The sequence below is a fragment of the Drosophila ananassae genome, chromosome XL, assembly GCF_017639315.1.
Source record: "Drosophila ananassae strain 14024-0371.13 chromosome XL, ASM1763931v2, whole genome shotgun sequence".
Lineage (NCBI taxonomy): Eukaryota > Metazoa > Arthropoda > Insecta > Diptera > Drosophilidae > Drosophila > Drosophila ananassae.
Genome location: NC_057931.1, coordinates 16,220,222 through 16,292,310, shown reverse-complemented (window position 1 = coordinate 16,292,310; position 72,089 = coordinate 16,220,222). Strand labels below are relative to the sequence as shown.

General features: G+C 38.3%; 1 protein-coding gene across 6 annotated transcripts; it reads right to left on the bottom strand.

The window, feature by feature from the left end:
- Positions 1–27,798: 27,798 nt before the first annotated feature.
- LOC6503210 (membrane-associated progesterone receptor component 1) lies at positions 27,799–50,248 on the bottom strand. 6 transcript variants are annotated; one of them, XM_032455952.2, is made up of 4 exons: positions 50,225–50,248; positions 49,339–49,672; positions 28,501–28,653; positions 27,799–28,448 (listed from the first exon to the last, which is right to left on the bottom strand). In XM_032455952.2, the coding sequence occupies exons 2-4, from the start codon at positions 49,670–49,672 to the stop codon at positions 28,189–28,191; spliced, it is 747 nt and encodes a 248-aa protein (XP_032311843.1). In that variant the 5' UTR covers positions 50,225–50,248; the 3' UTR covers positions 27,799–28,188. The 6 variants fall into 6 exon arrangements, with proteins under 6 accessions (XP_032311843.1, XP_001963648.2, XP_044573115.1 ...); XM_001963612.4 differs by lacking the exon at positions 50,225–50,248 and adding an exon at positions 50,078–50,218 and having other exon boundaries at positions 49,339–49,742; XM_044717180.1 differs by lacking the exon at positions 50,225–50,248 and adding an exon at positions 50,093–50,210 and having other exon boundaries at positions 49,339–49,560.
- Positions 50,249–72,089: the final 21,841 nt, after the last annotated feature.

Here is a 72,089-nt window from a genome sequence, read left to right as displayed (position 1 = left end):
TTGAGCATTGCAAGATGTTGTGAAAGCGCCTTCGATGTCTAGAAAACCAATGAGCGCATATTTCTTGTCACTAAGCGCCTTCTCAGCGATAATGGTGTCCTCATGGTTGTGAACAGTCATGTTATTATTCATGCTAATGTTCAGATGAAGATGGAGGCTTATGAGCCTCTTTATTTCCTTGGGAAAGGTGCGAGAAACTTATTGGTCTGTAATTCTTGTAATTCTTCCGAGATCATATAGATTCTATGTTTGTATGTATTCTAATATAAAAAAACTTCCTGAATTTCGCCCAATTTATTCCCAATTAATTGGACATCCAAATTAATAGGGATTCAATTCTTCACCTTCCCATTACCCTGAAGGAATAGAAGGACTAGAAACTTTCGTCCTCTACTCATTACCAATTGTAGTTCAACATATGCCAACGATCCCTTTAGGGTCTTCCACATCTTGTCGCTTTGCTCTACTACTAACCAAACAACATATAGACTTCTCATTTCATACAACGAAGCATATGGAAGCAAAAATTTCTTGCGACAGGCAGGCCCCTGAGAGAATCTTAATCTCATTCCTACGCTCAAAATCTCTTTGAACGTTTTTGGTCGTTTAGTCGCAGAGAGGCGCATCATCAAGATGGTTGTTCCGTGGTTTAACTGATCTTTATATGTATGCGTGCTAACACATACACGGTTTTATATGTGTGCGTTTGACTTCATTTTGAAGCCAGCTAAAATTTTTGATTTTTGTAACTTTTCAGGCACGCTACGACTAATGATGAAAGAAAATATGTTTTATTTTTTTAATATTTCAGCTTACATTTAATATTTGTTTTGGAATACTATTAAACTACCGGTCAAAAGCTTGGGTTCATTTGATACATTTATTAATTTGAAGCAATTTCGTCGGTTTCTTCCTTTATTCTATTGAGCAAGTGTGATATATGAGTGACGACTTAAAATATGATCCTTATTAGTGCGTTTTAAGGGTTTGCGGTGGTGTGGCGGTGTAAAAATTATGTTTAAACGTGTCACGACAGAAACAATTGTTTAGACCTGCTCAGTGCATACCACGCGTAACATATGTGTTTTGCGAATTTTTATTATATAAATTATATGGTCTACTTTGTGGTCTTTTGTGTTTATTAAGTACAAAAAGGTAAATAAGACACATTTTGTCATGAATATCGAAAAGCCCATAGGGAATTTTCACGTAAATTTAATTCAGAAATCAAAGCATTCATTGAAAATTGTAGAAAGTGTATATATTATCTTTCTATTATAGAAAAATGTGTCGAAAAGCAGAGCTAAGTTTATAAACACGTGCAGCTTGGGTTCACTTGATACATTTATTAATTTTAAGCAATTTCGTCGGTTTCGATGGGAGTTATTCAACGCGAAAAATTGCTTCAAAAATAAATGTTTCTCAAAATACAGTAATGCGAATGTTGCAAAGAAACCGCGAAACAGAATGCAATCAGAGTCGTAATCGTTCTGGAAGGCCTAAAGCAACTTCAAAACAAGAGGACAAGTTCATCTACAGGTACAGCGACGTCTGCGTGATTACGGCTTAAAGGACAACAAAAAAAAATTAAAAGATTGAATTGGGCAAAAAAACAAAAAGATTGGATAGTTGAACAATAGTCCAAAGGGTTGTTTACGGATGAATCAAAATTTTAAATGTTTAACGAACGGCTTCGAAAATTTGTGATCACTTTTGTTGGCATAAATTAATAACTCACGAATGGAACAAGATTTTTCGATTTAGTTTTTTTTATTGGATTAATATAAACCACAGGCAGTGAAAATTGAAAAAAAATTGGTGTGGTACCGCCTTTTTTAAATATTTTTTTATTTTATTGATTTTTCTAAAATATAATCGTATGAAAATAAAACTAAACTTAATTTTAAATTTTTTTAAAAACAAAGAAATTAAGGGTTCTACATAAAGGAAACCGCTTCAGAGACCTGAAATAGATTTAAGTTTGTATTATTATTATTATATTTGATTAATTAACAGACCTAAATGTTGTCAAAACCCTTCATTTTAGTCTAAGTTTTGAAAAAATCGAAAATGGCTTTCTCTTTTGATTCTTGGGTCTTTACAGACTGTTGAAAAGTTGCAAAAGTTCCTAATTTTTATATTTGAGATTAGGAACTTATAACGCAAATTTCAAAGAAAGTATATATATAATTATATACATAATCGAAAAAGAATTAATTACTCTGCGACGTCCAATAGGTTTCAACATTTGACTAGGCTGGACTCACTTTCTACAGCCTTTTAAAAACGAGATTTCTATACAAATTTTCACTGTTGGGAAGATTAAATTTAACATACAAAGACAGACAACTACAAAGAAACCACAAAAACTTGTAACATTTCATTACACGCAACACGTAGTGCAAACCCCACTGATTGTTATTTATGACTTATTTATGATTCATGACTCTTTATTTTTCACTTTTTCAATTCACAATTTTTGAGTATGACTTAGATTTGAGTATGACTTAGATAATTGTGGGTGCTAGATTCGTTTTCTAACAGGGTAACGATCCTAAACACACGTCCAAACTCTGCTAGAATTATTTTGCAACCAAACGAAAGCAGAAACAACTAAAATATATGGAATGGCCTCCTCAGTCACCTGACTGTAACCCCATTGTATTGTTATGGGACGAATTAAACAGTGTGTATAAGAAAGGAATATGCTCTTATCAAGGTTGAATTGAATTTTTTTGCGAAAAGCGTTATAACTTCAACTATTTTCATAATTTTTTAATGAAATTTGTCTCGTTTTATTCAGTATTAATGAGACAACATTGATAGGTGGCATGAATGACAAAATTTTTGTAAGTTGTACCGAAAAACTGGCGTCAAAATGCGATAAAAAAACGAATAAAAAGCAAAAATGTCACTTTCTTGTGTAAAAATTTTGTCCTTTTGTTTCAAAAATTTGAAGATGTATCTTTTTTCAAAACCAACCTTAAACTATTGTAAAACACCGGCAATTTTGAACTCGAAAAACGCGTTAAGAAATGTTTAATCGCAAAAAAAGTTCCGAAAACCGATTTTTTAACAATAAATTAAGATTAAAATGTTAAAAATATTTCAAACACGGTTTTGTGTTATAGTCGACCAGATAAATAATTCCAACAACGTCCCTTTAGAAGTTCATTCACTTTTGTTTTTTTTTTGTAGCACTGTGTAATATATGGTTCATAGAATAACACATTAATAATTATAATTAGCTCAATTGAAGTATTTGTCTCCTTTAACAAAACGTTTAGTCTACCACGTGCTGTCTTCTCCATGTGTTTGTAATCACGTAAATCTATGATGCTTCTATGTTGGTATATTTTGAATTTATAATTCGTGGCTGTGTATTTCCTTTATAGCTTTTGAATGCAGCAGTATCTACGCATAGAGATATTAAATCCAAACTTTTAAATGGCGAATATTTTAACCTTAAAAATGGAAGAAGTAAAGTTTGGGAAATATTCGCAAATATTAATGAAAAGGATTGTATTCCTGCAAGCACCTCGGCATCTAAAAGAGCATATTCAGATGCTAGAAATTTAATTTCAGAAAAACGATGTATTATTGCTAACAATTCAGATACAATAAACAAAATTATGTTTCTGCATTACATATATATAATTATTGGTCAATCCAAGTCTTTCTATTTTTCTATGTCTTGTATTGAAAAGAAAAACAACAAGGAAGGAAAGCTAACTTCGGGCGGAGCCGAAGTTGATATACCCTTGCAGTTGAGTAGTAGTCCGCTAGGTGGCGCCACGCGTCTTATATTATTAGATATATAGCGGATCGTATATAGTCGGCCGATCCTTATGAAATTTGGCCTATTGAATTATTTTGCGCAAAGAGTAATCTTTACCAAGTTCCATCTTTCTAACTTAAAAAACACCAAAGTTATGCCAATTCCGATCGTTCTATGACAGCTATAGGATATAGTCGGCCGATCCTTATGAAATTTTGTACATAAGATATCTTGGTCAAATATACCATGTGTGGAAAGTCCCTCTAACTTAAAAAACACCAATGTTATGGCATTTCCGTTCAATCAGTTATATGGCAGCTATAGGATATAGTATACCGATCCCGTCCGTTCCGACTTATATACTGCCTGCAAGGAAAAAAAGAATGTGTGCAAAGTTTCAACGCGATAGCTCCAAAGCTGAGAGACTAGTTTTGCGTAGAAACCGACAGACAGACAGACAGACGGACAGACGGACATGCTCATATCGACTCAGGAGGTGATCCTGATCAAGAATATATATACTTTATAGGGTCGGAGATGTCTCCTTCACTGCGTTGCACACTTTTGACCAAAATTATAATACCCTCTGCAAGGGTATAAAAACGAAAAAAAAACACGCTTAAATTTGACGTCGCCAATGCGGCGCTCAACTAACCGAGTACTCGGTCGCGTAACTCATTCGTGCATTGCTTCGCCGTTCGGATGCGGTAAATTTTCTACTCGTGCCTTCACATTTGCCCAATCCGTTTTACCCAATGTCTCACTCAGTCAGTCAGAGCTTTGAGTGAGAGTACCAAATGCTGCTTTGACAGTATTCATGCAGATCTCTAGTAAGCAAGCACCATCTGTTTGAAAAATAACTACTGTGAAATTTGGGTTTTTTGAAATATTAAAAAATAGTTGACCAATAACACAGGCCGACAGTTTCCAACTTTGTTTTTCCTCCACGCATAATTTTACCTGCTCCATAACCTTAAGGCTCCCCTGAACCAAACTTTCGTCCTCTACTCATTACCAATTGTAGTTCAACATATGCCAACGATCCCTTTAGGGTCTTCCACATCTTGTCGCTTTGCTCTACTACTAACCAAACAACATATAGACTTCTCATTTCATACAACGAAGCATATGGAAGCAAAAATTTCTTGTGACAGGCAGGCCCCTGAGAGAATCTTAATCTCATTCCTACGCTCAAAATCTCTTTGAACGTTTTTGGTCGTTTAGTCGCAGAGAGGCGCATCATCAAGATGGTTGTTCCGTGGTTTAACTGATCTTTATATGTATGCGTGCTAACACATACACGGTTTTATGTGTGTGCGTTTGACTTCATTTTGAAGCCAGCTAAAATTTTTGATGTTTGTAACTTTTCAGGCACGCTACGACTAATGATGAAAGAAAATATGTTTTATTTTTTTAATATTTCAGCTTACATTTAATATTTGTTTTGGAATACTATTACACTACCGGTCAAAAGCTTGGGTTCATTTGATACATTTATTAATTTGAAGCAATTTCGTCGGTTTCTTCCTTTATTCTATTGAGCAAGTGTGATATATGAGTGACGACTTAAAATATGATCCTTATTAGTGCGTTTTAAGGGTTTGCGGTGGTGTGGCGGAGTAAAAATTATGTTTAAACGTGTCACGACAGAAACAATTGTTTAGACCCGCTCAGTGCATACCACGCGTAACATATGTGTTTTGCGAATTTTTATTATATAAATTATATGGTCTACTTTGTGGTCTTTTGTGTTTATTAAGTACAAAAAGGTAAATAAGACACATTTTGTCATGAATATCGAAAAGCCCATAGGGAATTTTCACGTAAATTTAATTCAGAAATCAAAGCATTCATTGAAAATTGTAGAAAGTGTATATATTATCTTTCTATTATAGAAAAATGTGTCGAAAAGCAGAGCTAAGTTTATAAACACGTGCAGCTTGGGTTCACTTGATACATTTATTAATTTTAAGCAATTTCGTCGGTTTCGATGGGAGTTATTCAACGCGAAAAATTGCTTCAAAAATAAATGTTTCTCAAAATACAGTAATGCGAATGTTGCAAAGAAACCGCGAAACAGAATGCAATCAGAGTCGTAATCGTTCTGGAAGGCCTAAAGCAACTTCAAAACAAGAGGACAAGTTCATCTACAGGTACAGCGACGTCTGCGTGATTACGGCTTAAAGGACAACAAAAAAAAATTAAAAGATTGAATTGGGCAAAAAAACAAAAAGATTGGATAGTTGAACAATAGTCCAAAGGGTTGTTTACGGATGAATCAAAATTTTAAATGTTTAACGAACGGCTTCGAAAATTTGTGATCACTTTTGTTGGCATAAATTAATAACTCACGAATGGAACAAGATTTTTCGATTTAGTTTTTTTTATTGGATTAATATAAACCACAGGCAGTGAAAATTGAAAAAAAATTGGTGTGGTACCGCCTTTTTTAAATATTTTTTTATTTTATTGATTTTTCTAAAATATAATCGTATGAAAATAAAAATAAACTTAATTTTAAATTTTTTTAAAAACAAAGAAATTAAGGGTTCTACATAAAGGAAACCGCTTCAGAGACCTGAAATAGATTTAAGTTTGTATTATGATTATTATATTTGATTAATTAACAGACCTAAATGTTGTCAAAACCCTTCATTTTAGTTTCAGTTTTGAAAAAATCGAAAATGGCTTTTTCTTTCGATTCTTGGGTCTTTACAGACTGTTGAAAAGTTGTAAAAGTTCCTAATTTTTATATTTGAGATTAGGAACTTATAACGCAAATTTCAAAGAAAGTATATATATAATATATATAATCGAAAAAGAATTAATTACTCTGCGACGTCCAATAGGTTTCAACATTTGACTAGGCTGGACTCACTTTCTACAGCCTTTTAAAAACGAGATTTCTATACAAATTTTCACTGTTGGGAAGATTAAATTTAACATACAAAGACAGACAACTACAAAGAAACCACAAAAACTTGTAACATTTCATTACACGCAACACGTAGTGCAAACCCCACTGATTGTTATTTATGACTTATTTATGATTCATGACTCTTTATTTTTCACTTTTTCAATTCACAATTTTTGAGTATGACTTAGATTTGAGTATGACTTAGATAATTGTGGGTGCTAGATTCGTTTTCTAACAGGTAACGATCCTAAACACACGTCCAAACTCTGCTAGAATTATTTTGCAACCAAAGGAAAGCAGAAACAACTAAAATATATGGAATGGCCTCCTCAGTCACCTGACTGTAACCCCATTGTATTGTTATGGGACGAATTAAACAGTGTGTATAAGAAAGGAATATGCTCTTATCAAGGTTGAATTGAATTTTTTTGCGAAAAGCGTTATAACTTCAACTATTTTCATAATTTTTTAATGAAATTTGTCTCGTTTTATTCAGTATTAATGAGACAACATTGATAGGTGGCATGAATGACAAAATTTTTGTAAGTTGTACCGAAAAACTGGCGTCAAAATGCGATAAAAAAACGAATAAAAAGCAAAAATGTCACTTTCTTGTGTAAAAATTTTGTCCTTTTGTTTCAAAAATTTGAAGATGTATCTTTTTTCAAAACCAACCTTAAACTATTGTAAAACACCGGCAATTTTGAACTCGAAAAACGCGTTAAGAAATGTTTAATCGAAAAAAATGTTCCGAAAACCGATTTTTTAACAATAAATTAAGATTAAAATGTTAAAAATATTTCAAACACGGTTTTGTGTTATAGTCGACCAGATAAATAATTCCAACAACGTCCCTTTAGAAGTTCATTCACTTTTGTTTTTTTTTTGTAGCACTGTGTAATATATGGTTCATAGAATAACACATTAATAATTATAATTAGCTCAATTGAAGTATTTGTCTCCTTTAACAAAACGTTTAGTCTACCACGTGCTGTCTTCTCCATGTGTTTGTAATCACGTAAATCTATGATGCTTCTATGTTGGTATATTTTGAATTTATAATTCGTGGCTGTGTATTTCCTTTATAGCTTTTGAATGCAGCAGTATCTACGCATAGAGATATTAAATCCAAACTTTTAAATGGCGAATATTTTAACCTTAAAAATGGAAGAAGTAAAGTTTGGGAAATATTCGCAAATATTAATGAAAAGGATTGTATTCCTGCAAGCACCTCGGCATCTAAAAGAGCATATTCAGATGCTAGAAATTTAATTTCAGAAAAACGATGTATTATTGCTAACAATTCAGATACAATAAACAAAATTATGTTTCTGCATTACATATATATAATTATTGGTCAATCCAAGTCTTTCTATTTTTCTATGTCTTGTATTGAAAAGAAAAACAACAAGGAAGGAAAGCTAACTTCGGGCGGAGCCGAAGTTGATATACCCTTGCAGTTGAGTAGTAGTCCGCTAGGTGGCGCCACGCGTCTTATATTATTAGATATATAGCGGATCGTATATAGTCGGCCGATCCTTATGAAATTTGGCCTATTGAATTATTTTGCGCAAAGAGTAATCTTTACCAAGTTCCATCTTTCTAACTTAAAAAACACCAAAGTTATGCCAATTCCGATCGTTCTATGACAGCTATAGGATATAGTCGGCCGATCCTTATGAAATTTTGTACATAAGATATCTTGGTCAAATATACCATGTGTGGAAAGTCCCTTTAACTTAAAAAACACCAATGTTATGGCATTTCCGTTCAATCAGTTATATGGCAGCTATAGGATATAGTATACCGATCCCGTCCGTTCCGACTTATATACTGCCTGCAAGGAAAAAAAGAATGTGTGCAAAGTTTCAACGCGATAGCTCCAAAGCTGAGAGACTAGTTTTGCGTAGAAACCGACAGACAGACAGACAGACGGACAGACGGACATGCTCATATCGACTCAGGAGGTGATCCTGATCAAGAATATATATACTTTATAGGGTCGGAGATGTCTCCTTCACTGCGTTGCACACTTTTGACCAAAATTATAATACCCTCTGCAAGGGTATAAAAACGAAAAAAAAAACACGCTTAAATTTGACGTCGCCAATGCGGCGCTCAACTAACCGAGTACTCGGTCGCGTAACTCATTCGTGCATTGCTTCGCCGTTCGGATGCGGTAAATTTTCTACTCGTGCCTTCACATTTGCCCAATCCGTCTTACTCAATGTCTCACTCAGTCAGTCAGAGCTTTGAGTGAGAGTACCAAATGCTGCTTTGACAGTATTCATGCAGATCTCTAGTAAGCAAGCACCATATGTTTGAAAAATAACTACAGTGAAATTTGGGTTTTTTGAAATATTAAAAAATAGTTGACCAATAACACCACAGGCCGACAATTTCCAACTTTGTTTTTCCTCCACGCATAATTTTACCTGCTCCATAACCTTAAGGCTCCCCTGAACCAAACTTTCGTCCTCTACTCATTACCAATTGTAGTTCAACATATGCCAACGATCCCTTTAGGGTCTTCCACATCTTGTCGCTTTGCTCTACTACTAACCAAACAACATATAGACTTCTCATTTCATACAACGAAGCATATGGAAGCAAAAATTTCTTGCGACAGGCAGGCCCCTGAGAGAATCTTAATCTCATTCCTACGCTCAAAATCTCTTTGAACGTTTTTGGTCGTTTAGTCGCAGAGAGGCGCATCATCAAGATGGTTGTTCCGTGGTTTAACTGATCTTTATATGTATGCGTGCTAACACATACACGGTTTTATGTGTGTGCGTTTGACTTCATTTTGAAGCCAGCTAAAATTTTTGATGTTTGTAACTTTTCAGGCACGCTACGACTAATGATGAAAGAAAATATGTTTTATTTTTTTAATATTTCAGCTTACATTTAATATTTGTTTTGGAATACTATTACACTACCGGTCAAAAGCTTGGGTTCATTTGATACATTTATTAATTTGAAGCAATTTCGTCGGTTTCTTCCTTTATTCTATTGAGCAAGTGTGATATATGAGTGACGACTTAAAATATGATCCTTATTAGTGCGTTTTAAGGGTTTGCGGTGGTGTGGCGGAGTAAAAATTATGTTTAAACGTGTCACGACAGAAACAATTGTTTAGACCCGCTCAGTGCATACCACGCGTAACATATGTGTTTTGCGAATTTTTATTATATAAATTATATGGTCTACTTTGTGGTCTTTTGTGTTTATTAAGTACAAAAAGGTAAATAAGACACATTTTGTCATGAATATCGAAAAGCCCATAGGGAATTTTCACGTAAATTTAATTCAGAAATCAAAGCATTCATTGAAAATTGTAGAAAGTGTATATATTATCTTTCTATTATAGAAAAATGTGTCGAAAAGCAGAGCTAAGTTTATAAACACGTGCAGCTTGGGTTCACTTGATACATTTATTAATTTTAAGCAATTTCGTCGGTTTCGATGGGAGTTATTCAACGCGAAAAATTGCTTCAAAAATAAATGTTTCTCAAAATACAGTAATGCGAATGTTGCAAAGAAACCGCGAAACAGAATCAGAGTCGTAATCGTTCTGGAAGGCCTAAAGCAACTTCAAAACAAGAGGACAAGTTCATCTACAGGTACAGCGACGTCTGCGTGATTACGGCTTAAAGGACAACAAAAAAAAATTAAAAGATTGAATTGGGCAAAAAAACAAAAAGATTGGATAGTTGAACAATAGTCCAAAGGGTTGTTTACGGATGAATCAAAATTTTAAATGTTTAACGAACGGCTTCGAAAATTTGTGATCACTTTTGTTGGCATAAATTAATAACTCACGAATGGAACAAGATTTTTCGATTTAGTTTTTTTTATTGGATTAATATAAACCACAGGCAGTGAAAATTGAAAAAAAATTGGTGTGGTACCGCCTTTTTTAAATATTTTTTTATTTTATTGATTTTTCTAAAATATAATCGTATGAAAATAAAAATAAACTTAATTTTAAATTTTTTTAAAAACAAAGAAATTAAGGGTTCTACATAAAGGAAACCGCTTCAGAGACCTGAAATAGATTTAAGTTTGTATTATGATTATTATATTTGATTAATTAACAGACCTAAATGTTGTCAAAACCCTTCATTTTAGTTTCAGTTTTGAAAAAATCGAAAATGGCTTTTTCTTTCGATTCTTGGGTCTTTACAGACTGTTGAAAAGTTGTAAAAGTTCCTAATTTTTATATTTGAGATTAGGAACTTATAACGCAAATTTCAAAGAAATTATATATATAATATATATAATCGAAAAAGAATTAATTACTCTGCGACGTCCAATAGGTTTCAACATTTGACTAGGCTGGACTCACTTTCTACAGCCTTTTAAAAACGAGATTTCTATACAAATTTTCACTGTTGGGAAGATTAAATTTAACATACAAAGACAGACAACTACAAAGAAACCACAAAAACTTGTAACATTTCATTACACGCAACACGTAGTGCAAACCCCACTGATTGTTATTTATGACTTATTTATGATTCATGACTCTTTATTTTTCACTTTTTCAATTCACAATTTTTGAGTATGACTTAGATTTGAGTATGACTTAGATAATTGTGGGTGCTAGATTCGTTTTCTAACAGGTAACGATCCTAAACACACGTCCAAACTCTGCTAGAATTATTTTGCAACCAAAGGAAAGCAGAAACAACTAAAATATATGGAATGGCCTCCTCAGTCACCTGACTGTAACCCCATTGTATTGTTATGGGACGAATTAAACAGTGTGTATAAGAAAGGAATATGCTCTTATCAAGGTTGAATTGAATTTTTTTGCGAAAAGCGTTATAACTTCAACTATTTTCATAATTTTTTAATGAAATTTGTCTCGTTTTATTCAGTATTAATGAGACAACATTGATAGGTGGCATGAATGACAAAATTTTTGTAAGTTGTACCGAAAAACTGGCGTCAAAATGCGATAAAAAAACGAATAAAAAGCAAAAATGTCACTTTCTTGTGTAAAAATTTTGTCCTTTTGTTTCAAAAATTTGAAGATGTATCTTTTTTCAAAACCAACCTTAAACTATTGTAAAACACCGGCAATTTTGAACTCGAAAAACGCGTTAAGAAATGTTTAATCGAAAAAAATGTTCCGAAAACCGATTTTTTAACAATAAATTAAGATTAAAATGTTAAAAATATTTCAAACACGGTTTTGTGTTATAGTCGACCAGATAAATAATTCCAACAACGTCCCTTTAGAAGTTCATTCACTTTTGTTTTTTTTTTGTAGCACTGTGTAATATATGGTTCATAGAATAACACATTAATAATTATAATTAGCTCAATTGAAGTATTTGTCTCCTTTAACAAAACGTTTAGTCTACCACGTGCTGTCTTCTCCATGTGTTTGTAATCACGTAAATCTATGATGCTTCTATGTTGGTATATTTTGAATTTATAATTCGTGGCTGTGTATTTCCTTTATAGCTTTTGAATGCAGCAGTATCTACGCATAGAGATATTAAATCCAAACTTTTAAATGGCGAATATTTTAACCTTAAAAATGGAAGAAGTAAAGTTTGGGAAATATTCGCAAATATTAATGAAAAGGATTGTATTCCTGCAAGCACCTCGGCATCTAAAAGAGCATATTCAGATGCTAGAAATTTAATTTCAGAAAAACGATGTATTATTGCTAACAATTCAGATACAATAAACAAAATTATGTTTCTGCATTACATATATATAATTATTGGTCAATCCAAGTCTTTCTATTTTTCTATGTCTTGTATTGAAAAGAAAAACAACAAGGAAGGAAAGCTAACTTCGGGCGGAGCCGAAGTTGATATACCCTTGCAGTTGAGTAGTAGTCCGCTAGGTGGCGCCACGCGTCTTATATTATTAGATATATAGCGGATCGTATATAGTCGGCCGATCCTTATGAAATTTGGCCTATTGAATTATTTTGCGCAAAGAGTAATCTTTACCAAGTTCCATCTTTCTAACTTAAAAAACACCAAAGTTATGCCAATTCCGATCGTTCTATGACAGCTATAGGATATAGTCGGCCGATCCTTATGAAATTTTGTACATAAGATATCTTGGTCAAATATACCATGTGTGGAAAGTCCCTTTAACTTAAAAAACACCAATGTTATGGCATTTCCGTTCAATCAGTTATATGGCAGCTATAGGATATAGTATACCGATCCCGTCCGTTCCGACTTATATACTGCCTGCAAGGAAAAAAAGAATGTGTGCAAAGTTTCAACGCGATAGCTCCAAAGCTGAGAGACTAGTTTTGCGTAGAAACCGACAGACAGACAGACAGACGGACAGACGGACATGCTCATATCGACTCAGGAGGTGATCCTGATCAAGAATATATATACTTTATAGGGTCGGAGATGTCTCCTTCACTGCGTTGCACACTTTTGACCAAAATTATAATACCCTCTGCAAGGGTATAAAAACGAAAAAAAAAACACGCTTAAATTTGACGTCGCCAATGCGGCGCTCAACTAACCGAGTACTCGGTCGCGTAACTCATTCGTGCATTGCTTCGCCGTTCGGATGCGGTAAATTTTCTACTCGTGCCTTCACATTTGCCCAATCCGTCTTACTCAATGTCTCACTCAGTCAGTCAGAGCTTTGAGTGAGAGTACCAAATGCTGCTTTGACAGTATTCATGCAGATCTCTAGTAAGCAAGCACCATATGTTTGAAAAATAACTACAGTGAAATTTGGGTTTTTTGAAATATTAAAAAATAGTTGACCAATAACACCACAGGCCGACAATTTCCAACTTTGTTTTTCCTCCACGCATAATTTTACCTGCTCCATAACCTTAAGGCTCCCCTGAACCAAACTTTCGTCCTCTACTCATTACCAATTGTAGTTCAACATATGCCAACGATCCCTTTAGGGTCTTCCACATCTTGTCGCTTTGCTCTACTACTAACCAAACAACATATAGACTTCTCATTTCATACAACGAAGCATATGGAAGCAAAAATTTCTTGCGACAGGCAGGCCCCTGAGAGAATCTTAATCTCATTCCTACGCTCAAAATCTCTTTGAACGTTTTTGGTCGTTTAGTCGCAGAGAGGCGCATCATCAAGATGGTTGTTCCGTGGTTTAACTGATCTTTATATGTATGCGTGCTAACACATACACGGTTTTATGTGTGTGCGTTTGACTTCATTTTGAAGCCAGCTAAAATTTTTGATTTTTGTAACTTTTCAGGCACGCTACGACTAATGATGAAAGAAAATATGTTTTATTTTTTTAATATTTCAGCTTACATTTAATATTTGTTTTGGAATACTATTACACTACCGGTCAAAAGCTTGGGTTCATTTGATACATTTATTAATTTGAAGCAATTTCGTCGGTTTCTTCCTTTATTCTATTGAGCAAGTGTGATATATGAGTGACGACTTAAAATATGATCCTTATTAGTGCGTTTTAAGGGTTTGCGGTGGTGTGGCGGTGTAAAAATTATGTTTAAACGTGTCACGACAGAAACAATTGTTTAGACCCGCTCAGTGCATACCACGCGTAACATATGTGTTTTGCGAATTTTTATTATATAAATTATATGGTCTACTTTGTGGTCTTTTGTGTTTATTAAGTACAAAAAGGTAAATAAGACACATTTTGTCATGAATATCGAAAAGCCCATAGGGAATTTTCACGTAAATTTAATTCAGAAATCAAAGCATTCATTGAAAATTGTAAAAAGTGTATATTTTATCTTTCTATTATAGAAAAATGTGTCGAAAAGCAGAGCTAAGTTTATAAACACGTGCAGCTTGGGTTCACTTGATACATTTATTAATTTTAAGCAATTTCGTCGGTTTCGATGGGAGTTATTCAACGCGAAAAATTGCTTCAAAAATAAATGTTTCTCAAAATACAGTAATGCGAATGTTGCAAAGAAACCGCGAAACAGAATGCAATCAGAGTCGTAATCGTTCTGGAAGGCCTAAAGCAACTTCAAAACAAGAGGACAAGTTCATCTACAGGTACAGCGACGTCTGCGTGATTACGGCTTAAAGGACAACAAAAAAAAATTAAAAGATTGAATTGGGCAAAAAAACAAAAAGATTGGATAGTTGAACAATAGTCCAAAGGGTTGTTTACGGATGAATCAAAATTTTAAATGTTTAACGAACGGCTTCGAAAATTTGTGATCACTTTTGTTGGCATAAATTAATAACTCACGAATGGAACAAGATTTTTCGATTTAGTTTTTTTTATTGGATTAATATAAACCACAGGCAGTGAAAATTGAAAAAAAAATTGGTGTGGTACCGCCTTTTTTAAATATTTTTTTATTTTATTGATTTTTCTAAAATATAATCGTATGAAAATAAAAATAAACTTAATTTTAAATTTTTTTAAAATCAAAGAAATTAAGGGTTCTACATAAAGGAAACCGCTTCAGAGACCTGAAATAGATTTAAGTTTGTATTATGATTATTATATTTGATTAATTAACAGACCTAAATGTTGTCAAAACCCTTCATTTTAGTTTCAGTTTTGAAAAAATCGAAAATGGCTTTTTCTTTCGATTCTTGGGTCTTTACAGACTGTTGAAAAGTTGCAAAAGTTCCTAATTTTTATATTTGAGATTAGGAACTTATAACGCAAATTTCAAAGAAAGTATATATATAATATATATAAACGAAAAAGAATTAATTACTCTGCGACGTCCAATAGGTTTCAACATTTGACTAGGCTGGACTCACTTTCTACAGCCTTTTAAAAACGAGATTTCTATACAAATTTTCACTGTTGGGAAGATTAAATTTAACATACAAAGACAGACAACTACAAAGAAACCACAAAAACTTGTAACATTTCATTACACGCAACACGTAGTGCAAACCCCACTGATTGTTATTTATGACTTATTTATGATTCATGACTCTTTATTTTTCACTTTTTCAATTCACAATTTTTGAGTATGACTTAGATTTGAGTATGACTTAGATAATTGTGGGTGCTAGATTCGTTTTCTAACAAGGTAACGATCCTAAACACACGTCCAAACTCTGCTAGAATTATTTTGCAACCAAAGGAAAGCAGAAACAACTAAAATATATGGAATGGCCTCCTCAGTCACCTGACTGTAACCCCATTGTATTGTTATGGGACGAATTAAACAGTGTGTATAAGAAAGGAATATGCTCTTATCAAGGTTGAATTGAATTTTTTTGCGAAAAGCGTTATAACTTCAACTATTTTCATAATTTTTTAATGAAATTTGTCTCGTTTTATTCAGTATTAATGAGACAACATTGATAGGTGGCATGAATGACAAAATTTTTGTAAGTTGTACCGAAAAACTGGCGTCAAAATGCGATAAAAAAACGAATAAAAAGCAAAAATGTCACTTTCTTGTGTAAAAATTTTGTCCTTTTGTTTCAAAAATTTGAAGATGTATCTTTTTTCAAAACCAACCTTAAACTATTGTAAAACACCGGCAATTTTGAACTCGAAAAACGCGTTAAGAAATGTTTAATCGCAAAAAAAGTTCCGAAAACCGATTTTTTAACAATAAATTAAGATTAAAATGTTAAAAATATTTCAAACACGGTTTTGTGTTATAGTCGACCAGATAAATAATTCCAACAACGTCCCTTTAGAAGTTCATTCACTTTTGTTTTTTTTTTGTAGCACTGTGTAATATATGGTTCATAGAATAACACATTAATAATTATAATTAGCTCAATTGAAGTATTTGTCTCCTTTAACAAAACGTTTAGTCTACCACGTGCTGTCTTCTCCATGTGTTTGTAATCACGTAAATCTATGATGCTTCTATGTTGGTATATTTTGAATTTATAATTCGTGGCTGTGTATTTCCTTTATAGCTTTTGAATGCAGCAGTATCTACGCATAGAGATATTAAATCCAAACTTTTAAATGGCGAATATTTTAACCTTAAAAATGGAAGAAGTAAAGTTTGGGAAATATTCGCAAATATTAATGAAAAGGATTGTATTCCTGCAAGCACCTCGGCATCTAAAAGAGCATATTCAGATGCTAGAAATTTAATTTCAGAAAAACGATGTATTATTGCTAACAATTCAGATACAATAAACAAAATTATGTTTCTGCATTACATATATATAATTATTGGTCAATCCAAGTCTTTCTATTTTTCTATGTCTTGTATTGAAAAGAAAAACAACAAGGAAGGAAAGCTAACTTCGGGCGGAGCCGAAGTTGATATACCCTTGCAGTTGAGTAGTAGTCCGCTAGGTGGCGCCACGCGTCTTATATTATTAGATATATAGCGGATCGTATATAGTCGGCCGATCCTTATGAAATTTGGCCTATTGAATTATTTTGCGCAAAGAGTAATCTTTACCAAGTTCCATCTTTCTAACTTAAAAAACACCAAAGTTATGCCAATTCCGATCGTTCTATGACAGCTATAGGATATAGTCGGCCGATCCTTATGAAATTTTGTACATAAGATATCTTGGTCAAATATACCATGTGTGGAAAGTCCCTTTAACTTAAAAAACACCAATGTTATGGCATTTCCGTTCAATCAGTTATATGGCAGCTATAGGATATAGTATACCGATCCCGTCCGTTCCGACTTATATACTGCCTGCAAGGAAAAAAAGAATGTGTGCAAAGTTTCAACGCGATAGCTCCAAAGCTGAGAGACTAGTTTTGCGTAGAAACCGACAGACAGACAGACAGACGGACAGACGGACATGCTCATATCGACTCAGGAGGTGATCCTGATCAAGAATATATATACTTTATAGGGTCGGAGATGTCTCCTTCACTGCGTTGCACACTTTTGACCAAAATTATAATACCCTCTGCAAGGGTATAAAAACGAAAAAAAAACACGCTTAAATTTGACGTCGCCAATGCGGCGCTCAACTAACCGAGTACTCGGTCGCGTAACTCATTCGTGCATTGCTTCGCCGTTCGGATGCGGTAAATTTTCTACTCGTGCCTTCACATTTGCCCAATCCGTTTTACCCAATGTCTCACTCAGTCAGTCAGAGCTTTGAGTGAGAGTACCAAATGCTGCTTTGACAGTATTCATGCAGATCTCTAGTAAGCAAGCACCATCTGTTTGAAAAATAACTACTGTGAAATTTGGGTTTTTTGAAATATTAAAAAATAGTTGACCAATAACACAGGCCGACAGTTTCCAACTTTGTTTTTCCTCCACGCATAATTTTACCTGCTCCATAACCTTAAGGCTCCCCTGAACCAAACTTTCGTCCTCTACTCATTACCAATTGTAGTTCAACATATGCCAACGATCCCTTTAGGGTCTTCCACATCTTGTCGCTTTGCTCTACTACTAACCAAACAACATATAGACTTCTCATTTCATACAACGAAGCATATGGAAGCAAAAATTTCTTGTGACAGGCAGGCCCCTGAGAGAATCTTAATCTCATTCCTACGCTCAAAATCTCTTTGAACGTTTTTGGTCGTTTAGTCGCAGAGAGGCGCATCATCAAGATGGTTGTTCCGTGGTTTAACTGATCTTTATATGTATGCGTGCTAACACATACACGGTTTTATGTGTGTGCGTTTGACTTCATTTTGAAGCCAGCTAAAATTTTTGATGTTTGTAACTTTTCAGGCACGCTACGACTAATGATGAAAGAAAATATGTTTTATTTTTTTAATATTTCAGCTTACATTTAATGTTTGTTTTGGAATACTATTACACTACCGGTCAAAAGATTGGGTTCATTTGATACATTTATTAATTTGAAGCAATTTCGTCGGTTTCTTCCTTTATTCTATTGAGCAAGTGTGATATATGAGTGACGACTTAAAATATGATCCTTATTAGTGCGTTTTAAGGGTTTGCGGTGGTGTGGCGGAGTAAAAATTATGTTTAAACGTGTCACGACAGAAACAATTGTTTAGACCCGCTCAGTGCATACCACGCGTAACATATGTGTTTTGCGAATTTTTATTATATAAATTATATGGTCTACTTTGTGGTCTTTTGTGTTTATTAAGTACAAAAAGGTAAATAAGACACATTTTGTCGTGAATGTGCCCATAGGGAATTTTCACGTAAATTTAATTCAGAAATCAAAGCATTCATTGAAAATTGTAGAAAGTGTATATTTTATCTTTCTATTATAGAAAAATGTGTCGAAAAGCAGAGCTAAGTTTATAAACACGTGCAGCTTGGGTTCACTTGATACATTTATTAATTTTAAGCAATTTCGTCGGTTTCGATGGGAGTTATTCAACGCGAAAAATTGCTTCAAAAATAAATGTTTCTCAAAATACAGTAATGCGAATGTTGCAAAGAAACCGCGAAACAGAATGCAATCAGAGTCGTAATCGTTCTGGAAGGCCTAAAGCAACTTCAAAACAAGAGGACAAGTTCATCTACAGGTACAGCGACGTCTGCGTGATTACGGCTTAAAGGACAACAAAAAAAAATTAAAAGATTGAATTGGGCAAAAAAACAAAAAGATTGGATAGTTGAACAATAGTCCAAAGGGTTGTTTACGGATGAATCAAAATTTTAAATGTTTAACGAACGGCTTCGAAAATTTGTGATCACTTTTGTTGGCATAAATTAATAACTCACGAATGGAACAAGATTTTTCGATTTAGTTTTTTTTATTGGATTAATATAAACCACAGGCAGTGAAAATTGAAAAAAAAATTGGTGTGGTACCGCCTTTTTTAAATATTTTTTTATTTTATTGATTTTTCTAAAATATAATCGTATGAAAATAAAAATAAACTTAATTTTAAATTTTTTTAAAAACAAAGAAATTAAGGGTTCTACATAAAGGAAACCGCTTCAGAGACCTGAAATAGATTTAAGTTTGTATTATGATTATTATATTTGATTAATTAACAGACCTAAATGTTGTCAAAACCCTTCATTTTAGTTTCAGTTTTGAAAAAATCGAAAATGGCTTTTTCTTTCGATTCTTGGGTCTTTACAGACTGTTGAAAAGTTGTAAAAGTTCCTAATTTTTATATTTGAGATTAGGAACTTATAACGCAAATTTCAAAGAAAGTATATATATAATATATATAATCGAAAAAGAATTAATTACTCTGCGACGTCCAATAGGTTTCAACATTTGACTAGGCTGGACTCACTTTCTACAGCCTTTTAAAAACGAGATTTCTATACAAATTTTCACTGTTGGGAAGATTAAATTTAACATACAAAGACAGACAACTACAAAGAAACCACAAAAACTTGTAACATTTCATTACACGCAACACGTAGTGCAAACCCCACTGATTGTTATTTATGACTTATTTATGATTCATGACTCTTTATTTTTCACTTTTTCAATTCACAATTTTTGAGTATGACTTAGATTTGAGTATGACTTAGATAATTGTGGGTGCTAGATTCGTTTTCTAACAGGTAACGATCCTAAACACACGTCCAAACTCTGCTAGAATTATTTTGCAACCAAAGGAAAGCAGAAACAACTAAAATATATGGAATGGCCTCCTCAGTCACCTGACTGTAACCCCATTGTATTGTTATGGGACGAATTAAACAGTGTGTATAAGAAAGGAATATGCTCTTATCAAGGTTGAATTGAATTTTTTTGCGAAAAGCGTTATAACTTCAACTATTTTCATAATTTTTTAATGAAATTTGTCTCGTTTTATTCAGTATTAATGAGACAACATTGATAGGTGGCATGAATGACAAAATTTTTGTAAGTTGTACCGAAAAACTGGCGTCAAAATGCGATAAAAAAACGAATAAAAAGCAAAAATGTCACTTTCTTGTGTAAAAATTTTGTCCTTTTGTTTCAAAAATTTGAAGATGTATCTTTTTTCAAAACCAACCTTAAACTATTGTAAAACACCGGCAATTTTGAACTCGAAAAACGCGTTAAGAAATGTTTAATCGCAAAAAAAGTTCCGAAAACCGATTTTTTAACAATAAATTAAGATTAAAATGTTAAAAATATTTCAAACACGGTTTTGTGTTATAGTCGACCAGATAAATAATTCCAACAACGTCCCTTTAGAAGTTCATTCACTTTTGTTTTTTTTTTTGTAGCACTGTGTAATATATGGTTCATAGAATAACACATTAATAATTATAATTAGCTCAATTGAAGTATTTGTCTCCTTTAACAAAACGTTTAGTCTACCACGTGCTGTCTTCTCCATGTGTTTGTAATCACGTAAATCTATGATGCTTCTATGTTGGTATATTTTGAATTTATAATTCGTGGCTGTGTATTTCCTTTATAGCTTTTGAATGCAGCAGTATCTACGCATAGAGATATTAAATCCAAACTTTTAAATGGCGAATATTTTAACCTTAAAAATGGAAGAAGTAAAGTTTGGGAAATATTCGCAAATATTAATGAAAAGGATTGTATTCCTGCAAGCACCTCGGCATCTAAAAGAGCATATTCAGATGCTAGAAATTTAATTTCAGAAAAACGATGTATTATTGCTAACAATTCAGATACAATAAACAAAATTATGTTTCTGCATTACATATATATAATTATTGGTCAATCCAAGTCTTTCTATTTTTCTATGTCTTGTATTGAAAAGAAAAACAACAAGGAAGGAAAGCTAACTTCGGGCGGAGCCGAAGTTGATATACCCTTGCAGTTGAGTAGTAGTCCGCTAGGTGGCGCCACGCGTCTTATATTATTAGATATATAGCGGATCGTATATAGTCGGCCGATCCTTATGAAATTTGGCCTATTGAATTATTTTGCGCAAAGAGTAATCTTTACCAAGTTCCATCTTTCTAACTTAAAAAACACCAAAGTTATGCCAATTCCGATCGTTCTATGACAGCTATAGGATATAGTCGGCCGATCCTTATGAAATTTTGTACATAAGATATCTTGGTCAAATATACCATGTGTGGAAAGTCCCTCTAACTTAAAAAACACCAATGTTATGGCATTTCCGTTCAATCAGTTATATGGCAGCTATAGGATATAGTATACCGATCCCGTCCGTTCCGACTTATATACTGCCTGCAAGGAAAAAAAGAATGTGTGCAAAGTTTCAACGCGATAGCTCCAAAGCTGAGAGACTAGTTTTGCGTAGAAACCGACAGACAGACAGACAGACGGACAGACGGACATGCTCATATCGACTCAGGAGGTGATCCTGATCAAGAATATATATACTTTATAGGGTCGGAGATGTCTCCTTCGCTGCGTTGCACACTTTTGACCAAAATTATAATACCCTCTGCAAGGGTATAAAAACGAAAAAAAAACACGCTTAAATTTGACGTCGCCAATGCGGCGCTCAACTAACCGAGTACTCGGTCGCGTAACTCATTCGTGCATTGCTTCGCCGTTCGGATGCGGTAAATTTTCTACTCGTGCCTTCACATTTGCCCAATCCGTTTTACCCAATGTCTCACTCAGTCAGTCAGAGCTTTGAGTGAGAGTACCAAATGCTGCTTTGACAGTATTCATGCAGATCTCTAGTAAGCAAGCACCATCTGTTTGAAAAATAACTACTGTGAAATTTGGGTTTTTTGAAATATTAAAAAATAGTTGACCAATAACACAGGCCGACAGTTTCCAACTTTGTTTTTCCTCCACGCATAATTTTACCTGCTCCATAACCTTAAGGCTCCCCTGAACCAAACTTTCGTCCTCTACTCATTACCAATTGTAGTTCAACATATGCCAACGATCCCTTTAGGGTCTTCCACATCTTGTCGCTTTGCTCTACTACTAACCAAACAACATATAGACTTCTCATTTCATACAACGAAGCATATGGAAGCAAAAATTTCTTGTGACAGGCAGGCCCCTGAGAGAATCTTAATCTCATTCCTACGCTCAAAATCTCTTTGAACGTTTTTGGTCGTTTAGTCGCAGAGAGGCGCATCATCAAGATGGTTGTTCCGTGGTTTAACTGATCTTTATATGTATGCGTGCTAACACATACACGGTTTTATGTGTGTGCGTTTGACTTCATTTTGAAGCCAGCTAAAATTTTTGATGTTTGTAACTTTTCAGGCACGCTACGACTAATGATGAAAGAAAATATGTTTTATTTTTTTAATATTTCAGCTTACATTTAATATTTGTTTTGGAATACTATTACACTACCGGTCAAAAGATTGGGTTCATTTGATACATTTATTAATTTGAAGCAATTTCGTCGGTTTCTTCCTTTATTCTATTGAGCAAGTGTGATATATGAGTGACGACTTAAAATATGATCCTTATTAGTGCGTTTTAAGGGTTTGCGGTGGTGTGGCGGAGTAAAAATTATGTTTAAACGTGTCACGACAGAAACAATTGTTTAGACCCGCTTAGTGCATACCACGCGTAACATATGTGTTTTGCGAATTTTTATTATATAAATTATATGGTCTACTTTGTGGTCTTTTGTGTTTATTAAGTACAAAAAGGTAAATAAGACACATTTTGTCATGAATATCGAAAAGCCCATAGGGAATTTTCACGTAAATTTAATTCAGAAATCAAAGCATTCATTGAAAATTGTAGAAAGTGTATATTTTATCTTTCTATTATAGAAAAATGTGTCGAAAAGCAGAGCTAAGTTTATAAACACGTGCAGCTTGGGTTCACTTGATACATTTATTAATTTTAAGCAATTTCGTCGGTTTCGATGGGGGTTATTCAACGCGAAAAATTGCTTCAAAAATAAATGTTTCTCAAAATACAGTAATGCGAATGTTGCAAAGAAACCGCGAAACAGAATGCAATCAGAGTCGTAATCGTTCTGGAAGGCCTAATGCAACTTCAAAACAAGAGGACAAGTTCATCTACAGGTACAGCGACGTCTGCGTGATTACGGCTTAAAGGACAACAAAAAAAAATTAAAAGATTGAATTGGGCAAAAAAACAAAAAGATTGGATAGTTGAACAATAGTCCAAAGGGTTGTTTACGGATGAATCAAAATTTTAAATGTTTAACGAACGGCTTCGAAAATTTGTGATCACTTTTATTGGCATAAATTAATAACTCACGAATGGAACAAGATTTTTCGATTTAGTTTTTTTTATTGGATTAATATAAACCACAGGCAGTGAAAATTGAAAAAAAATTGGTGTGGTACCGCCTTTTTTAAATATTTTTTTATTTTATTGATTTTTCTAAAATATAATCGTATGAAAATAAAACTAAACTTAATTTTAAATTTTTTTAAAAACAAAGAAATTAAGGGTTCTACATAAAGGAAACCGCTTCAGAGACCTGAAATAGATTTAAGTTTGTATTATTATTATTATATTTGATTAATTAACAGACCTAAATGTTGTCAAAACCCTTCATTTTAGTCTAAGTTTTGAAAAAATCGAAAATGGCTTTCTCTTTTGATTCTTGGGTCTTTACAGACTGTTGAAAAGTTGCAAAAGTTCCTAATTTTTATATTTGAGATTAGGAACTTAAAACGCAAATTTCAAAGAAAGTATATATATAATATATATAATCGAAAAAGAATTAATTACTCTGCGACGTCCAATTGGTTTCAACATTTGACTAGGCTGGACTCACTTTCCACAGCCTTTTAAAAACGAGATTTCTATACAAATTTTCACTGTTGGGAAGATTAAATTTAACATACAAAGACAGACAACTACAAAGAAACCACAAAAACTTGTAACATTTCATTACACGCAACACGTAGTGCAAACCCTTACTGATTGTTATTCATGACTTATTTATGATTCATGACTCTTTATTTTTCACTTTTTCAATTCACAATTTTTGAGTATGACTTCGGATTTCACGAATGTGGCACCATCAATGAAAATTTTTGGTATGCAACATTGATAGTCAGTCTTCCCTAAACACATTATTGCGATTAAAATGCGATTAAAACCACTCCATTATTTTAACTTTTAAAATTTGAACTTGGGAAAATCAATGGACAAGAAACTATACCATAACATTCTCCAACGACACACTTTTCCCAGCAGTAAAATAATTGTGGGTGCTAGATTCGTTTTCAAACAGGGTAACGATCCTAAACACACGTCCAAACTCTGCTAGAATTATTTTGCAACCAAAGGAAAGCAGAAACAACTAAAATATATGGAATGGCCTCCTCAGTCACCTGACTGTAACCCCATTGTATTGTTATGGGACGAATTAAACAGTGTGTATAAGAAAGGAATATGCTCTTATCAAGGTTGAATTGAATTTTTTTGCGAAAAGCGTTATAACTTCAACTATTTTCATAATTTTTTAATGAAATTTGTCTCGTTTTATTCAGTATTAATGAGACAACATTGATAGGTGGCATGAATGACAAAATTTTTGTAAGTTTTTTTGTAAGTAAAAATTTTGTCCTTTTGTTTCAAAAATTTGAAGATGTATCTTTTTTCAAAACCAACCTTAAACTATTGTAAAACACCGGCAATTTTGAACTCGAAAAACGCGTTAAGAAATGTTTAATCGCAAAAAAAGTTCCGAAAACCGATTTTTTAACAATAAATTAAGATTCAAATGTTAAAAATATTTCAAACACGGTTTTGTGTTATAGTCGACCAGATAAATAATTCCAACAACGTCCCTTTAGAAGTTCATTCACTTTTGTTTTTTTTTTGTAGCACTGTGTAATATATGGTTCATAGAATAACACATTAATAATTATAATTAGCTCAATTGAAGTATTTGTCTCCTTTAACAAAACGTTTAGTCTACCACGTGCTGTCTTCTCCATGTGTTTGTAATCACGTAAATCTATGATGCTTCTATGTTGGTATATTTTGATATATTTATAATTCGTGGCTGTGTATTTCGTTTATAGCTTTTGAATGCAGCAGTATCTACGCATAGAGATATTAAATCCAAACTTTTAAATGGCGAATATTTTAACCTTAAAAATGGAAGAAGTAAAGTTTGGGAAATATTCGCAAATATTAATGAAAAGGATTATATTCCTGCAAGCACCTCGGCATCTAAAAGAGCATATTCAGATGCTAGAAATTTAATTTCAGAAAAACGATGTATTATTGCTAACAATTCAGATACAATAAACAAAATTATGTTTCTGCATTACATATATATAATTATTGGTCAATCCAAGTCTTTCTATTTTTCTATGTCTGTCATTTGCCCAATCCGTCTTACTCAATGTCTCACTCAGTCAGTCAGAGCTTTGAGTGAGAGTACCAAATGCTGCTTTGACAGTATTCATGCAGATCTCTAGTAAGCAAGCACCATCTGTTTGAAAAATAACTACAGTGAAATTTGGGTTTTTTGAAATATTAAAAAATAGTTGACCAATAACACAGGCCGACAATTTCCAATTTTGTTTTTCCTCCACGCATAATTTTACCTGCTCCATAACCTTAAGGCTCCCCTGAAGCAAAGTCCGGAACAGGTTCTATCACCCACAGTTTCCGCGGCACACCTAAGAGAAAAAATTAATCAAATTTTACCATAAATTGAATTATGTATGGCGATGACCATCATTGTTTCTAGTACATATCATTTTTGAAATTTATGTATACCAACTAAAATTAAAAATTGGTATCATTATAATGAATACTCCAATTTTCTTGAAAAGTTACAAAAATAAAAAATTTTAGCTGGCTTCAAAACGAAGTCAAAGACACAGACATAAAACCTAGGATAAAAGCTTTTATGTGAATGTGTGAGCACCCATACATATAAAGATCAGTTTAACCGTCTCTGCGACTGAACAACCAAAAATGTTCAGAGATTTTGAGCGTTAGAATAATAGTAAGATTCTCTCAGGGGCCTGCAGAGCCTGTCGCAAGAAATGTTCGTTGTCCATGTTCGTTGTATGAAATGAGAAGTCTATATGTTGTATGGTTAGTGGCTCTACGTTCATATTGTAACTTTAAATCTTTTATTCTTAACGCCTTATCTGAGCAACACTCTTCCTCTTAACATTTTACTTTATCCTACTCTACTCTTACTTTATCTCCGATCTACCCCACAATTCGAGACGTACGTGATGCGGCAGGAGCCGCGCGAAAAATAACTGTTGCAAACTTGGGCGGGATCGGTCAACTATATCCTATAGCTGTCATATAACTGATTGATCGGAAATGTCATAACTTTGGTGTTTTTTAAGTTAGAGGGTTGGAACTTTCCGCATATTGTATATTTTCTTATGTATCTTATGTCCAAAATATCTTATTTACAAAATTCCCTAAGGATCGGCCGACTATATCCTATAGCTGTTATAGAAAGATCGGAATTAACATATCTTTAGTGTTTTTTAGAAAGTAGGGACTTGGTACATTTTAAAAAGTAATCTGATCTGCCAAATTGCATATGGATCTATCGACTATATCTTATAAAGGGTGCCCCAATAGTAGTGATAGTATTTCAAATAATGATTACTTGACAGCTGTCGAAGGTACAAAGGTCATGCAGCTATCAAAATATTCAGCAAGGTTTGCCATTTTACAATGCGTTTCACGCTCGCCGAATGCTTAGAAATAATATAAAAATACTATTGAAATACACCTTATGTTGTGCGTTTCGTGCGTTTATCGATTGGCCGCCGCGATCGTGAGATTTGACACCTCTCGATTATTTTTATTGGAGCACATCAAGTGATTGGTTTACGCTAACAAACCAGCCACTTTGGATGCCATTGAAAACAACATTCGAGTAGCCATCGACGCAGTAACGACACAAATGCTGGAAAATGTTATCCGAAATTGGACCTAACGCTTGAAGCACTGCCAGCAATCCTGAGGTGGCCATTTGAATGATGTCTTATTTCATACATAATGGTATGAATGTAGGTTCAAAAGAAGCCAAAACCAATTTATTATCTAAAACCGTTTTTGTTTTATTTGAATTTATTTTCCTATCGTTCTTAGTGGGGTACCCTTTAGCTGCCATGTAACTGAACGAACAGAAATGGCATAACCTTTCTATTTTTAAAGATGCTTGGGGCTCTTTCCAACAATTTTATTTAAAATGGATTTGATGGAGAAATTCTCATAAGGATCGGTCAACTGTATCCGATATATTTATAATAATATAAGCTTCTACTGCAACGGTTTTCTTTCTTGTGTATACGAATGTATGTATATACCCGAATACAATATACCCTTGTACTCCCAAGTACCAGGTATAATAATATTAAAATAGATGAGTTTCACGTTTTATTAAAGTTATACACAACATTTTTCACAAGCACATTTCCCATACCATTATACGTTGGTTTTATTATTGATTTTTTAAATAAAATATATATCAAAATATTCTAATAATTTATACATAGAATCAATCACATAACGTGAAATATGTTAAAAACTAACTTTCTAACATCTTTGAAAAAAACTTCATTATTTGGTGTACCTGTTTAAATTGATTTACAAAATTTTCAATTTGGATAGAGGTTTCAAATTTATTCTTAACTAGCTGTTAGTTTATAAAATATTGTATTATCTCAAATGGGTTTTTGAGTGTCATAAATGCTGAATGTCATTTATTTTTAGATAACAGCATGTAGAATTTTTAAAAATAAATTTTAGTAATGCTAACAATTGGTAGAGGTTTTTTCTTCCTGTGTGCTTTTTATAGATGTATCACCAGTGAAATTGTTGATTTTGTTGTCTTTGCTTAGTTTTAATTTGAATCTTTCAGATTGACGATTTCGCAAGCCATCATTTTCCTCGTTTACCCAATTTTGTGTACCAGAATTTTCATCATTGTTAATATTTTCATCGTCGTCATCTTCGTCATAAATTGTTGGGTGTTCGCCTTTACGCAACAATTTACCAACCAGTTCGTATTTTTCTATATAAAAAATAGCTTTAAATTACGAGTTTTAACTATAACATTTTTTTACCTTTAAATTGCATTTCCCATTCCCGCACTGAATCCATTTCCACAGCACTTAAATCGCTTAAATCGTCATAATCGTCTTTATCATTTGAAACTACACTAAATGTAGCTAAGTTTCGTGAAGCATCTCTTCCTGCGAATGTGGCGTAGGGCCCACCTGCAAAAAAAACACATATAAATTATAATACATATTATTAATTAATTGAATGAATTTTCCAATTAAATACCATGTGTTTGAATGTGTGAGTACGCATACATATTAAGATCAATTTAACCGCTGAGCAACGTTCTCAATAACTTAACAAACAAAAACGTTTAATGACATGAGCGTAAGAGAGTACGATGCTCGTGGGGTCTGTCGCAAGAAATGTTTGCGTCCATTTTCGATATATGAAATATGTAGTTTATATGTTGTATGGTTAGTGGTACAATTCAATGGTTTGGAAAAGCTTTTTTCTATCAACTTAGAAGTTTCTATTAAGAAGTAGGATCAGGATAAATGCATGAATATTTTATTCGATAATGTGTCTCCATTTAGACGGCAACTCTTTAATATCCCCCATGATCCCCTTCCCTCCTTATTTGCGAAAAACTATAGTCGTATGTGATCCATTTGATTCTGTCCAACAGGTTTTTTTTTCGTCAAATCATGCCGCACCCAAATATCCAGCTTTTTTTTATGCAGCCTTCTGCATATGGTTTCAAATGGTTTGGTGACCAACTCCTATATCATCGGCAATGTCACGAGATGTCACCTTCCGGTCTCTCTCGATGTTTTCCGTGATTTGATATCCGCCGGATGGCCTATCCATGCCGTCGTTTTCACCGGCTCTGGATAATTGACAACCTTATTGTAGGGTCAGGCAGCAGCCACGGCATAGATTTATCACTAAAATATAATAAGTATAGTTTGTCTTATCTTTATTTATCTTATCGATTTTGTTGGTCGCAAAACTTCTCTTCTCGGCCGCTCGGCTTCAACGGGGTTTATTTTTAAAATTTAGCTAAGGCATGTACTCTCGCCTCTTATCTTATTTCATACGCATCATAAATCGGATCTTTTTGTCTCACTCCATTTCATATGCACGAAAACTAAACAATATTATAATGTTTAAATGATAATAATTGCTTTATTATTTGGGACGTCATTGAAAAATGTCAATGATTAAACATTGGCGACCCCGACGTGATATAAGCAAAAAAATTAACAATTTCACGAACATAAGATAGAATATATGTGGTTCAGTTTTTCGCAGTGTGTTTAAACATATGTATGTACATTTGAAATAAACTACATACAGTGCATCAGTGGCAAAAAAACAAACATTTTTGGATGTATAATTTGACTTCTATTATTGACTAATATTATAAATAAATATTTAAAATCCAATACGACCGTCAATTGTTATTCGGTTCGCTACTTATAACATATACACACACGTTCCACTTGCAAGCGCATTCGCCACACATATGAGTATCCTCGAGGATTTGAAGAGGATCCAAGGATCCCTTCAACCAGTGTCCACGGTGGATGATGCAATGGTCCACATGCGTCATGTCCAGTTGGTCGCCATGTACGAGGACTTCAACCACGGGGAGCTCGAAGAATTTGATATTTCATAGATCAGCAGCGAATTGCGATGGACCATGTCTGAGCTCGTAGCGTCGATGCAAGCCGAAATCGAGTCCGAGACGCTGCGCTCTGCTCGAATTGCTGCCCATTCCACTCTTGCCAGCTGAGTTTCTAGCATTCAGACGGACGCAGCTTTCGGCCAGAACTTCCAAACCTTACCTCCCCTTTCTCTTGCTGCTATCAGCGAAGGATATACGGAGTGGGCTGAGTTTAACTCGGCTTTCTCAACAATCGTTTGCTGCAATTCTCACATAAGTAAGGTGGAAAAGCTGCAGAGATTGCGATCTTGTCTTCGGGTCTCAGCCTTAAATGCAGTTCGCTCCTTGGAAATCTTCGGTGAGAATTATGATGTCGCGTTGCATCTCTTGGAAAAACGTCCGTCGGTTAATATTTTAGGCTCATGTGAACGGGGGATTCTCTGCCTCGGTCTATTGGACGTTGGCTCAGTGGCATCGCTTCGAGGGCTTTCAGATAAATTCAATACCCACATACGATCCTTGAAAAATTTAGGGACGACAGTTGAGATCGCCAGCAGCATCATTGTCCAAGAGCTCCTTCAAGGGTTGAGTTCAGCTACCCAGGCCAAGTGGGAGGAAGGTCAAAATGCCTCGAACTCGGAGCTAATCCCTACTTGGGAGTCGATGGCTGAATTTTTGGAGCTGCGATGCAGGACTCTGGAGGCTATGGATGTGGCCACGGCCACAGCTGCAACTTCATGAACGCAAATCTTACATGGCATTGCCTGGAATAAGCGACACTGGCTTCTCGACAGAAGGATTCTCTGTCGATGTGCTCCTACGGTCCCGTTGCTCCGAATATTCTTTGTCAACGCTGTCATCACTCCCAACATCACGGATCTCCAGCCTAGTTTCAGCTTGGATGTCTTCAGCTGGAATATTCCGGCCAATCTCACTTTAACCGATCCAAAGTTTTTCCGGCCACAACGTATCCATTTTCTTATCGGAGTCTATTTTATGAGCTTCTGTGTGTTGGCCAAAGCGTGGATGGGTTGTATGTGGGGGCGGTTCACACGTGGAGAGAAGGTCATTCGTGGCCACAGCTCACATTATGAAGTGGCCGTTGGCGAGAAGTATGGATCTCTCGAGATGGAGTGTCTCAAGTGGCTTTAACAACCGCATCTGGAACTACCAAGCGCGCAGTGGATAAGCTTTGCCTATTGCAAGTATAGTTTGTCTTATATGTCTTATCTTATCCCTATTGTTGGTCGCTATAATCTTAAAATAAAATTTTAGGAACATTTCTCTTAAAATATCATCAAAAAATAATATATTTAAGAAAACTTCCACAACCGTGGCTCAGACGGATTGTGTTCATACCTTCTATTATTAGCAGGCAGTATATATGTAAGTCGGAACAGCCGGGATTGGCTATCCATATACATACCATATACCCTATAGCTGCTATGTAACTGAATAGCCGTTTCCTATTTTAGGCACATTGCTAATCAGTTCTCGCAGTTAAAGAAACCTTTTTACAAACAGACCTTCAGAAATGTATCGTTCGGATGGAACCCGGAACACGGAACACGGGAAAGTACGAAAAAGAGTAATTTCTATATTGACCAATGAACCCTTACTTACTATATTTAATCCAAATTTTCCGATTGAACTTCATACCGATGCAAGTGCTGACGGGTATGGAGCAATTTTATTTCATAGGATTGTGATAAAGCCACGAATTATCGAATATTTTGAATACTCATACGAGCTGGAGACGCTTGCAGTATGTTTCTATGAAATAGTTCCGTCATTACCACGGTTTGTAACCAGCTTAAAGCCTCCAAAACAAAAGCTGAAGTAACTCCTAGAGTTCAAAGGTGGTGGTCGTACATGCAGATTTTCAAATTCAACATTGATTATAGACCAAGACACAAAATGGCCCATGTAGACTTTTTTTCTTCGAACCCAGGGGTAGAATGTTGTAAAAGTTAACGAGGCATAATTGAAAAACGCATAGACTTAACTAAAATTTTCTATAGTTGGTTACAGCGAAACAGCAAAAGGATGAATAAATATCATCGATCGTGTCTAATTGAGCAATGGAGAGCTCCCTGAGGATTTACCCAAAACTTTTGAGTTACTTTTGAGTGGCTTCCTATATCGGAAAATTCAGAGATACGGGAAAACTCATTGCATCCCTAATATTCCAAAGCCGTTTAGATAGGCTGCTGTCCATAACATTCATGAGGCCTTTATACATCTTGGTTGCGAAAAAAACCCTTTCAAAAATGTACTAATATTATAGATTTGACAAAACGTCCGTAAGTTTGTTGACAATTGCACTAAATGTAGGGTATCTAAGCCTTTGTCTGGCAAGGTACATGCTGACTATAGTTCACATCGACATAATAGGGAAGCTTAGCTGTAAAAATTATCAGAAAGAATATATATCTGTTCAAATATATGCATTTTCCAAATTCATTTCATGGACGAAGCTTTGCTGGCGGTTCTTTTCGCAAATTTTGCTCAGCACAGAAAACAGATTTACATTACTCTCTTCCTTCACTTCATAGCGAACGGTCGTGATTATTTTTTGCGCTTGCGATAAATTCTATTTTTGCCAAACGCGGGTTTGAAACCTTAACATTACTAATATTGTGTCTTAATATTAAAGTTATACCCGTATCGCTTCGCGCTTGTGCAGTGCCATATTTGGGTGAGCATTTAATAAAATTAAAAAGTCGCAATCCAAATATAGCTCTGCTTCTTTTTTTACTCTCTGCCTTTTTCATTTTTGCAGTTAATTCTGCTCTTATCTTTTTGCGCGCATTTCGTTACACTTGCGCTCTCCCGTAGCTCTCTCTTTACTAACACTCTCCTCTACCTACTCTTTTACTAACCTTAGTTGGTACAGTGGTTGAAGGCTTATTTGTTTAAAATAAAAAACAAAAAATAATAGAATATTTAAAAATTATAAATTAAATTTTGCTAATTTGCTAATTAATTTTTTAAAATGGAATATAATGTTGTCTGCTCTATAAAATCGTGCAATAAGCCGATATCTGCGTCCCAGGCCAGCATCTATTGTTGGCTATGCGAAAGTGTCTCACATGCCAAATGTGCTGGCCTTACTGCATCTGTCTCAGATGCCATATCCCGCCGTGTTGGCCTCCATTATTGCTGCAGTGGGTGCCGAGCTGTCCAAGATGAAATGAGATCATTCATGCGACAGACCAAGAGTGGGTTTAAAGATTTGATCGTTGGTTTCCGAAAAACAGTGCGCTGGATGTTCAATTCAATAGCCTTCAGCTGTTGAATGAATCTCCTAAGCGGAAAAAATCTGCTACTAGGGAAGTTGCAGCTCCAGTAATCGCGGAACAGCTGGATCCTCCCGCAATAATGCAGCCGCTCATTTCCCTTGCTACTCCAAGAGCAGGGACGGTAAATGAAAAGTTAGCACCCGAATTTACCGTAGCAGAGCAAAATTTGTCTGCTTTGTCCTCCATGGCATCACTCCAAGTGATTCCCAGGAATACCCTTGAATTAACCCCCATGGCTTCCACTAGAAATGGTAACCCGCCGCCCGGACCCCCGGAACGGACTGATGCCGCGGTATTACCGACCGTGGCACCTAAACCATTACAGGTAATACCACCTGTTAGACAAATATTTGTCTCACGGCTAGCCCCCGATACCTCGGAGATTGATATCTCGGCTTATATCAAAGCCAAAACCAAGGCCGTTATTAGAGTGGAAGACATTAGGAAATTTAAATACTCCTACTCGAGGCGCATGTCATCCTTCATGATACGTGTGCCAGTGCCGATGTTTGTGACAATATGTTCGCCTGGCTTCTGGCCAGAGGACATATTTGTACAAGAGCATCATCCGAGTAAGGTAAAGAAAAAAAACTCGAAGCCTGCTGGAGTCAAGCTCCCAACATCTGTCCAATCCGACTCTTCAAAAAACTAACACGTTCTATCAATCTTACCTATCAGAACTGTCGGGGCCTACGTAGCAAGCTCCCTAGACTTTATTCTGATAGTCTTTCCTTTGCGTCCCATATTATAGTCTTTACTGAAACTTGGTTAAAGCCGGAGATCTTTTGCTCCGAAGTTTTTCCAAGTAGGTACACCACTTTTAGACGTGACCGACCTCTGCGAAGAGGAGGAGGAGTCTTAATTTCTATTGACTCCAATTTCGTTTCTGAAGAGGTAAAGTTACCAGAGTTTGGTGATTTCGAATTTATTTGCGTTAAAGTCATATTGTCTGCTCAATCATTGTTTATTACATGTTCTTACATTCCACCATCTTCCGAGCCGCCCACATACTGGCATCACTTGTCGGCTATACAGGCTGTTACCAATCTTATGTCAGATATTGACCTTCTGATAGTTCTTGGCGACTTTAATTTACCAGAACTCAATTGGTCAATTACTGAAAATTTAACTTTTTTATCACTTTCCACCCATCACGATTTCACGGCGGGCATCTTTGACTTGTCCCTAGGCCAGATCAACCATGTTAGAAATTCGTTAGGTCGGCTTCTTGACTTATGTTTTGTATCTGATCCAGATAGTACCACACTTTCCAGAGCGTTGCCCCTCTCAACCCCTGAAGATCCATACCACCCAACGCTTGAAGTTTCAATTGAAACCAATTCTGGTGTCAATCAGAAGACTTCCTGCGTATCAAAGAAGATTCGTTGTTTTCGTAAGGCTGATTTTGGTAAACTTAATTTATTAATTGATACTTTTGACTGGTCCGATATTCTGGCATGCACTGATATAAATATCATCCTAGATAAATTTTATTTGACATTAAATTCATTTTTTGACTTAAGCGTGCCGAGGAAATATCCGTCCGCTACAAATAATCCACCTTGGTTTACAAGGTGCCTAACTAAATTAAAAACATATAAAGACAGGCTTTTAAATAAATATAAAAGAACCTGTAGCAGCATAGATTTCTCAAGATACTTAATAGCTCGGCTAAATTTATCCGTGCATAACGCCGAATGTTATAAAAATTATATTCGCCGCTGTCGGATTCAGTTCACTCAGGATCCAAAGCAGTTTTATAACTTTGTAAACACGAAGCGTAAACATGTATCTTTTCCCTCCCTACTTACGTATCAAAATTTATCAGCGACTTCGGATCAGGCCATTGCGGATTTATTCGCAAAATTTTTCCAAACAACTTATTTACCTCCTAACACTTCAGATCAGCCATACGCTAACAACATTCAACCAACTAATAGTATATTTGTTCCATTTCTTTCTGAAAACAATATACTATTGGATCTTCAAAAGGTAAAACCGAAGATTTAGAATCTTCGATTTTCCCCTTTAAATGGAAGGAATCTTTCATAATTCCTCTGCACAAAAAGGGGAAAAAATCCGATGCTGCCAACTACAGAGGCATCTCAAAATTGTCAGCGATTCCAAAGTTATTCGAAAAATTAATAACTCCTCATTTGCAACACCTATGCTCATCAATAATTTCTCCATGTCAGCATGGTTTCATTAAGCGTCGCTCAACCACCACTAATTTATTGGAGTTGACATCCTTTGTTTTAGATGGCTTCCAAAAGGGACTTCAAACTGATGTTATTTACACAGACTTTAGTAAAGCATTTGATTCAGTTAATCACTCACTCTTGTTGAGTAAACTAAATCTTTTGGGATTCTCAACCGACCTCATTACGTGGATCTCCAGCTATTTAAATGGAAGAACACAGAGAGTCTTATTTAAAAATCAATACTCCCGCTTAGTCCGTGCACCTTCTGGTGTCCCTCAAGGAAGCCATCTTGGCCCATTACTATTCACTCTTTTTATAAATGACTTGCCCCCATCCATAACGAACGCGCTGGTACTAATGTACGCAGACGATGTTAAGCTTTGTCTCCAATATAAGTTCCCGTCTGCCCAAAACAGACTCCAGTCGGATCTTGACAATTTTCAAAAATGGTGTTTAGCTAATGACTTAGTACTTAACGGATCAAAATGCAAACTTATGTCTTTTTATCGTACTAGTCCTCACCAGGCTTCGTACAATCTCTCTGGGATTGCCTTAGAAAAATTAACTCAGGTTAATGATCTTGGGGTCCTCTTAGACATAAAACTTAAATTTTCCGACCATATTTCTTCAATGGTTAATAAGGCTAAAGGTGTTGTCGGTTTTATTAAAAGATGGGCAAAGGAATTTAACGACCCTTACATTACTAAAAGCTTATTTATATCCTTGGTCCGCCCGATACTGGAGTACGGTTCATGTGTCTGGTGTCCCCAATACGGTGTTCATCAAGACCGCATAGAATCCGTACAAAAAAACTTCTTATTATTTGCTCTTAGGGGACTTAACTGGGACGCAAATCTTCACCTACCTTCGTATAATAGTAGACTCCTACTAATAAACTTACCCTCCTTAAAAAACCGTAGAACAATGCTGGGTGTCGTTTTCCTACAGAACCTTATTAATGGTGATGTAGATAGCCAGCACTTACTAACACGCTTACAGTTTCACGTTCCGAATAGAAGGACCAGAAACTTTAGTCCTTTATTCTTAAGCCATTGTAGATCGACATATGCACAGCATGATCCCATTAGGATTTTATGTTCGAACTACAATGGTCTGTATAATATTATTTCTCTTTCCTCCCAGTCAAATTTGAAAACCTCCATTTTAAATTACCTACAAGAACATACTAATTCTTCCTCGTTTTCTTTATAATCCTTCTATTTAAACTTATATACTATACTCATTATACTAACTCGAATTTATTCCCGCGATTCGAGCCGTACGTTATGCGGCAGGCGCCCCTCGGTCGGTTGGGCGGGAGGTGGGCTGTACGTATGCAGTGGGAACCGCGCGAAAAAAAAAAAAAACATTACACCTTAAAATCTATGCAGACTACGATCTTAACAGGCAAAACAACTTGGCAGGATGCCCTATATAAAATTTAACTGGCTTTTAATTGCACTCCCAATAGGGTAACGAGAGTTAGTCCGTTCGAGTTACTCATTGGAAAAGAGGCTAGACCGTTTGGAATTGTACCTATTGTTAATAACGACAATGTAAGACGTCATGAGCAACATCAGTCGAAATTAGACCCAAAGTTTAAGGGTTCAATTTGGTAGTTGAGCTATTAACAGGAGATCGATATAAGCTCAAAGCGGTAAAAGGTAAGCAAACTTTAAAATATTCCTATGAATTCTTACGAAGTATTCCTGAAAAGGGGATTACATCAGAACATGAGTATAAGGGTGTTAATGGAAATGATGCTAATTGAGCCGGTGAGGGCAGCGGTGTTTTGTACAATCCAGAAATGTAAGGAAGACGGTGAGCTATGTGATGAACGGTTGGTTGAAAATTAAATACAGAAAAATTGATGTTTGAATTATAAATAAATTGTGTCCAATAAATTAGTCGCTTCAGATAACTGCGTGCTAAGAGTTGGTCGATTTGAATTTTATTTCATAGTTTTAAGGTTGAGAAAACTGTGAGCTATGGGCCAGTTAAATAGGACGGGACTTAAATTGTTAAGAAGAAATGTTGAATTTAAGTAAAATCTAGGATGAAAAAAGAAAAAAAAAACAAAACAAAATAAAAAATTATCTGCGAAAAAGATTGTCAACTTAACATCACATTGTTTGGGAACACTGCTTTGGGAAGAAGCAGATCAATATGAAAAAGGAAAATTAATTTTGCTTAGATGTATGGTAATTCGGAGCTTAAGCCATGATCTTAAAGAAAACACTGTTTCATGATCTAGAAAGTTTTCTATAAGTTTGTTTGAGTAAACCTGAGTACCACTTCCTCTCTGTATCTTAAAGCGGACGGGCGTTAACTTTAAACATTCCCCACTTAAACATTTTTATTTTTTTTCCGGTATAAATAAAAAAAATCTTTGCATTTCGAACATCCGTATCGCTCAGCGTGTGCAGTAATATATTTGGAGGTAAAATAATAATTTGATTAATTTTCTTCTAAACATCGCCCTTCTCTGCTTCTTCATCTTTTACGGCGTAGGTTCTATTGTCTCTCAATAGAGATTCTTATCTCTATTTTTTAATAACCCATACTAATCGATCTCTTTAATCTCCCTTTTTTAGTTTTCCTGGTACAAAAATTCAAGTAACGTCAATAATAACAAAAATTATAAATAAATGAATTATTTAATAATCATGGAATTTAAACTTGTCTGCGAGCTAAAGTCTTGAAATAATCTATTATTAAATAGCCCCAAGGGCCGGACCTGAGAAAAATTCGGCTTCCGAATATCTTAGAATTAATGAGCTATGGTCCGATATGTCCTCTGTGGTATAGCTTCAAGTGATCCCAGACCCAATAATTCAAACCCCCGTAACAGTCACCAAACAGGGTAATCAACCGTCCAGACTCCGGTACGAATTGATGCCGCAGTATTAGTTACGGTGGCACAAAACCCTTGCAGGTGATCCCACCATCGAAACACATTTTTATTTCCCGGCTTGCCCCTGATACTTCGGAGATTGATATCGCGGCTTACATCAAAGCCAAAGCAAAAGCCGACATAAAGGTGGTGGATATTACAAAATTGAAATACTCATACACCAGGCACACGTCATCTTTCAAAATACGTGTGCCCTTGCAGATATTCAAGACGATTTGTTTCGCCAGGTTTTGGCCAGGGAGCATAAATGTATGTCCAAGAAAATTAACCAAGTACGGTAAAAAAAAAATTACTTTTTTACACTTACTTTTAAAATTACTTCCCAAACTGTATTCTGATAGTTCTTCCTTTGCACCTCACATTATTGTATTTACAGAAACTTGGTTAAAGCCGGAGATCTTAAGCTCTGAAGTTTTTGCTAGTAGGTTTACCTGAAGAGGTAAAATCACAAGAGTTTGGTGACATTGAATTTCTTCGCATTAAAATCACTTTGTTCGATGAATCATTGTATGTTACCTGTTCTTACTGGCAACATTTGTCCTCTATTCGTTTGGTTTTTGATCGTCTGTCTTATGCTGACCAGCTGATAGCTCAGGGTGACTTTAATATCCCAGAACTCATGTGGTCAAATGTTGAAAATTCACCTGCGGGCATGTTCGACATGTCACTTATGAAATTAAATAAGTTAATTTCGGAATTTGATTGGTCTGATTTACTGGCATGCGAGGATATAAACATCGCATTACAAAAATTGTATTACACTTTGAACATATTTTTCGACGATTGCGTGCCGTGGAAATTTCCGTCCGCTTCAACAAATCCGCTTTGAAATACAAGGCACTTTATAAATATAAAGAACATTATGAGTAGACTTTTAAATAAACAAAGATTATCTAGCTGCACAGTTAGTTACTCAAGATACTTAGAAGCTCTGTCCAATTTCACGTTTGAGAACTCTTATGCGAACACTGACCAGGCAATGGCCGATCTCTTTGCACAGTTTTTGCAAACAAAGTATTCACCTCGCAGCAATTCAGCTCAGCCTTACACTTATAATATCCAATCAGCCATCCTTATATTTTGCACATCTTTCAATCAAAGTGGTGTGTTATTGGATCTTCTTAAGGTCAAGCCCGTGTACAGGGCCGTTGAGAGGGGGGGTCAGCCGGGTAATTTTCCCGGGGCCCGCAATGGACAGGGGCCCGGCAGCGGGGTCTAATGACCGGGGGGTCAGCGGGACGAAAACGAAAAAAGGCCCATGAGGAATCCATGCCCCGGGGCCCGACATGGCTTCTCGACGGCCCTGCCCGTGTATTCAGGCCCCGATGGAGTACCAGGCTGTGTTCTGAAGAACAGCGCCGAGGCAAACCGCTCCTGAAACTCTTTATTCTATCGCTGGAGACTTCTATTTTTACCCTTGTTGGGCCAAGCAGCCACCAAACAATGCAATGTAAATAATCATAAAATGCTTTGCTCAGGTGTTGATATCAGCATGTATTCTTTACTATTTTTTCTTCCAGTTTCGCATGCGCTTTATTGTTATTTGTAGTGAATGCGCTTTGGGAAGCTTTGGTAGAGCTTCTGTGCTAGCTCTTGGGTTTCGTTTGTTGCGTTTTGGAATTGATTGGAGTAGCATAGATTAGGGTTAAATTGAACCCAAATAAAAATATTGAAAATCTGATTTGAAACGCGTCTATTTATTCAACATTTGGTGACTCCGAAGTGATTTCATCCCAGTTGATTATTGTGATCAGCATTAAAAGTGCCAAGAAAATACCCTTGTTGTTGTTACAAGTTGCACTTTAATTGAATAATGGAGTCTGGAGCTGAGTCTCTTGGAGCTGCTGCCTCAACCCGGGAAAGGACGCTGCGGAGAAGACCAGGAGATGGAGGCGCTGCATCATAAGGTGAAGGCTGCGGCGCGGACTGAGGATTGCACCATTATGGCGCTGGAGTCAGTGGAGAAGTCAGTTGAAGGAGCTTAATAAGCTTTTTGCGATATCGGGAGTGGTTTGTATTGGAGATTCTCGCAACTGGCGACTGATGTGCAAGTGGACATTCAGGTGGAGGTTGCCAAGCGCTCCCTGAGAATCGCTGCCCACTCCACACTTCTCGACGGTGCCAGTGTATCGCCAATACCATACAAGCCAGCCCCTCCTTGCCCCCGTTGCCGATTCAGCAACATTCAGCGACGACTGTGCCGAGTGGCCGGATTTCTGCGCCCTTTTTAAGACCACGATTGACAGCCATCGTCACCTAACGAAAATGGAAAAGCTGCGGTGGCTCATTTCATGCCTGCGGGAGTCAGCCTTAGATACGGTGAGAGCTCTGGAAATTACCGACGCGAACTACGATGTGCTCCTTGACCTATTGTGCAATCGTTTTAGTAATTGGCGTTTAATATTTCAGTCTCATATTAATGAGATCCTACAGCTTCATGTGGTCGATCCAGAGTCTGTTGCTACTTTGCGGGAGCTATCGGATCGGTTCAATGGGCATATGCGGGCTCTTATGAGTTTCGGATCAGCTGTCGAGATCCAAGGATGCTTGCTTATCCAGATTATCCTGCAGAAGTTAGATCTTGCCACAGAGGCCAAGTAGGAAGACACTCTCGCCGGAAAAAACGACAGCCTTCCGTCTGGGGAGTCCATGGCACGATTCTTGGAGCAAAGGTGCCGGGCTGCGTTGGCTGCGTATCCACCACCTAACCAAGTGGGCCGAGGTAGATCTTCGAATAACCGATCTTCCTGCATGGTTATTAACGCCCGTCCTGCTCTATGCTCCCTGTGTGGTATTTCGGCGCACGAGCTTCCTTTTTGTTCAAAGTTTAGTGCTTTGCCAATTGAGGAATGGTACGACGTAGTGCGGCGTCTGGCTCGCTGTTTTGTTTGTCTAGAGGATGGCCATCTCGCTCGCGGATGCTCAGCTTCCCGCTGCTCGACGTGCAATCACCGTCATCATATTTTGTTGCACCCTCGCGGGCAGGTTTCACCCGCACGAGTCTCCCGTCCCACCGGTGCAGTTTCTGTTGCGAACCCATCCCGCTCAATTAACCCTGTTGTGAACCAGGATCGCACCTCGTCGCGGCTGGCGAGTGAACTTCAGCTTTGCCGCTCTAAATGCTCTACAACAGTGGCAGCTTTCAGCGGCGCTGGGTATGAAACAGTTGGAGCATCTATTAATTTGTGCTTGGAGTCTCGCCTTGGCACGTATTCAGTGGAAATTGAGGCTGTTTTAGCTTCGCATATTACGGACTACACAGGCCGACAATTTCCAACTTTTTTTTTCCTCCACGCATAATTTTACCTGCTCCATAACCTTTAGGCTTCCCTGAACCAAAGTCCAGAACAAACATAGGTTCTATTACCCACAGTTTCCGCGGTACACCTAAGAGAAGAAATTGATCAAATTTTACCATATATTGATTTATGTAGGCCGTGTAATGGCGATGACCATCATTGTATCCAGTACATATCATTTTTGAAATGTATGTGTACCAACTTAAATTAAAAAATGGTATCTAGCAGTTACCATATCTTTGGAATACTCATCCAAAGTTGAAATCTCAGATTTTCTACATTAATTTTTGGTCTTCTATGATTGTTCCCCAAACATTTTTCTATGGTTTAATTTTGTTTTAATTTGTTTTAATTTGTTTTAATTATGTTTTAATTTTGGATTTAAGGAAAAACTCGAAATATTTTTATTAAATTTATTATATGTAGATGGTTAAACAATATTTTCTTCAATTTAATTGGAGTTTTTAATCTCATATTTTCAAAAAGTCATGGCTATCTAAAACTGTTTCTTTGTTCAAAACGTATCTATTGCAGGTTTAGCTTGTTTAGTAAAGCTTTACAGAAGTTGTAGATAGCCATGACTTTTTGAAAATATAAGATTAAAACCTCCAATTTAATTGATAAATATATTGTTTAACCACTTATAATAAACTCAATAAAATTTGTTCGAGTTTTCCCTTAAATCCAAAATTCTACTACTTATTGATCTAGTGATTTCAATAAGAAAATAAACAAGAAAGGAAAGCTAGCTTCGAACGGAGCCGAAGTTTATATACCCTTGCAGTTAAGTCGCAGTCCGCTAGGTGGCGACACGCATCTTATATTAATAGATATATAGCGGATCGTATATAGTCGGCCGATCCTTATGAAACTTGGCATATCGAATTATTTGGCCCAAAGAGGAATCCACTGAAACTCCTATCCTTCTAACTTGAAAAACAACGAAGTTATGGCATTTCCGATCAATCAGTTATATGGCAGCTATAGGATATAGTCGACCGATCCGTTCCGACTTATATACTGCCTGCAAACAAAGCAAGGATGTGTCCTAAATTTCAACTCGACAGCTTTAAAACTGAGAGACTAGTTTGCGTAGAAACAGACAGACGGACTTGCTCATATCGACTCATATCGGAGGTGATCCTGATCAAGAATATATATACTTTATAGGGTCGGAGATGTCTCCTTCACTGCGTTGCACACTTTTCACCAAATTTATAATACCCTCTGCAAGGGTATAAACATCTTCCATAGGAAAATGTTTGGGGAAAAATCATAGAAGACCAATCATAGAAGATTAATGTAAAAAATCTGAGATTTCAACTTTGGATGAGTATTCCAAAAATATGGTAATTGCTAGATACCATTTTTTAATTTTCGTCGGTACACATACATTTTCAAAAATGATATGTACTAGAAACAATGATGGTCATCGCCATTGCACGGCCTACATAATTCAATATATGTTAAAATTTGATCAATTTCTTCTCTTAGGTGTACCGCGGAAACTGTGGGTGATAGAACCTATGTTTGTTCTGGACTTTGGTTCAGGGGAGCTTGAAGGTTATGGAGCAGGTGAAATTATGCGTGGAGATTTTTTGCTGTTGGCCTGTGCTATCAGCCTAGCCATGACATAGATGCTTCGGGCTGGAAGATTCCTGGCAATATGGATCTAGCTGACCCCAACTTCAACAAAACGCAGCGAGTGGACCTGCTGATTGGAGCCAGCTTATTCCTTGACCTATTGTCGGCTGGCCAAATCCAGTTAGGTCACGGGCTCCCCATTGCTCAGACAACTCGATTTGGCTGGGTGTTTTCTGCACGTGGTGGACTATTACGGGATGTGTCCTCTGTGCTAAGGAGGACAACCCACGGAATAACCACTGCAATGATGTGACTGCTGCCCCTTCCAACATTGTTATTGAATGCCCACCCTTAAATGGGGGGAGGATGTTGGGCCAAACAGCCACCAAAAAATGCATTGTAAATAATCATAAAATGCTTTGCTCCAACTGTTGTTATCAGCATGTATTCTTCTCTGTTTTGTCTCCCAGTTTCGCATGCGCTTTATTGTTCTTGGGTTTCGTTTTTTGTGCTTTGGAATTGATTGGAGCAGGATAGATTAGGGTTAAATTGAACCCAAATAAAAGTATTGAAAATCTGATTTGAATCGCGACTATTTATTTGGCTGCTATTAAAAACTATTAATAGCATAACAACCCTTATGTGGAATCTTTCAATATTCCTCTACATAAAAAAGGGAAAAAATCCTACGCTGCAAATTATAGAGACATATCTAAATTGTCAGAAATTCAAAAACATTTGCAATATACGTAAACTCAGTCGTTTGGGATTCTAGATTTCAAGCTACTTACCCTGAAGAACCCAACGTGTCTTCTTCAATGATGCTCACGTTTAGTCCGCGTCACATCTGGGGTGCCCCAAGGAAGTCATCTTGGACCATTACTTTTTACACTGTTTATTAACGACTTGTTATTGTGACGTTAAGCTTTGTCTTTAGTATAAATTCAATAGCGCCCAATCTAGACTACAATCCAATTTGGATAAATTTCAAAATTGGTGATTAGCAAATAACCTTAAGAGGGGAAGCCGCGCTTGTAACTTTCAAAAAATCTAATTTTTTTTTTTCATTTTCTAAGTGTATATATAAAGTGTATATATTTAGAAATGTGTTCACAATTTTGAAATGATCCGGTGAAAATTCATTGAGATACACATGTTTAAAGGTAGGGGCGTCCGGTTTAAACGTTTAAACACGTTTTTCTCAAAACTACGTTTTTGAAGTCGGTCACCACTCTTACTCGAAAACTAATGACCCGATTGTCTGGAAATTTAGCATGCTTTTTTAATGCATAATAATCTAGTACTTAATCAAAGGATTGATTTTTTTACGCAAAACGGTTTCTTTTACAGCTGAGAAACTACCGCATTTTTTAACGAAAAAAGATTGTTCAACTTTATAGATCGCCATTTTGTCGAATATTTTTGTTTTTTAATATACATCGATTAAGTACTAGAGAAACTTTCAATAAATGTAAATCCGTTCCATTTTTTTATTTCAAACGATCCAGATTTCCACAGTCTTGGTCACTGCGACCCGTGATTTTCAGACGGACTTTACTCCTACGAGGCATAACTTTGAAACTGCTCAATATTTTCTACTTTTTTTTTCAAATTTAAATTAAAATGATGTACTTTCACATAATAAAGCGATATTTCAAAAAAATTCAATAGTTTACGAGAAAAAAATTCGGGAAAAATGTCTATTTTTTGGCGCTGCAACTGCGCATGCCCCCTTAAGCTTAATGGATCGAAATGTCATTTTATTTTATCGATCTTGACCTCACCAGGCTATGTACTTTCTCTATGGGAACGCCTTAGAACGATTAACTCATGTTAATGATCTGGGTGTCCTATTAGATTTAAAAGTTAAATTTACCGACCATATATCTACCATGGTTTATAAAGGTATGGGTGTGCTTGGTTTAATAAAAATTTGGTTTAGTAAAAATAAACAGGGTGCTCCATCTTTTATGTCGGTATGTAAACATGGAATAACTTTGAGAAAAAACAACCGATTTCTATAATGATGTATTTTTATTCAGTTTGGTTCCTTAAAATTTTTTTGTGCTAATTTTTTAAATTAAATGTTGGCTTATTATGTCTGCCCGCAAATTCATGAGAAAGGTCTAGATGGTTACTGGTTTCAACAAGACGGTGCACCATGCCACACTGCAAACGCAATAATTGCATTTCTGCATCGAAAATTCCCGGAACGTCTGGTGTCAAAAAGAGGCGACATTGATTGACCACCCAGATCACCTGATTTAACCCCCGGACTTCTTTTTGTGGGGTTATCTACAAAGCAAAGTTTACGCAATCCACCCTCAAACTATTGACGAGCTCAAGGCAAACATTCGTGCTGAAATCAACGCTAGACCACCCGAGATGCTCGGATGCAAATGAAGTAAGGGATGCTGGCGGACAACATTAATATTTTGGAGACGAAACAGTGCAGACCACGAACCATGCCACGTGCCGAAAAACATTTTTGTTTGAAGCAGCCCTAGGAGCAGCCTATACTGGAGGACGGCTTCAGTAGATGAGCTTTTCATTTAAATTCTTGATTTTTTGTTATTATTTTATATTAATTATTTTTGTTAAATAGATATAGAAAATAGTCTTTGTTCAATTGCTACCAATCCACAAAAATAAAAATTATTTCATGATCAAATATTAAATTCTTCAAAAGGACCTCAAAAGTCCCTTCGTTTAAAAATTATTTGTTATTACACAAATTTGAAAAAAAGGACCATACTGAAATGTTTGAATCTAATGAATTAATATTTATTTATGTTTTTTTTATATATTTGAATTAGAAGAACCTAGATCTTCTACATTATATCAGTCAAGGCGATTCTCTTTACTTGGAAAATATTTTCATGTAATTTTACTCACTTTGACGCACCGACTGCGACTGATCAACATGTATTCTCGCGAATTTGAACTTTTGTACCTTTGTATCACCACTTTGTGTGGTGTATGAGTGAAAAGCCGAACATCACAGGCCCGGAAAATCCAAGACTACGCAGGTCTGATTTAAACCTACAAACACTCTACGAAAAGTATCTTTCACTCATTAAGGATTTCTTAGTTACACCCACATAGCAAATGATTTCTCAACAAAAATTTGAGGCTTCGTATGGTTCTATTTTTCTGACTCGAAAGACAAGTTTTAATAATCAAAATCTACAGAATAAACAGTGAATTCATGGGACGTGAGCAATAACATTATTAAAGTGAGCAAACTATCAAAGTCACGACATAGGCTTTGCAGCAACAATTGAGCTGCAAACCCACAATTAAGCTATTTCTTACTCTGCAAATTCCGTTTCTAGGACCCTTCCAGACAGTGCCTTCAGGATCTCGCTTTTTCGGCCTGAAACTGCAGCCCTAACGGCTTAAACTTCCGATTCAAAAAGCAAAATCCAATCCAGGAGACAGTGAGGCTGGCATAAAGCTTTGTGTGCTCTAAGACTTTCTTCTATCTAGCTAGAGTTGCTCCGTCACAACCTCGAACCCCAACATGGGGCTTACACAAAACTTAACAAATCATCGCTTACAAGTCATGCCAAAGGGTAAACTAAAATTAAGCGCCTTTATGCTGGCGCTTAAAGTTTTTAGTTTCTCATAATTTTCTTTTCTTCTCCATTGCTCAGCTCCAAGTTGGCTTCCTACACAGTCGGGCCAGGGTACATGTCAACTACACGTGTATGGGTAGTTGTCGTGTCATACACCTACATATGTGCCCAACTCAGCGATTTTTTGCCTTATACGACTTTCGTTTGGTTCACTGAAACGCTTCACGAATTTCTTATTCATACTCCGGACCAGGAGTAGTCTTCCAACTGACATTAAAACTGATTTCAACTGTTATAGAAATATAGAAACAAGAAAGGAAAGCTAACTTCGGGCGGAGCCGAAGTTTGTAAGTTACCAATAGTCAACCGGCTATTATTTACTGACTTCTTAAAGTAGAGCCATTTCGAGATATGCGTAGATGCTGCTCTGGCGAAGTAGAGCATCATCGCTACGAGTCATACGATTGATAGTTTTTTGTCTAGGCTAGCGGTCCTACTTGCCGATAAGCTCCAACGGCACCCGAGCTGAAGTTCAAAAGAGAATTGGTTTTTTTGTCTGAAGCGTGGACCAAGGGTACAGTAGGATAGTTTTTTAGTTAGAGATAAGCGGTCAATCGAGACGCACTAAAATAAAGAAGCATCCGACTATATTCTTTGACTGACTTCTAATCCACGTGGGATAAGTTTCGAGTGGGAAACTTCCAGGCTATTGATCGAGACTCCGTCGAGTCTCCTCAAGCGACTATACGCAGATTGCCGCTGGCCTTCGCCACAGCACGCGTGAAAGGGGTGCAACCGGGATCCCGGTAATCTGCATCTTTGGAAGCCTCGTCCACTACGCTGGAACCCGCAGGAATCTTAATTTATATACCCTTGCAGTTGGGTCGCAGTCCGCTAGGTGGCGCCACGCATCTTATATTAATAGATATATAGCGGATCGTATATAGTTAACCGATCCTTATGAAATTTGGCATATCGGATTATTTTTCCCAACGGGGAATTCATTGAAACTCCCGTCCTTCTAACTTGAAAAACAACGAAGTTATGGCATTTCCGATCAATCAGTTATATGGCAGCTATAGGATATAGACGGCCGATCCTTATGAAATTTGGCAGATTGTATACGTTTGCCCAAGTTAAAATCCATAGAAAGTCCCTTTTTATACCCTTGCAGAGGGTATTATAATTTTGGTCAAAAGTGTGCAACGCAGTGAAGGAGACATCTCCGACCCTATAAAGTATATATATTCTTGATCAGGATCACCTCCTGAGTCGATATGAGCATGTCCGTCTGTCTGTCTGTTTCTACGCAAACTAGTCTCTCAGTTTTAAAGCTATCGAGTTGAAACTTTGCACACACCCTTCTTTCTGTTGCAGGCAGTACATAAGTCGAACGGACGGGATCGGCCGACTATATCCTATAGCTGCCATATAACTGATTGATCGGAAATGCCATAACTTCATTATTTTTTAAGATAGAGGGTTTGGACTTTCCACACATGTTATATTTGATCAACATATCTTATGTACAAAATTTCATAAGGATCGGCCGACTATATCCTATAGCTGTCATACAACGATCGGAATTGGCATAACTTTGGTGTTTTTTAAGTTAGAAAGATGGGACTTGGTACAGATTCTATTTTGGACAAAATAATCTGATTTTCCAAATTTCATAAGGATCGGCCGGCTATATACGATCCGCTATATATCTAATAATATAAGATGCGTGGCGCCACCTAGCGGACTGCGACTCAACTGCAAGGGTATATAAACTTCGGCTCCGCCCGAAGTTAGCTTTCCTTTCTTGTTTTTAACTTGAAAAACAACGAAGTTATAGCATTTCCGATCAATCTAGATATAGTCGATAGCTTAAAAACTGAGAGACTAATTTGCGTAGAAACAGACAGACGGACATGTTCATATCGACTCAGGAGGTGATCCTGATCAAGAATATATATACTTTATAGGGTCGGAGATGTCTCCTTCACTGCGTTGCACACTTTTGACCAAAATTATAATATCCTCTACAAGGGTATAAAAATAATCATTGTAATCATTGTACCGGTAAAACAATCGGTAAATCAGTTTTTGAGCAATGCTGTCACAGACTTTAAAAGCATTAATTGTGGGAAAAACACTTCAAAGTTTTGAACACCTACAAAAAACTAAAAAACCATTCAAATAGTCATAACTAAACACATTACATTACATTAAACATACATTAACTTCCAATCGATTTGTCATGCGACAAAAAAAAAAACAAACAAATTCGAGCTTCGCAATATAAAAATCTAATTTAATTTAATGACAAATGTTAAAACTGATAGGCTGTATTTTATTTACTATTTACCTGGACCATAAAACCGTTTTCCTTTACTGACGTCGTATACATTGCCGTTAACCGCCATTAATACACGACCATCCGGTTGATTTCCATCAAATTGACGCAACTCTTTTATAGTAAAATCACGTCGTAGTTTGGGCAATTGCAGTTCATTAGTTTTTGGTAAAATAGCGCTTGGCACTTCAGTGCGATCCCGAACAATTTTATATACCAAAAAACATATGATCGCTAGAAGAGTTATATTCATGGGACTGGATAAAATTTCACTCAATAAATTTGAAATAATAGAAGTTTCACCATCCTTGTTGTAAACAGAGTCGTCACTTATTTTTGGATCCATCTTTTTTTTAATAAATTAAAATGTCTTTCGTAAATTTCTATTATAATTTTTAGGTTATAGGTACTTCGACCTACATATGTACGTATGCAAGTTATTAATCTTATCTTTCAACGCGGTACTGATATATACATAAGTACATATGTACATTGTATATATTTTAATGCAAATATACGCATATGAACATTGATGTATGCGCAATCATATGTATGTACATATGTGTATTGTGTCAACTGACTTAGATTTTTCGAATCGAAATTTACACCTAGTTTAAATTTTGAAAACTTATATTCTTACTGTTTTTATTTTAATATATACAAATATAATATTAAAAACAATTAATAATTGTGAGTGTGAATTGTGAACACTGATGTGACATATATACATATGTAGCTACAAAAATATGACCTTATATATAAATACAAGCTATTTTAATTTTTCACGCGGAATAATAGCCGAGTAAACTAAATTATTCTTGTAAACTGTATTGCGATAAAGTGACTGATCCAAAAAAAATTTTCCGATAAGCTATATTAAATATACTTGAAAATATACTATTGTAACGAAAAATACTAGCAATTACTTAGTGATGCACATTTGATTGGAAATATCGATGTTGGAACCTCCTACGCTGCACAGTTTAAGTTTCGGTACCTTGGTAATCTTGCTCAAAATTCATAATATTTAAAATGTAAGAGTGATGAAATATTTAGATTCCCTTTGGAACAATTTCACCAGCAAAGGGCCAGGTTCCCACACTTATCTTTCTCGGCCAGGAATACAGGCGTCCACAAATTTTAAATGAAATTTTGTAAAATTTCCGCACATCCGGGAATTTTGAAAATACGGATATATCCGCCCGCAAAATTCCGGGTGCCTCAATAATTTCAAAAATAAATTCAAACAAGATTCGTGAAGGAAAATTTGTTTAAATACTGCCTGGTTTCCTCCGTGCAATTTTTTGCTCTTTCATCTATGAAACTCTTCCTGCTTTATTTCCATGAAAATCTTCACGCTTTCTTCTACAAAGTTGTGGTGTGGGCTTAAGATTCATCTGCTGTTTACATTGAACAATTTACCTTTGAACAATTTAATGGAACCTGCAAAATAAAAACTTTTAAAAATTTGTTTAATGTATTTTAAATATACATGTTTTTTAATGTGGTATAAACGTACCGTAATAATTTTTTATTAAAAAACAAGAAAGCAAAGCTAACTTCGGACGGAGCCGAAGTAAATATACCCTTGCAGTTAAGATTGTGCCATTTCCGATCGTTCAGTCATATGGCCGCTATAGGATAAACTCGACCGATCCTGATGAAATTTGGCAGGACAAATAAGATTCCAAAATGGAATCCGTAGAAAGTCCCATCATTCTAGCTTAAAAGACACCAAAGTTATGCCAATTCCGATCGTTCAGTTATATGGCAGCTATACTGTATAGTCGGCCGATCCTTATGAAATTCGGCAATTCAGATTATTTATTTCAAAAATGGAATCTGTACCAAGTCTCATCCTTCTAAATTAAAAAACAACAAAGTTATGCAAATTCCGATCGTTCTATGACAGATATAGGATATAGTCGGCCGATCCTTATGAAATTTTGTACATGAGATATTTTGGCCAAATATGTGTGGAAAGTTCCAACCCTCTAACTTAAAAAACACCAAAGTTATATCATATCCGATCAATCAGTTATATGGCAGCTATAGGATATAGTCGACCGATCCCGGCCGTTCCGACTTATATACTGCCTGCAAACAAAACGGACAACGGACAAGACGGACATGCTTATATCGACTCAGGAGGTGATCCTGATCAAGAATATATATACTTTATAGGGTCGGAGATGTCTCCTTCACTGCGTTGCACACTTTTGTCCAAAATTATAATACCCTCTGCAAGGGTATAAAAATAAAATACGTATATATTTTAACAGTTTAAAAACTTAAAAACCAAATCGGTAAGACATGTTAAAAAAATTTTTTATACATTACTGGAAGCTTTTTTATATGAGAAAAGACGACTGAATAGTTTATATGAAATTTCATATAAAACATTTCCGAAATGATATTTTGTTCAATCATCAAAAGTAACAATTTAAGCTGCTTAAAAATAATTTTTGGTCATTGAGATTTTTCAATGACGTTTCAAATAACACATAATTATGTATTTCAAACCTTCAAATAATGTTTTTTTTTTATGCAAGTTAACATTACGGAAGGGTAACAAACAGTCGGTAGAAATCTTGGATGATTATAGGATCACCCTAGTGTTTCTAGATGCCGACTCAGCACACCCTCCTTTGGGGGTCGTGGCATGGTAATTTTGTTACCATCAGCATTTTCCACTGCCACGCGGTCGGTCTACCGACCAAGTAAGCGTTTTCGCCCAGTTAAGTCCCTCAGTTCTGTTTTACATTTATTTCAATAAAGATTACTTAGCTCATAAACTTTACTCCGGTCATCGCCGTTATTTTATTTGCATTCGCCCACTGAGCTTGAGGCCAGGGGTAAAGGGGGACACATTAGCACCTTACCAGTGCCACATCATCAGTGGACAGCTAGGAGCAGCACTGTTACCAGCCGCCAATTGCCAACCAACCACTTGGACAGCAGGCACCCAGCGTCTGCCACAATACCCAGTAATCCTACCATTACCACATCGTCATCGCCCCGTCCAGAAACAGCACCGACACCGGGCCACCAATCCTAATATAACTTATATATGAAATGGAAAGAGGCAGAGCAAATCCAGTTTATGATGCATTTGCAATGAAATGAAGACGGGAATGAGAGCCCACCTTAGAACATAGGCTGAGATGAAGCCTGTTAAGTCCTGTTGAAGTCGAGCGGCGAGAAAATAGGACTTGCGACCAACAACTGCGATAATATCAATAAAGATAAGATAAAAAAAAACTTATTATGTTTAAGTGATAAATCTATGCAGTAGCTGCTTCCTGATCCGTCATTCTTCCCCCAGTGGAGCCGGTCCTTCAACTTCATCTTTAAAGGGCAATAGGTGAAGCTTAAACACTGCGCGCTTGGTGGTTCCAGATGCGGTTATATTCACCGCCTTTCGATACACTCCATATCGACCAGGGACTATATCCATAAATCTCGCCAACGGCCACTTTCTAGGGGACAGGTTCTCGTCCTTGACTAGCATCACACCAATGCCACTCGAAGGCAGGGCCGGACGCACGCCATTTGGAACGCTGCTGAAGAAGGCTTAGATACTTCTCCTTCCACCGGGCCAGGAAAGACTTCTGGAGGAAAAAAAAACACTGCCCGCTGTCCATACGGTTGAAATTCAGCTTTGTGACATCAGGCTTGATGAAACTGACTGACGGATAACCAGTCAAAAAATGGGATGCCGTTAGGACTTCACGGTCTGTAGAATCTTCTGAATGAGAAAACAAAGCTCGTGAGTTTATGACAGCACCAATGTAACACAGCAGAGTTCCTTAAAACCCAGAAGTGGGGATCCAACAGCCCAGTAAAAATGATTCTGTGCGGTTTTGAGAGCTGCTTTCCGTAGTCCACCAAAATGCGGAGATCGAGGAGGAATAAAATGTCACTCGATGGACTCAAACGCGCAACATTCCATCAGAACTAGTTGCTACTCATCGCTTATAAAGAGTTGACGTAGCTCCTTTAGCTCATTTTTAGATCCAACAAAATTGGTTGCGTTGTCACACCAAATGTTCTGCGTCTATTAACAGGTGCATATCTAAAGCTGCAAGAAAGCAGAGGTGGATAGATCCTTCACAAGCTCCAGGTGGACGGCTTTGGTAGCAAAACAAATGAAAAAACGTAATATTTTACGGGAGCCCAACTAAAAACTTCTGGCTTGATCCGCAAAAATTCACACCAGTAACTCCAAGACCTGGCAACCGCTGACTCTTTGCTCCGGGAGATCAGCCGTAAAGTGTTCCAGCAACCGAGGCTTGGTGCGAAAGCATCGGATACATTTGTGCAATGTCTTCGTCACCGTTTTCCTCCTCTCGATGGCACAGTGGTCGATTTTGCATATCTAGCATCGTATAATTCAATTTTCAATATTTCGATAAAGTGTCCTTTATGTTAAATTATAGCTACCAGTAGTTCACTGATAATATCGATATAAATTATTTTTATTTTCTATCGATAATCGAGCTGCAGTAATCTATCGAACATTGTTAACGAACAGTGTATCGAACGTATTCCGCTTCCCTGCCATTTCTTACACTGAAGTGAACTAACTATGTATTAGATTTTCAAAAAAACATATTATCTAAAATAAAGTGTTTTATATTGTGAACAAAGGTGTGTACTTGACCAAAAAAATGTGTTTGTGACCTGTTGATGAACGGTCACTGTCAAACTGGAAACTGCATTAATTAACAATTCGATTTGGAAACTGGGCACACAATAAGTTTATGTAGAGAAGAAGAAGGGTCTAGAAGCGTCGATTGCAAGTTCGGCGTGTGAGTTTTTGCTTTGCTTTGTTGGACAGATGGCGAAATCAAGCGATTGAGCCAGCTCTTTCATTTCAATAAATAAAGTTAATCATCATAAGGAAATTGGTCCTTCAGAGCCTGAATCGTTATTGTTAGTAACTAAAAGTAAAGCACCATTGCGATGGAACAACTCAAACGGCTAAAGGGAGTGGGGGGCCGTCTCAAATCCAGCCCCACCAAACTGCTACACACAGCAGAAAACTCTTCCGCATCAATCGGCGTTGACGGTTTGGAAAGGTTTGGAATGATTTCGAACTTGCCGGAGTTGATCTGAGCGTGCTTGACGACGTCGAGGGCTGGGTTGATCCTGCGGATGACTACGACGAGTATGAGGCGAAGTACATAAAAGCCCGTGCGCTTTTGTTTTCCCTCAAGCGCTCACAGGAGCCGACAACACCAACAATAACGAGACAAGCAGAAGGAGACACAATAGCTAACAACGACGCCATTTCTCGCTTAGTGCAGCAACAACAAGAGTTCTTCGAACGCCTAGGAGCAACTTCAACGCCAACCCAGGCTGACGCCGCGGCGCCAGTAAGGGAGACAGAACTACCGAAAATACACATAAAACCGTTTGGTGGCATTTACAAGGAGTGGCCAGCCTTCAAAGCACTGTACATAAGCACTGTACATAGCAAGCAACATCTGGGTAAGATACAAAAGTACCACTATCTAAAATCGTTCCTCGTGGACGAGGCTGCAAGTTTGGTACGCCATTTGCCGATTTCTGAGACCGCATATGACAACGCTTGGGAGCGCCTCAACGAGAGATACGATCGACCACGGCAAATTATTCACAACCTGTTAGACACCTTTATGGAGCTACCATCGACTAACAATGGAGAGGTATCTATATTGCGTAGCGTATCAGATGGTGCAAATGAGGTCATCCGTGCATTGGACTCAATTGGCCATATGGACCGAGACTGCTGGGTTATCCATTTATTGCTGAATAAAATCGATCCAGAGTCACGCCGCAAATGGGTAGATGCAAGCCGTGCTTCAAATTCACCAAAAGTCGAAGAGTTCTTCAAGTTCCTGGACGCACGATGTGAAGAATTTGAGCTGTGTCAAAGCGATCCTGTACCGAGACAGGGTGGTAACAACAAGAATACAAGCAGAGCCATGGTAACTGCTGCGCTGACAAAATGCGTGAATTGTAATGCGGATGGGCATCAACTCTCATTTCCGGCATTTCTTCAATCAAGGCCTATACCACGAGGGGATTCAGCACACTCACGATCAAGTCTCGAGTTTCTGATCACTCGCTACAAGTAAAAGCTCATATTCTAGGAAAAATCACATCTACGCTGGCAAGGGAAAACATCGATGCATCTGCGCTTGAGATCTTCAATGGGATTCCGCTTGCAGACACTGAATTTAACTCGGCATCGCCTATAGACGTCCTACTAGGCACCGATTCTGTATGGGCTATTTTAACCGGCAACAAGAAGCTGGATGCGCAAGGCAACATAATAGCTATTTCAACAATCTTTGGATGGGTTATCACATCGATTGCGTATCAAAATCCATGAATCACCACGTCATTTTTGTCTACAGTCGATATCCATGCTACTCTACAAAGGTTTTGGGAAATCGAGGACTCCCAAATCACCACTCACCATGATCCTGAAAATGTTAAGGTTGAAGAGCATTTTCAAACCACGCACTCACGCGAAGGAAGATACACCGTAGAGCTTCCATTCAAGGATGCAGATCCACAATTCACTGACACTCTGCAGGGAGCAACCCAACGCTTTGCTTCTGTGGAGCGCCGTCTACATAGAGACACAGATCTGCACTCACGGTATGTACAATTCATGCAAGAGTATATTTCTCTAGGCCATATGCGCCAATTGAACCCTGACGAAATTCTCACCAACGATGGAAGGGTATTCTACATGCCACATCACCCTGTACTTGGAAAGAAACTACGAGTAGTTTTTGACGGTTCATTCCAAGATTCTTCTGGTCAATCTTTAAACGACACCCTGAACGTTGGGCCGAGCATTCAACGATACCTGTTCGATGTATGCGTACGCTTTCGTTTACATAAATACGTTTTTTCTGCGGACATTATCAAGATGTTCAGGCAAATTTGGATCAACAAGCATCACCGCAACTATCAACGTATCGTTTGGAGAGAACATCCTTCAGCTCAACTTCTACATTACCAACTCTGCACTGTAACCTATGGCACTGCGTGTGCACCATTTCTGGCTGTACGGGTCCTTGAGCAACTGGCCAGGGACTACCAACATTTGTATCCAACTGCTGCGCGCATTCAGTTTTAACAGGAGCTGACACCGAGGAAAAGCTTCTACAATACAAACAAGAACTAATTCAACTAATGTCATGTGCTCAACTCGAACTTGGAAAATGGATTTCTAACAGCAACCGCATTGTCGACCCTGAGACAACCATCACAAACAACACATCATACAGTCCACTCGAAACTACGAACAAGGTTTTGGGAATTCATTGGCAACCGCACACGGACACATTGGCATACAAGGTATCTTTGCCCAGCGAGCGAAAGATTACAAAACGGCAAGTTTTATCAGACGTGTCTCGCATTTTCGACCCACTTGGATTGCTGGCTTCAGTGGTTATTCAATTCAAAATCCTGTTCCAAGAACTTTGGGTTCTCAACTTAGACTGGGACAGCCCGCTACCGCTCAGCCTAGAAGATTGGTATCTCAAATGCAAGCACGATATCAACACGCTCAATGAACTTGAGGTTCCACGCTACATTGGCAACTCTACTGACACAATTGAATTGCACGCCTTCTCGGACGCATCTATAAAAGCCTACGCCGCTGCCGTTTACAGTAGAGTCACTCTTCCTGATGGTAACATACAGGTTACTCTTATTGCTGCAAAGATTCGTGTTGCACCGCTCAAAACACAATCACTTCCACGCCTGGAATTGTGCGGCGCACTGCTACTAAGTCGACTCATCAACTCAGTCAAAGCTGCACTGAAAAACTACAACGTCACTGTTTACGCCTGGTGCGACTCTACCATTGTTTTGGCTTGGCTCTCGCACATACCTGCCAAACTAAAGACTTTCGTCGCAAACCGCACTGCCGAAATCCTCAGCATCATTCCACGAAATCACTGGCAACATGTCACATCAGATGACAACCCTGCTGACTGCGCTTCAAGGGGCATGCTAGCTGCTGACTTAGTAAACCACAACCTATGGTGGAAGGGCCCACACTGGCTATACTCAACCGAAGCTGAATGGGTAAAAACACCTAGCACTCCTCATTCTAGTTTCATTTCAGATGAACAAGTCCAGGCTGAAGTAAAAGGTTCCGCTTTCACGACAATGAGAACATACAAGACTGAAACCTCACTATTGGGCCAACTGATCGACCGTGTCTCCTCGTGGCCAAAGCTACTTCGTATTCTCGCCTACGTTCTCAAGTTCATCCGACGCAATCGCAGAAAATCCAACACCGCTACGCTGACATTTGAGGAGATCCATGACGCACGGATCCTGTACCTGCGCCATGCCCAAGACGAAATCCAAGCTGACTACAAGCGACTCCTCAACCAGCAAGATTTCGGAAACGAATCAAAATTGCGCACCCTCTCACCGCAAATCGACAAACATGGACTCCTGCGAGCGGGTGGCCGCTTAGGTAACTCAGAACTGCCAGCGGATGTGCTGCATCCAATAATTATGCCCAAATCTCATCGCATAACGAAGCTCATTCTGGAACATGAGCACCGGATTCACTTACATCTTGGAGTATTGGTGTTATTCGTAATCGTACGCCAACGCTACTGGGTGTTTGGCGCACGCAACCTCATTCGAAAGATCACGCATGACTGTCTAAAATGCTTTAGACAACGCCAACACACAAGGGACGAAAGGTCCGCAAGGGACGAAATCCACGCAAGGAAAAGGGTTACATCTGCCTATTTGTATGCCTAGCCACTTCTGCCTTGCATTTGGAATTGGCTACAGATCTTACAACCGACACATTCTTGGCGGCACTCAGACGATTCATCTCTCGCCGTGGACTATGCTCGCAAATGTATAGCGACAACGGGAGAAACTTTGTCCGGGCAAAAAGGGTATTAAACGAAATGCAAACTCTTCTGAAGTCAGACGAACACAACAACACTGTACTGAAGGCCCTGGCAGACGAAGGAATCAACTGGAATTTCATTCCCCCCCATGCACCACACTGGGGTGGCAAATGGGAATCAGCTGTGCGCTCTGTCAAATTGCATCTTCATAGAGTCATTGGCAAGAATGTCCTCACTTTTGAGAAAATGCACACACTTCTCGCCCAAATAGAAGCTGTGGTCAACTCACGTCCACTATTCTCAACTTGGGACACTGAGGTCAACTATCTGCCGCCAGCACACTTCCTCATTGGTCGTCCCTACACGACAGTACCAGAAGGCGATCTATCAAATGTACCAATCAACCGTTTCGATTATTGGCAAAAACTCAAGCTATGCTGCAAGGCTTCTGGAAACAATGGCACATATCTTACATCACTCCAGCATCGGCCAAAGTGGATGAACAAATCGGTCAACATGGCCAAAGTTGACATCGTGCTCCTTAAGGAATCTCACACCCCGCCAGCAGCATGGCCTCTCGGAAGAGTCATCGAAACGTATCCAGGGAAGGATGGAATGGTCCGCGCTGTACGACTTAGGACTCCAACTGGAGAAACCACCCGTCCAATTGTCAAGATCGCCCTATTACCAAATTCTGAAACAGTGTTTCAGGGGAGGCCGGGATGTTGATGAACGGTCACTGTCAAACTGGAAACTGCATTAATTAACAATTCGATTTGGAAACTGGGCACACAATAAGTTTATGTAGAGAAGAAGAAGGGTCTAGAAGCGTCGATTGCAAGTTCGGCGTGTGAGTTTTTGCTTTGCTTTGTTGGACAGATGGCGAAATCAAGCGATTGAGCCAGCTCTTTCATTTCAATAAATAAAGTTAATCATCATGACCTGTGCTTATTTGTTGTACTTGGAATTCAATATATAACATATTAATATTATATACCTTTTTATGACGAAGAGACTAACTTTTCTCAGATCTAAACTTTTAACGCCTACCTTCGCCCGATCTACTCTTTGTTGATTACGTAAGTATAGATTGTTGCCCTCGTGAATTGACAAAACAAGTCTACTTTGTGCAACTTAAAATATTGAAGTAATTTTCAGGAACGATGTCTGTGACCAAACGGGAAGTTTTTTTGGACTCCAAGAAAAAAAACAATGTCGCAAATTATTAGCGGTAAAAAATCATGTGTTTGGAAACTTTCTGAATAAAAAATATTTCAATAATGATGAACACAAGGTAATTCGATGTTTCATCAAAATCCATTTACTTTTCGAGGTTGTATCCACCATATTGGATCCGCCATTTTGAATTTTAAAAAACCAATCAGCTTTGGTATCATCGACTCGAAAAACTCCTAGATACAATGTTTCATCAAAATCCATCAAGTTTTTCAATCTTATGTCCGCCATATTGGATCCGCCATTATTAATTTTGAAAATCTAACTCCAGATTTGTTATCAGCGGGCCCAAGAACCCCAGAGTAAATATTTTCATAAACAATAAGCGTACCAGTAAATAGTTTTGTTCTGCTAGAAAGGCCAAATCGACCACTGTGGATTGGCCAGAATTTGGAGGCCCCGTCTGCAGATTCAACAATTATAGCCAAAGTGACTGGATGGCTTCTAATCGGACGTATTTTTTAGACGACCGTCCACACGCAACAGATCAACTTGTCCAAAAAGGACAAGATGGAGGAGAAAGAAAAGGAAGGCTGAGGCAAATTTGCTGGATGGCGAGATCTCTCTTCCATTCTGAAGCGCCTTCCCAAAAATGCACACGCTGCACTAGTCCCAATAATATTTGGGTTCCAGACTTGATGTCGCAAGCAGTGACACCCTTGTGGCGAACTCACTGAAACGAATTGGCGTCCTTTCAAACAGCTGTCCTGTCGGAGATTGGATTAGCAAAACCCTTGCACTCAGCTCCAGAGTGGGTCTTTCTGATAGAACCGCTGAGACTGATCTTGAGGTGCAAGAAGAAACGCAGGACCACGGGACCATATGTTATCATCACTTAACTCCTTGGGAAGAGCACCACGCGACAGGATGTCTGCTGGGTTCAAAGACGTAGGAACATACCGCCATTCCATGGTTCTGGTCATCCGCTGGATTATTGAAATCCGATTGACGACAAAAACATTAAAGCGAGCGGGCTCCACCCGAACCCAGATCAGCGCCACAACAGAATCGCACCAACAGAACTACTTGGCAGCGTAGACCTACAACAGAGCTACTTCCGACATAAACCGAGCCACCAACTCCGCTCCAGAAAACTCAAATTTCGGCACCGTAACAGTTTTTTGAGGTACGACTCTGGACTTTGAGCATATTAAATGACTCTCAGACCCTGTACCCTTGGATATGACATAAACGCGAGCACCATGCGCCTCTATCTGGAGAATTCAGCACGCTGCGCCATGGTGAAGCTGCAACAAATCATCTTCCAATTGGAGAGAAGAGCTTGAGGAAGGCTTTAACCTCAGGACAACTTCTCACGTCATTGCTTCTGAAGATATATCTTTGTCTTCGTAATGACAGGTCCAACAAGTCCTATCGGATCCTACAGCCGGACGATTGAAGAAATAATCATGAGCCTAGTGGGCTTTGAGGTGGACTGAAGCCCTTATAACGTAAAGAGCAAGCGACCAGTCACAGGTTCCTAAGTGAGGCCTTAGGAACGTCTGCTGACCTTCAGAATAGTTGGAGCACCCCTTTCTTAACCGAAATTGGCCATTGGTGAGGATCCCCGATGTTTGTTGCATTTTGTTGATAGCCTCATCTATAGAGCCACCTCCGGAAATTAAATCATCAACATAAAAATTGGAAATATAGACTGCTTATCCTCTGCCAACTTATACGTTGCTCGAACTGAAAAAAATTAGGACGGCTATGTCCCATAAGTAAAATTCTCCAGTTTGAATTCCGCCAAAGAATGCACTTGAGATAGCTGTCTGCAGGGAAAACTCTGACGCATCGGTACATTTTGCAAATATCTCCTTTAATGGCCACCCAATGGCAACGGAACCTTAGTTTGATGTGTAGCAACTTTGGCTAGATAACCAGACCAGAGGTCCTACATCGCTGCTCGCTGGGATGAGGTCCAAGTTCGAGGCTTTTTGACCTTCCTCCCACTTGGCCTGAGTAGCTGGGTGCAACCTTTGAAGGAGCACCAGGATAATGATGCAGCCGGCGATCTGAACTGCCAAATTTTTCAAAGCTCGCATATAGGCATTGCATTTATCTGAAAGTCCTCGATGCGCTTCTACTGAACCACCTTACAATAGACTTTGGCCCAGAATCTCATTGACATGGGACTGAAATATTAACCGACGGTTATGAAATTGTTTCTCCAAAAGATGCAGCGCCACATTATAATTCACCTCGGAGATTTCCAAGGAACGAACTGCTTCTAAAGCTGAGACCCGAAGACAAGAGGTTGCAATCTCTGCAGCTTTTCCACCATACTTACATGAGGAATGCAGCCCACGATTGTTGAGATTGAAATTGAGCAAACTCAGAAACTCAGCCCATTTCGAAGAGGCAAGGTTTGAAAACTCCGACTGAGCGCTGCGTCCGCCTGAATAGTGGAAACTCCGCTGGCAGCGACGTCTCGTGCTCGATTTCGGAACGCATCGTCGCTACAAGCTTAGACACGGTCCATCGCAAGTCGCTGCTGATCTCTGAAATATCCAATTCTTCAAACTCCCCCTGGATAGCCTTAAAGGCCTCGTACATGGCGACCAACTGGCCATGAGTTTATCGGCACTATAATTGAACTTCGATCAATCACAATAAGGAAACGCACTTAATAATTTTACCGCCAAAATTATATTGCCTATAATAATGATATTTAATTATAATTGAGCGCGAACACAATTTATCCAACTGTGCATTGAGAACCGTAAACCTAGTTATGGAATTTGTACATACATGAATTCTAATGCGCGGGAGATGCACTTGCAAGTGCAATGAATGTATGTATGTATGTATGTATGTAAAAAATAGCGGACCGGATGACTTTATCCTATAGCTGCCATATAATGCCATACCTTTGTTGTTTTTTAAGTTAGAGGCGGACAAATTTTTTGGACAAATACCTTTTACATACAACGAAATACAACGATAATACAACGAACTTTCTGTGTACCCAAATATTCTCGCTTGGGGATTGACTTCAATTTTCAGAAGATCGCCTGCGACATAAAAACATCCCACCCCAGCAATAGTTTTTTGGAGCTACCTAACTCCGTAACATTCAATATAACTGTTAAGTTAAAATATTTTATACACTTTTTGTTAGTCTCGCAAAAAGATAATTTAAGAAATAAAAGCAAGTTAAAAATATGAAAGGACGGAAATCAAAATATTGTTATGACCAGTTTCGGATCCTAAGGTCCGCCAATCGGCTGGATCTGGCTCCGGGTAGCTCATCCAGGGCCGTGGTTCCCCTGACCCTTCCCTTTTAGACCGCTAACAATATCAAACATCCAACACAAGGAAATTTATCTATCTTTTTGGGAAATAGAAATCCGACATACTCTCCCCAGTTGAGGCCTGTCCTTCAACTTCATCCTTAAGGAGCAATAGCAAAGCTTGGTCACTGCGCGCTTGGTAGTTCCAGAAGCGGTTCTAACCACCGCCACTCGAGGCACTCCATCCCGACCAGGGACTAGATCCAGAATTCTAGCCAACGGCCAATTCATGGGGGGGTAGGTTCTCGTCCTTGACTAGCACCACATCGTTAATCGCCAAGGCAGGGCCGGACGCACGCCATTTGGAGCGCTGCTGAAGAAGGCTTAAATACTCCTCCTTCCTTCGGGCCCAGAAAGACTGCTGCAGGAAAGACACACGCTGCCAGCTGTCCATACGGTTGAAATTCAGCTTTGTGACATCAGGCTCGAGGCCGTGAGTTTATGACAGCACCAATGTGACAAAGCAGAGTTCGAAGCTCGTCAAATCCAAGAACTGGGGATGCAACAGCCCGGTAAAAATGATGCGGATCATAAATGCGGAGATCGAGGAGGAATAAAATGCCACTCGATGGACTCAATCGCGCAAAACCCCAGAAGCGCTCGTTGATGCTCATCGCTTATGAAGAGTTGGAGCAGCTGCTTTAGCTCATTTGTAGCTACAACAAAATTGGCCGTATTGTCAGACCAAATGTGCTGAGGCTTTCGGCGAGTGCATATAAACCGTTTTAAAGCATGTAAAAACGCAGATGTGGATAGATCCTTTACAAGCTCTAAGTGCACGGCTTTAGTAGCAAAGCAGATGAAAACACTCACGTAACATTTTACGGGAGCATTATTGCGAACTTCTGGCTTATAGTAAAATGGGCCGCAAAAATCCACACCAGTCACTCCGAAAACCTGGCAACCGCTGACTCTTTGCTCCGGGAGATCAGCCATAATGTGCTCCAGAAACCGAGGCTTGGTGCAGAAGCATCGGATACACTTGCGCAATGCCTTCGTCACCGTTTTCCTCCCCCCGATTGGCCAGTATTGGGATCGAATAATAGCCAGCAGAGCACGAGGCCCCGTGTGTAGATTACGCTCATGGAAATCAACAATTATAGCCCGAGTAACTGGATGGCTTCTAGGCAATATAATTGGATGACGACTATCAAAATCCAATGTAGAATTTCTTAAACGACCGTCCACACGCAACAGGCCAAACTTGTCTAAAAAAGGAGAGGATGTGGCAAGTATGCTGGCTGACGAAATTTCCTTTCCATTCTGAAGCGCCTTTATGTCATCCCAAAAATACACACGCTGCACCAGACGCAATATTGGGTGGGTTCCAGCCTTGATGTCGCTAGCAGTGACACCCTTGTGACGGACTCGCTGTGAGAACTTGTGCACATAAACGAACACACGCTGCAGTGCTGGAAAAGAGTTGGCGTACTTGAAACCAGCTGTCACGTCAACGTACGGGGATTTGATTAGCAGAACCCTTGCCCTTAGCACCAGAGTGGGTTTTTCAGATAGAACCGTTGCTGGCCACTGGTCTTGAAGTCCAAGAAGAAACGCAGGACCATGGGACCACAGGTTGTCAGTAAATAACTCCTTGGAAAGAGCACCACGCGAGAGGATGTCTCCCGGGTTCAAAGACGTAGGAACATAACGCAATTCCATCGTTCTGGTCAATTCCTGGATTGTTGAAACTCGATTGGCGACGAAAACATTAAAACGAGCGGGCTCCTCCCGAGGACAGCGCCACAGCAGAATCGCACCAGCAGAAATACCTCCCATCGTAGACCTTCAACTGAGCTACTTCCGACATAAGCCGAGCCAGCAACTCTGCTCCAGATAACTCCAGTTTCGGTACCGTAACTGTTTTAAGAGGAGCGACTCGGGACTTTGAGCAGAGTAAATGACTTTCTGACCTTGTACCTTTCGATACGACATAAATGCAAGCACCATAAGCCTCGATGCTGGCGTCACAAAATCCACGAATCTCCACTTCAGACTGTGATGATAGTGACCATCTAGGGAATTCAGCACGCTGCGCCATGGCGAAGCTGGAACAAATCATGTCCCAATCGGAGTGAAGAGCTTGAGGTAGACTTTCATCCCAGGACAACTTCTCACGGCATAGCTTCTGAAGAAAAATCTTCGCCTTCGTAATAACAGGTCCAACAAGCCCTATCGGATCATAAAGCCGGGCGATTGAGAAGAGGATAATGCGCCTAGTGGGCTCGAGGGTGACTGAAGCCCTTCAAACGAAAATAGCAAGCGATCAGTAGAAGGATCCCAAGCTAGGCCAAGAGTCTTCGTAAAGTTGCTGCCATCATCAAACCTTAGGAATGACTCTCGATCCTCTTCCGGTACGTCAGAGAGCACTTCAGAAAAATTGGAGCACCACTTTCTCAACCGAAATTGGCCCTTGGCGAGGATCCCCGATGTTTGCTGCATTATGTTGGTAGCCTCCTCTATGGAGTCACCTCCGGAAATTAGATCATCAACATAAAAATCGCGTCGCAGAAATTCTGCACCCTTTGGAAACATAGACTGCTCATCATCTGCCAACTGATGCATTGCTCGATTTGTTAAAAATGAGGCCGGCTTTGTTCCATAAGTGACCGTATCCAGTTTAAAAACCTGCAACTCATCCTGGGTGGAATTGCGCCAAAGAATGCACTGGAGATAGCTGTCTACAGGGAAAACTCTGACGCATCGGTACATTTTGCAAATATCTCCTTTAATGGCCACCCAATGGCAACGGAACCTTAGTTTGATGTGTAGCAACTTTGGCTAGATAACCAGACCAGAGGTCCTACATCGCTGCTCGCTGGGATGAGGTCCAAGTTCGAGGCATTTTGACCTTCCTCCCACTTGGCCTGAGTAGCTGGGTGCAACCTTTGAAGGAGCACCAGGATAATGATGCAGCCGGCGATCTGGACTGCCAAATTTTTCAAAGCTCGCATATAGGCATTGCATTTATCTGAAAGTCCTCTATGCGCTTCTACTGAACCACCTTACAATAGACTGAGGCCCAGAATCTCATTGACATGGGACAGAAATATTAACCGACGGTCATGAAATTGTTTCTCCAAAAGATGCAGCGCCACATTATAATTCACCTCGGAGATTTCCAAGGAACGAACTGCTTCTAAAGCTGAGACCCGAAGACAAGAGGTTGCAATCTCTGCAGCTTTTCCACCATACTTACATGAGGAATGCAGCCCACGATTGTTGAGAATGAAATTGAGCAAACTCAGAAACTCAGCCCATTTCGAAGAGGCAAGGTTTGAAAACTCCGACTAAGCGCTGCGTCCGCCTGAATAGTGGAAACTCCGCTGGCAGCGACGTCTCGTGCTCGATTTCGGAACGCATCGCGCTACAAGCTTAGACACGGTCCATCGCAAGTCGCTGCTGATCTCTGAAATATCCAATTCTTCAAACTCCCCCTGGATAGCCTTAAAGGCCTCGTACATGGCGACCAACTGGCCATGAGTTTATCGGCACTATAATTGAACTTCGATCAATCACAATAAGGAAACGCACTTAATAATTTTACCGCCAAAATTATATTGCCTATAATAATGATATTTAATTATAATTGAGCGCGAACACGATTTATCCAACTGTGCATTGAGAACCGTACACTGAGTTGTGGAATTTGTATATACATGAATTCTAATGCGCGGGAGATGCACTTGCAAGTGCAATGAATGTATGTATGTATGTATGTATGTAAAAAATAGCGGACCGGATGACTTTATCCTATAGCTGCCATATAATGCCATACCTTTGTTGTTTTTTAAGTTAGAGGCGGACAAACTTTTTGGACAAATACCTTTTACATACAACGAAATACAACGATAATACAACGAACTTTCTGTGTACCCAAATATTCTCGCTTGGGGATTGACTTCAATTTTCAGAAGATACCGCCTGCGATATAAAAACATCCCACCCCAGCAATAGTTTTTTGGAGCTACCTAACTCCGTAACATTCAATATAACTGTTAAGTTAAAATATTTTATACACTTTTTGTTAGTATCGCAAAAAGATAATTTAAGAAATAAAAGCAAGTTAAAAATATGAAAGGACGGAAATCAAAATATTGTTATGACCAGTTTCGGATCCTAAGGTCCGCCAATCGGCTGGATCTGGCTCCGGGTAGCTCATCCAGGGCCGTGGTTCCCCTGACCCTTCCCTTTTAGACCGCTAACAATATCAAACATCCAACACAAGGAAATTTATCTATCTTTTTGGGAAATAGAAATCCGACATACTCTCCCCAGTTGAGGCCTGTCCTTCAACTTCATCCTTAAGGAGCAATAGCAAAGCTTGGTCACTGCGCGCTTGGTAGTTCCAGAAGCGGTTCTAACCACCGCCACTCGAGGCACTCCATCCCGACCAGGGACTAGATCCAGAATTCTAGCCAACGGCCAATTCATGGGGGGGTAGGTTCTCGTCCTTGACTAGCACCACATCGTTAATCGCCAAGGCAGGGCCGGACGCACGCCATTTGGAGCGCTGCTGAAGAAGGCTTAAATACTCCTCCTTCCTTCGGGCCCAGAAAGACTGCTGCAGGAAAGACACACGCTGCCAGCTGTCCATACGGTTGAAATTCAGCTTTGTGACATCAGGCTCGAGGCCGTGAGTTTATAACAGCACCAATGTGACAAAGCAGAGTTCGAAGCTCGTCAAATCCAAGAACTGGGGATGCAACAGCCCGGTAAAAATGATGCGGATCATAAATGCGGAGATCGAGGAGGAATAAAATGCCACTCGATGGACTCAATCGCGCAAAACCCCAGAAGCGCTCGTTGATGCTCATCGCTTATGAAGAGTTGGAGCAGCTGCTTTAGCTCATTTGTAGCTACAACAAAATTGGCCGTATTGTCAGACCAAATGTGCTGAGGCTTTCGGCGAGTGCATATAAACCGTTTTAAAGCATGTAAAAACGCAGATGTGGATAGATCCTTTACAAGCTCTAAATGCACGGCTTTAGTAGCAAAGCAAATAGTAGCAAACACTCACGTAACATTTTACGGGAGCATTATTGCGAACTTCTGGCTTATAGTAAAATGGGCCGCAAAAATCCACACCAGTCACTCCGAAAACCTGGCAACCGCTGACTCTTTGCTCCGGGAGATCAGCCATAATGTGCTCCAGAAACCGAGGCTTGGTGCAGAAGCATCGGATACACTTGCGCAATGCCTTCGTCACCGTTTTCCTCCCCCCGATTGGCCAGTATTGGGATCGAATAATAGCCAGCAGAGCACGATGCCCCGTGTGTAGATTACGCTCATGGAAATCAACAATTATAGCCCGAGTAACTGGATGGCTTCTAGGCAATATAATTGGATGACGACTATCAAAATCCAATATAGAATTTCTTAAACGACCGTCCACACGCAACAGGCCAAACTTGTCTAAAAAAGGAGAGGATGTGGCAAGTATGCTGGCTGACGAAATTTCCTTTCCATTCTGAAGCGCCTTTATGTCATCCCAAAAATACACACGCTGCACCAGACGCAATATTGGGTGGGTTCCAGCCTTGATGTCGCTAGCAGTGACACCCTTGTGACGGACTCGCTGTGAGAACTTGTGCACATAAACGAACACACGCTGCAGTGCTGAAAAAGAGTTGGCGTACTTGAAACCAGCTGTCACGTCAACGTACGGGGATTTGATTAGCAGAACCCTTGCCCTTAGCACCAGAGTGGGTTTTTCAGATAGAACCGTTGCTGGCCACTGGTCTTGAAGTCCAAGAAGAAACGCAGGACCATGGGACCACAGGTTGTCAGTAAATAACTCCTTGGAAAGAGCACCACGCGAGAGGATGTCTCCCGGGTTCAAAGACGTAGGAACATAACGCAATTCCATCGTTCTGGTCAATTCCTGGATTGTTGAAACTCGATTGGCGACGAAAACATTAAAACGAGCGGGCTCCTCCCGAGGACAGCGCCACAGCAGAATCGCACCAGCAGAAATACCTCCCATCGTAGACCTTCAACTGAGCAACTTCCGACATAAGCCGAGCCAGCAACTCTGCTCCAGATAACTCCAGTTTCGGTACCGTAACTGTTTTTAGAGGAGCGACTCGGGACTTTGAGCAGAGTAAATGACTTTCTGACCTTGTACCTTTCGATACGACATAAATGCAAGCGCCATAAGCCTCGATGCTGGCGTCACAAAATCCACGAATCTCCACTTCAGACTGTGATGATAGTGACCATCTAGGGAATTCAGCACGCTGCGCCATGGCGAAGCTGGAACAAATCATGTCCCAATCGGAGTGAAGAGCTTGAGGTAGACTTCCATCCCAGGACAACTTCTCACGGCATAGCTTCTGAAGAAAAATCTTCGCCTTCGTAATGACAGGTCCAACAAGCCCTATCGGATCATAAAGCCGGGCGATTGAGAAGAGGATAATGCGCCTAGTGGGCTTCGAGGGTGACTGAAGCCCTTCAAACGAAAATAGCAAGCGATCAGTAGAAGGATCCCAAGCTAGGCCAAGAGTCTTCGTAAAGTTGCTGCCATCATCAAACCTTAGGAATGACTCTCGATCCTCTTCCGGTACGTCAGAGAGCACTTCAGAAAAATTGGAGCACCACTTTCTCAACCGAAATTGGCCCTTGGCGAGGATCCCCGATGTTTGCTGCATTATGTTGGTAGCCTCCTCTATGGAGTCACCTCCGGAAATTAGATCATCAACATAAAAATCGGGACGCAGAAATTCTGCACCCTTTGGAAACATAGACTGCTCATCATCTGCCAACTGATGCATTGCTCGATTTGTTAAAAATGAGGCCGGCTTTGTTCCATAAGTGACCGTATCCAGTTTAAAAACCTGCAACTCATCCTGGGTGGAATTGCGCCAAAGAATGCACTGGAGATAGCTGTCTACAGGGAAAACTCTGACGCATCGGTACATGTAGCAAATATCTCCTTTAATGGCCACCCAATGGCAACGGAACCTTAGTTTGATGTGTAGCAACTTTGGCTAGATAACCAGACCAGAGGTCCTACATCGCTGCTCGCTGGGATGAGGTCCAAGTTCGAGGCATTTTGACCTTCCTCCCACTTGGCCTTAGTAGCTGGGTGCAACCTTTGAAGGAGCACCAGGATAATGATGCAGCCGGCGATTTGGACTGCCAAATTTTTCAAAGCTCGCATATAGGCATTGCATTTATCTGAAAGTCCTCGATGCGCTTCTACTGAACCACCTTACAATAGACTGAGGCCCAGAATCTCATTGACATGGGACTGAAATATTAACCGACGGTTATGAAATTGTTTCTCCAAAAGATGCAGCGCCACATTATAATTCACCTCGGAGATTTCCAAGGAACGAACTGCTTCTAAAGCTGAGACCCGAAGACAAGAGGTTGCAATCTCTGCAGCTTTTCCACCATACTTACATGAGGAATGCAGCCCACGATTGTTGAGAATGAAATTGAGCAAACTCAGAAACTCAGCCCATTTCGAAGAGGCAAGGTTTGAAAACTCCGACTGAGCGCTGCGTCCGCCTGAATAGTGGAAACTCCGCTGGCAGCGACGTCTCGTGCTCGATTTCGGAACGCATCGCGCTACAAGCTTAGACACGGTCCATCGCAAGTCGCTGCTGATCTCTGAAATATCCAATTCTTCAAACTCCCCCTGGATAGCCTTAAAGGCCTCGTACATGGCGACCAACTGGCCATGAGTTTATCGGGACTATAATTGAACTTCGATCAATCACAATAAGGAAACGCATTTAATAATTTTACCGCCAAATTTATATTGCCTATAATAATGATATTTAATTATAATTGAGCGCGAACACGATTTATCCAACTGTGCATTGAGAACCGTACACTGAGTTGTGGAATTTGTATATACATGAATTCTAATGCGCGGGAGATGCACTTGCAAGTGCAATGAATGTTTGTATGTATGTAAGAAATAGCGGACCGGATGACTTTATCCTATAGCTGCCATATAACTGATTGATCGGGAATGCCATACCTTTGTTGTTTTTTAAGTTAGAGGCGGACAAATTTTTTGGAAAAATACCTTTTACATACAACGCAATACAACGATAATACAACGAACTTTCTGTGTACCCAAATATTCTCGCTTGGGGATTGACTTCAACTTTCAGAAGATACCGCCTGCGACATAAAAACATCCCACCCAGCAATAGTTTTTTGGAGCTACCTAACTCCGTAACATTCAACATAACTGATAGTTAAGTTAAAATATTTTATACACTTTTTGTTAGTCTCGCAATTTATTCTTAAATATAATTTAAGAAATAAAAGCAAGTTAAAAATATGAAAGGACGGAAATCAAAATATTGTTATGACCAGTTTCGTATCCTAAGGTCCGCCAATCGGCTGGATCTGGCTCCGGGTAGCTCATCCAGGGCCGTGGTTCCCCTGACCCTTCCCTTTTAGACCGCTAACAATATTAAACATCCAACACAAGGAAATTTATCTATCTTTTTGGGAAATAGAAATCCGTCAGCTGCTACGGCCGCTATCGGAACTCACAATGTAAGTTAACTAAAGTTAACCGCGCAACGGCAGTGTCCGATTACTTAAGAGCTCACTCTGGCCAAACTTCTGACACAGCGTCTGGCCGGATGCCCATGCATAGCCAGCGAACACTGCATATTTGCGTGGCCGCTATGAAACATATTTTTCTTGCTTTAAGTTTCAGTTTATATTTGAGCTTTATACAATAAAGAAGTCTTTTATTAATACTCCGGCACATCCGAAAAAGTCAATTCATTTGTCAAATTGGTTACTTAGCATCAAGGGCAGTAGCAACGGAGGAAGAATCCCCTAGGCCACCGCCAGGGACAACCACATTACCCGCATTTGAAGACATCGTCATCAGCAAAGGACCAACAACTACTACTACAACCTAACTTAATTTAACTGGCGCCCAACGTAAAAGTCATGTAAGTGAGCTCTTTCAGCCATAAATCCGTTACGTCTGCATTAGTTTTTTTTATTCATAAAAAAAAGACAAAAGCAGTGAAATTTTTTTCCTTACACTGACAGCTAAAAAAACTGCAGCCTCTTTAACTTTTTTGCATTAATTAATTTCCATTAATTGGCTGACGGTTTAGCATTAACACATTGTATTTTTATGTAATTTTTTTATAAACCATTTTTGGGATATTTACTTCCCAATATTGTTTGCATTTCTTTTTTCGGTATGAGTAAATAAATAAACATTTTTATACAACAACACAAAAGTTGCAGAATAGAAAATTTGTAACCAACACAAAAAAATCACTAACTCAAAACTTAATATCCAATCAAAAATAATTCATATAATTGTGTGAACTTAATTCAGCTTTTATATGTC

Coding starts and splice junctions, on each gene's coding strand:
- LOC6503210 (XM_032455950.2), bottom strand. CDS start 50,056: ATGTATATATGTCACATCAGTGTTCACAATTCACACTCACAATTATTA. Junction 49,673..49,966: donor TATATATTAAAATAAAAACA/GTAAGAATATAA, acceptor ATTAAAAAAAAG/ATGGATCCAAAAATAAGTGA. Junction 28,654..49,338: donor AAAACGGTTTTATGGTCCAG/GTAAATAGTAAA, acceptor TTTTTTTTGCAG/GTGGGCCCTACGCCACATTC.